Raw genomic sequence first — 72089 nt, 5'->3', positions numbered from 1 at the left:
CACACGATCACACCATCCATATGATTACACCATCCACATGATCACACCATCCACACACCATCTATAGGATCACACTATCCACACGATCACACCATCCATATGATTACACCATCCACATGATCATGCCATCCACATGATCACACCATCCACACACCATCTATAGGATCACACCATCCACATGATCACACCATCCATATGATTACACCATCCACATGATCATGCCATCCACATGATCACACCATCCACACACCATCTATAGGATCACACTATCCACACGATCACTCCATCCATATGATTACACCATCCACATGATCACACCATCCACATGATCACACCATCCACACACCATCTATAGGATCACACTATCCACACGATCACTCCATCCATATGATTACACCATCCACACGATCACACCATCCATATGATTACACCATCCACATGATCACACCATCCACACACCATCTATAGGATCACACTATCCACACGATCACTCCATCCATATGATTACACCATCCACACGATCACTCCATCCATATGATTACACCATCCACACGATCACACCATCCATATGATTACACCATCCACATGATCACACCATCCACACACCATCTATAGGATCACACCATCCACATGATCACTCCATCCATATGTTTACACCATCCACATGATCACACCATCCACACACCATCTATAGGATCACACTATCCACACGATCACTCCATCCATATGATTACACCATCCACACGATCACTCCATCCATATGATTACACCATCCACACGATCACACCATCCATATGATTACACCATCCACATGATCACACCATCCACACACCATCTATAGGATCACACTATCCACACGATCACACCATCCATATGATTACACCATCCACATGATCATGCCATCCACATGATCACACCATCCACACACCATCTATAGGATCACACCATCCACATGATCACACCATCCATATGATTACACCATCCACATGATCATGCCATCCACATGATCACACCATCCACACACCATCTATAGGATCACACTATCCACACGATCACTCCATCCATATGATTACACCATCCACATGATCACACCATCCACACACCATCTATAGGATCACACTATCCACACGATCACTCCATCCATATGATTACACCATCCACACGATCACTCCATCCATATGATTACACCATCCACATGATCACTCCATCCATATGTTTACACCATCCACATGATCACACCATCCACACACCATCTATAGGATCACACTATCCACACGATCACTCCATCCATATGATTACACCATCCACACGATCACTCCATCCATATGATTACACCATCCACACGATCACACCATCCATATGATTACACCATCCACATGATCACACCATCCACACACCATCTATAGGATCACACTATCCACACGATCACACCATCCATATGATTACACCATCCACATGATCACGCCATCCACATGATCACACCATCCACACACCATCCACACAATCATGCCATCCACACAATCATGCCATCCACATAAGTCGTTCTGCTCTTAGTTGCTGTCTTGATTTTCTGCTTAAAACACTGCACTGTCATCTGCTAAATAAAAGAACAATTCCTGCTAAGAGTTGGGTGTCAGCAGTGGAAAGGGTGAAGCAACCAATGTTCATGAACATGGGGATCCAGAGGTAGGGCTGAAGTCCCGGGAATGCAGGTACTTGGTTAAGGTAAGATGAATATGGCCGTGCCTCTGTTTATGTCCATTCCCTCCGTTCCTAATTATGGGAGACTGAATGTGACATGGTCATCAGAAGCCAGAAAAGACCAGGGATGATCCCCAGTTCCCAGTGCTCCAGCCTACACACGCACAGTCTCACCACAGTGCTCATTAGAAAGCATGCTTTGATTTTGGGCCTCTTCTGGGGTCAGTGCTGTGCAGTCTAGCCTTGTCTCCCGGTGCTGTGCTGGCCAGTTAGCAAGGAGCTGCAGCACCCAGTCAGCCATGAGGGAGAGCATATGTAGCTCTCGGACCCTTCGCTGCTCAGCTGCTCAGAATGTGTTTCCTCCTCACGGTCCCACAGTGTTTTCCACTTGCGGTGTGTGAGTAGAGGGACAGGTGAAACTGATGTGGCCCTCAGCCGTGACATCACACCCTAGCTGCAAATGCTCAGTGCCCGTTCGGTGCAGCTCTAAACACTGATGTCTGTCTCTGAAGCTTTGTGAGGAAGGTCTTACTTCTGCAACGTTGCAAACCTGCTCAGGGTCCTGTGGTTAGGACATGACTGGTGTCTGCACTCAGCATCTGTATCCATTAAAGCGTAAACACTGTAGGTTTTAACTATTCACATTCTAAATATTTTGCCTGATGGCATGCACTTTACGATATTTCGATTTATTCACTCTCATTTGATTGTGTGTGTGTGTGTGTGTGTGTGTGTGTGTGTGTGTCCAATACTGAACAGGTATGGTGATTTGAATATGCTTGGCCCAGGGAGTGGCACTATTAGGAGGTATGGCCTTGTTGGAGAAAGTCTGTCTCTGTGGAGATGGGCATGGACACCCCCCTCCTTGCTGCCGGGAAGTCAATTTTCTCCTAGTGGCCTTCAGATCAAGATGCAGAACTCTCAGCTCCTTCTCTAGCACAGTGTCTGCCTGGACACTGCCGTGCTTCCTGCTATGATGACGATAGACTGAACCTGTAAGCCAGCCCCAATTAAATGTTGTCCCTTATAAGAGTTGCCTTGGTCATGGTGTCTTTTCTTGGCAATGGAAACCCTAAGACAGAAGTTAGTACCAGGGACAGTGGTGTTAATGCGATAGCCCTGACAGTGTTTCTGTTTGGAGGAATGTGGATTTGGGGACTTTGGATTTGGAAAGCAGTGGGATGCTTTAAGTGGAGGCCTAATGGGCCATCCTTGTAGGAATATAGGAGACAGTGGTGCTGAGGGTGATTTGAACTGTATCCTGGCTGTAGAGGTTTCAGGGGAGAAGAATTTTAGTATGTGGTAGAGACTATTGTAATATTTTGGTGAAAATGTGGCTGCTTTTTGCCCTTGTCTGAAACTTCAATTAATTGCACTGATAAAGCAAGTCTCAGAAAAGCCCAGCATAGATCTCGTCCTCTGGCTCACTCTCATGATCAAGTGTAGCAAGCTTAAAAAGAAAACGAAAACAAAAACAAAAATGTATGGTGCAAGTAGTAGAAGGAACACAGGAAGGGAAGGAGAGCCTAATCCTGTGTCCAAGGAGAGAAACAAAGGGAGACAAACATAAGGAAATGGTGACTTGGGGACAAGATCCCACCCAGCTAAGCCTAGTGTTATGTGTCCACCATTGAACAAGGACAGTTATATCATGTTAGACATCATTATTACTTGGTTATTGTTTTCACTTGGACTTTTAATCTGGAATGAACTACAATCCAGATATGGAAGATGCTTGCTTTTGATCCAAATCTTGAGGCACAGTGACCATGAAAGGCTTAGGTCCAGGCACGATAGTACAAGCTTTTAATTCCAGAAGACAGAGGCAAGCAGTTCCCTGAGTTCAAGACCACTTGAGTACAGAGCAGGTTCCCACGAGAGAAAAGCCTAGGTCCAGGCCTGGTGATGTGCACCTTTAACCCCAAAGGAAAGCTGCTAACAGGGAGTGGAACCAGTCCAAGAGAAAGAAGTTTGCTGCAGTCCACAAACATGAAAGGAGTTGGAGATCTGAAGACCACTTTTACATCAGACACGGAGATGCAGAGTCTGGAGTTTGCCCAGCTGGTTTTTGGTCTTGCTTTGGTCCGGTGTTCCCCCATTTTGGAATGGTAATGTATATCGTGTGATGTCGGCAGTATTGTGATTTGCCTTTTGATTTTGACTTTATAGGGGATTACGGTTAAGTGACTGGATGAATCTGGGAAAAGACTTTGAACTTTGGAGTTTTAATGCTGTTGAGACTGCTTTAGACTACAGGACGTTTGAAGTTGGACTAAATGTATTTTGCACTGTGCTATGACTAGGTATGGCCCTCATAGACACTTATATTTGAATAAGCTTATGGGGACCAAGGAGTAGAATGTGGCCGTTTGAGCATGCTTGTCCCAGGGAGTAGCATTACTAGAAGGTATGGCCTTCTTGTTGGAGTAGGTGTGGCCTTGTTAGAGGAAGTGTGTCACTGTGGGGGTGAGCTTGGACACCCTCCTCCTAGATGCCTGGAAGTTAGTCTTCTCCTAGTGACCTTCAGATCAAGATGCAGAACTCTCCGCTCCTTCTCCAGCACGGTGTCTGCCTGCCATGTTGTTCATGACTGAACCTCTGAATCTGTAAGCCAGCCTCAATTAAACATTGTCCTTTGTAAGACTTGCTGTGGTCATGGTCTCTTCATAGCAATGGAAACCCTAAGACAATGGGGAGAGTGCTATCCCTCCAAACAGTCTGTCATACAATTTTAGGTTGTGTTCTAACCATGCCTCTTCTCAGGACCCATGGATTGCTCTCTGCCACCACTAAAGGGTGAAATATGGAATTCCGCATAGATGGAGTCACCATGGACATGCTGTTCATGGTCTGGGTCTTTTTTCCCTCATTGCTGTGAAGGTGTGCTTTGCTCCTGTGGACTGCTGTGTAGAATTCTAACCATTGCTACAACTTCCCTGGAAGGTGCATCAACTTCCTGTGAGCTTGTGCATTCTCTCCTGGGGAGAGGTAACCCAGGAAGTAAACGAAAGTCACAAGAACAGGAAAGCTGAATAGAACAGGATTCACCGGCCCCTCCCAAGGTTACAGAAGAGGACTGCTCTAACCCCGTGCAGAGCTCCAGGGGCTCAGCGTCCATGCATCACCCACGATGAACTAGGCTTTTGGAGATCTGCCTTGAGTTTTCCCTGCTTCTGTAAGTAACTCCTGTAGGTGACCCCAATAAGTTCATTGCTTTGATCTGTAGAATGATTGCTTGGTCTGCCTTCGGTTTTCTTTGGGGGGGGGGCGGTGAATAGATGCTTTCTCATGCTTCCCTGGAGAAGTCTCTCGAAGCAACCTGATGTTTGCTCTTGGCTGTGGGTGGTCATTTAGGCTGATTTTAGCTTCTGGCTATTCTGAGGAAAGTTTTAATCAACTCTCTGGACAAGTCTTTGTATAGAAGTGTTTTCATGGTCCTGGAATAAATATTTAGGAGCGAGGTTGCTGGATCACACAGTGAGTGTGTATCGAACACATCATTCTTCCTAAGATTAGCTACGAAGGGTGCTAGTGCCCACTGCAGTGCTGGGGTACTCTGTTTCTCTGCTCTGTGCCAACACACAGGGTCACTCCAGCCAATTCTTGTGACTTGCTTTTCCATTTCTTATAAAAAATATGATCTATGATCTTTTAAAAATAGTCAGGAGGCAGTGTGCAAGAATCAGTTCTCTCTTTCCACCATGCTGGTCCCAGGGGTCAGACTCAGGTCATCACGCTTGGCAGTGGGTGTCTGCTTACTGGTCTACCTTGCTGGTCCAGCATTTCATATTGTTGTTATTTTTAAAACAGTGACCCGTAGAAAGCAGAGGTTTTGAAGATCTTGGTGAAATTTGACTTAGCACATTTATTAACAGGCTCCTGGTCTTCCCGTCCCTCCTGTAAGGTTGCAACGTTACACCCTTGTGTTTACTTCTGGGAACTTCGTGACTTTTGGTTGCATGCTCAGGCATCGGTTCTGAAGTAAATTCTCCAATTTGACAGAAGGTATGCTGGGTGCTCAGTTCCTTCCCATATGGAACGTTCCACTGCCATTCGGCGAAGACAGGAGGTGCATTTCTATACTGAGTGACCTTGGCACCCTTTCATGAGCCTGCCTGTGGGCCCTCTTCCCAGGTCTACCCATTTGTCTGTCTGGATTGCCAGGTGTTATTATCACGAATCAAACGTTCTATTGTTCACAAAAAAAATGCCTTTTTTAGGTAGGGGAAGCAACTCAGCTTTTCAGTTTTTCAAAGCGTAGTCATGTTACGTGTTACAGGCCACACAAACACGTGATGGTGGAGCCCAAAATGGCTGCTGAGGTCTGTTCTGTACCCTCCGCAGACCTTTAGTCTCAGGACCAGAGCCGAAGAATCCCGTAGCAAAACTGCAGGACTCCTGTAAGCTCCTGCAGCCCAAAGCCTGAACTTATGGTTACCGATATCTCTAGAACTCCAGTGAGCACTGCAGTGGAGGTCGGGCAACAATTGGAGTCCATCAATGCGGATGCCGTGGGATAGAGTTGCTGCTGGGAAGCTCCCCAGAGCCCAGGCTCTGCCTCTCCAGTTCAGCACTAGCTGCCCGGTGCAGCCCAGCCAAGGGCAGAAGTGGAAGCTGCCAAACACATTTTGTGCCTACACATGATTCACCATCTCTAAGCTGAGCTTGAACATCCCAGGCCACTGCAGAATGAATCATGAGCAGTCTTAGTTGTCAATAAACCATGACTTCTCTGGACAAGGGGACAGAAGGCACCACCAATCAGTCTCCAGCATGTGCGGGCAGCATTGGTAAGAAAGGATCCTGCCCCTTACTCTGGGCTCAAGAGTTGAATGAAGGCTAACTTGTTTCAATGTTGACACTGCTTAATGAATAATGTGAGCAACTGGGTGGAACCCATGTTTCTTCTGGTGTTTGATATGACGCGTTCCTGAAGTGGTAGAGATAGGCCGACACTGCTCTGGGAAAAATGTCTTCATATCTCAGTTCTGGAGGAGGATTTAATTAGTGCAGCCATTAGCGTCCAGATCTCACTATTAGTCTTCCCTTCAAGTAAGACATCTTTTACCACCCATCGCTGCAAATATATGGGAAGTCGTTCAATCAATGTTTCCCCTCATGTGTGAAATACATGAGCCCACGAGGGACAGTTCTCATTCAATCTACTCATACTCCTCATATCCCAAGGGCTCCTTGGGTCTCAGGGTCCTTTGCCTGTCCTGCCCAGAACAAGAATCACAACCCCCTGGCTCTCAAGGATTCGAGTATAATTCATTTTCTCTATTTTCCAGTCATGTTTGTTTGATTTATATCAAAGGAAGCGAGTTCTAGGAAATCACAGTGAACTGCTTCAGAAAAGGGGTCACCATGACAACGTCCCAGGCTAGTATGCAGCTACCCAGGGGCAGTGCCCAGGCTGGGTCTGGAGAGCAAGAAACGTAGCTGAAGGGTTAGTTCCACCATATGGTGCTACTAAGGGCACAAACCCAACCGGGAGACCTGGCCCCATAGACGGAAGGCCCGGCTGTGGTTTTAGATCAGCATGAAGGGGGTTGTGGAGGCACACTGTCTCCTTCCTCCCTTTTCTCTTCTGGCCCCAAGTGAGCTGTTGCTCTCCACCACACTTACCCCGCTGTGATACACACCACGGCTCAGGCCCAGAAGTAATAGAGTGAACAAACCGTAGACGCAAACCCACCTTGTCTCTGCGCTGCCTGAGCCGGCCAGCATAGCACCGCGTCGCAGAGAGCACCTCTTTGTTTATTGTCTCGGTGTTCAGAGAGGAGACGATGCAGTCAAGGTTTGGGAAGTTCCCACTTAACCATTTCAGGGGTAAAATTGCTCATTTACATGACCTCTCCCAGCCAGGAAGCCACATGCACGACCAGTGCCAAATGAAAGAAGTGTCGTTATTCCATCAGCAAGGGAGGCCCGGCTGTGGGAGCTGTAAGTCACTCCTCGGTTGTCATTCCTTAAGCATGATTGTTTCCATGCGCCTAGGTCAGGGGCTAGCACACTTTTTCTGTACAGAGCAGAAAAGGCTGAGATTTTAGGCTTTACCCGCCATGTAGACTATATACTTCATCTGCCTGACTCCTGGAGCCCATTATAAACAACAGGGCACGGTGGTGTGCCAGGAAACCGGTCCTCACTGGACCAAACGGCAGTCGATGTGGCCATGTCTGCATTTTGTCACCTCCCTGGTGTAGATAATAGACACAAGAGGTCTTTTGTCATGACATTTGGCTCCATTTTAAAGAAAAGGTTTCTTAAGATGTATTCTTGTTTATGTGTTTGTGCATGTGCCTTGTTTGAGTGTGTAACTGTGTGTGCCCACATAGGTCAGGAAAGAGTGTCAGATGCCACGGACCTGGAGTAATGGATATCATCAGTGAGCCATCGACCTTTGATGCTGGGCACCAAACCTGGATCCTTTAGATCTTAAAGTTTAGAAGAATGGGTGCTCTTAACCTCTGAGACATCTCCTCGGCTATTTATTCTTCAAAAAGGTTTTTTTTTTTATTTTGGTTCTTTCATTTTTCAAAGTGCTTAATGTCTTTCTGAACCAGTATTATAAAGACCGCATTTGTGGAACACTTTGGAGTTTAATGTCCTTTATGGCTGGAATGTAAAATGTCCCTCGAAGGCTCATGTGTTGAACACATGTTCCCCCAATTAGTGGTGTTGTTTAGGGCAGGTGTGGGCCTTTGGGGGTAGGCATGTCAGAGTGAGTCACTGGGGCAACCTTTGAGAGTCATAGCACAGCCTACTTCAGCTCCAAGCTCTAAGCTCTGTTCGATGTCTGCTGCCCCAGTGTGACCCAGAGTGTCACAGGGCCTCAGGCAGACATAGCACTGCATGTCTATAATCCTATCACTTCAGAGGCTGAGGTAGGAGGATCTTAAATTCCAGACCAGCCAGGTTATGTAGTGGGATCCTATTTTAACAACCACCGCCGCCACCACCACCACCACCACCACCACCACCACCACCACCACCACCACCACCACCACCACCATAACAACAACAACAACAGACCAACCAAACACCCTGTAGTGTTTGGGAATAGCGGTCTGGATGTAAGTCATTTTGTCTTATGCTTGGCTTGTATAAGTTAACCAGAACGTCTACACCTTGGGTTTCTCAGCTGTAGAATGGGAATATCTACGTCACGACCATGAATTTAATGGATTTTGGATGTGCTTGGGACAGTTCTGAGGGGCGCTGCAGCTGACACCAAGCTCTAGTGTCAATTTCATGCCGTGATATCTCAGAGCTTACCAAACAGCCTCCATTCAACAGAACTAAGGTCGAGACAAAATGTCTCTCTTTTCCCACATTAACCAGACGATGGCATACGACTCTGTGAAGTGACAGTACTGACAACTTGGTTCATTTTGGTGACCATGAAATAGAATGTTGTGATTTTACCTGGCATTCCCCTTACTGAATATCATTTTTAAATTATTGGTTATTTTATTTATTTACATTTGTTCCCCCCCCCTCTTTCCAGGTTCCCCCTCGGCAAACCCCCTATCCCATCCCCCTCCCCCTGCTTCTGTGAGGGTGTTCCTCCACCCACCTACCCACTTCTGCCTCACCTCCCTAGCATTCTCCTATGCCGAGGCATCGAGCCTTCCCAGAACCAAGGGCCTCCCCTCCCATTTATGCCCACTCATGCCAGATAAGGCCATCCTCTGCTACATTTGCAGCTGGAGTCATGGGTCCCTCCATGTGCCCTCGTTGACTTGGACATCTTTTTGTAAAAGATTTATTTATTCACCTGATGCTTTTTTTCCCCAGCCTTGTGCATGTATATACCACATGCATGCAGCACCCATACTCACCAGAAGGGGGAGTGGGATCTCTTAGAACTGGAGTTTCAGATGGGTGTGAACTGCCACACGGGTGCTAGGAATCGAACTAGATCTTCTAGGGGAGCATCTGCGCTCCCAACCTCCAAGCCATCTTCTCTCTGGCCCTCTCACATAGCCAGTTAAACTTGAATTGTCTCTGGAAGCATCCCATCCCCTCCCCACCCCGGCTAGAGACCTTCCTGGAGCTAGTAAATTAAGACTTCTGCTTTTGACGTTTGGGCTGGGAGAAGGCGAAAACCGATCTAATAATAATTAGTTATGGTTTAGCAATGTGAGATTGGAACGGTCTCGTTTTTCACTCTGGAGCCTGGTGAGAAGGAGTGAGGGAGAGAGGGAAGATTGATGGCAAACAGAGACTTTCACTGTTCCCATGCCAAGAGAAGCAAATGATCCTCGGGCGCCTCCTTATATCATGTTAAGAGCCCGTGACAGCTCTGAAAGAAATGGAGAAAACTGGGAAAGGTGGGGGATAAAAGAGTTTCCTTTTATTGTTCTCTGAGGCCAGGCACCTTGGCACATGCATCACTCTGCTTGCTCACTTTGTAAAGACCACAGTTTCCCCCCCCCATCCTCCCATCCCTCCCCCCTCCACCAGCCTACCTCTTCAGGCTCCAAGAAGGAGGGTCTGGGCTCAGATAACCGCCTCTGTTAAAGAACAGCTTGTTTTTGTAACTCCGGTAATACAGTTCCTTTCCACTTAACGAAATGGAGCGATGTCATGGATAAGACACGACCCTACACAAACTCTAAATACTAAGTCCAAACAGTATGGGATCAACCCTTCCCAGAAATGTCCAGTGTTTCTATGTCCGATGCCCAGTGTGAAATCTGCGTCTGTGGGGTTAGCTGCTATGGGAGAATTTCATTAACTTCTCGAAGGGAAAGTACTGGAGGGAAGGGAGTCTGTGTGTGCATGCATGTGTGCGCTTGCCGGATAGCTGTTATATGACACAACATGGGGGGAAATCTGCTCATTTCTTCTTGGTGAGAAGTTTGGAGGGAGAAATCCGAGCTGGTCAAGAAGAGAAGTGTGAAATGATTGAAGAGCATCCCTCTGTTCAGGAAAGTATCAGAGAAGAGCAACAGATGGTGCCTTTCAAAGAATGGTCCCGCAGTTTTAATTTGTGTCCCCAAAGGCCTTATAATCCGGTCGCAGAGATGAGTCTGAGCAGTGATCCAAGAACACACGGAGGGCAGGCCACCGATGACCAGATGATCTGGGCCTCCTCAAGTCCTAGTCTGATGCCCAGTCGTGCCCTGGGGAAGACTCGATAGCTACTGCCCAGCTGGGGGACATGTGACAGGGGCCAGCAGGCACAAGGAGCCAAGTGTCTGCCTCTATTCATCACGGGAGAGATTATGTGAATCCATGGATGAGAAGTTTGGCAGAGTGCTATCTGTAAAGAACAGGGATGTGGTAGCCCAGAGTAAATGTTGCTAGAGTGTCAGATTTAGAAGAGCCAAGGTGTCTTCTAGCAAGTTCCTAGGTGCTAGGGCTGGTCTAGGCTGGACTTTTGATAAAGACATTTGAATGAGACACATTTATTTGTACCCACATCTGAACCTGTGATCTGGCAGGAAACGTAACTAGGTGCTGTAAAGCCAGTGCTCACCGACCAGGCCCTTCTCCAGTTCTCTGCTGGAGGGTCCAGGATGATCCTGGTTGAACAGATGCAGTTGCTATGCTACAGTGAGAATGCAAAGTCTCTGACCCTGGCCTTGCCACTGCTAAAGTGAGCTTGGAATTGTGGGAAATGATTAGAAGAAGCCTGGTGACATCAGTATACAGATGTGGGAGAAGTGAGATTGGAGGGGGAAGAGGAGAAAGGGGGAGTGTCTAAGAGAAGTCAGAAGACTTTGGTATACAAAGGGGAAAGGAGAGGTGAGAGAGGAGAGAGGACAGAGAGAGGAAGAGGGAAAGAGGGAGCAAAAGGATAGGAGAGAAGAGGGGGGAACGAGAGAGGAGAGGAGGGGATGGAAGGTACAGAGAAAGGAGAGACTAGAAAAAGTCTGATGGCTTCGGTATGCAAATGGGGTAGGAGTTGGGGGGAGAGAAGAGAGGAAAGAGAGGACAGAGAGGAAGGAGATAGAGACAGAGAGACAGACAGACAGACAGACAGACACACACACACAGAGAAAGAGAGAGAGAGAGAGAGAGAGAGAGAGAGAGAGAGAGAAAGAGAGAGAGAGAGTTCAATTTCTACTCCAGCTGTGATACTTTGAAAAGTTCACACATTTCTTAACCCCCTTGAACTTCAATTTCCTCCTCTGTGAACCTGAGGCCTGAAGGCCCGTCTTTCTGTCAGCCAAATGAAGTCCATTCAGGCTGGTTTTAGCAGAAGAGAGATTAATGGCCAGGATATTGGGTTCTACTGGGAAAATGAACTGTTTCACCAACAAATCAATGGACGGAGACAAATGAGGAGGTATGAACAGTTGTTGAAGGAAAGAACTGTAAGAGACCTAACGCAAGGGCAGCCAGTGGGAGTCACATGATTTAGGTAGAGGACAATAGAGGTCACAAGCACTGTTGAGTGCTACTCACTGTAGATGAGCAGTGATACTGCTTGGGGTATTTGTCATGGGGGCCATGTCCTTGTAGAGAGTCCCTAATGAATGCTAACATTCTAAGGCATTAATGGGCGAAATAACACAATATTTGTGATTTGTACTGAAAACGAAAAGCTCCAGAGAAAGAAACGAGTGGGAAGGTAGGGGGAACAGGGGGAGCAGAGGACCGTCAAGGGCAGCCTTGGCTGAGTGCCGCCCGTTGGTACACCCTGGTTGAGAAGCCATGGGAATTTATTTTCTATCTGAGCACACGCACATGCTTGCTCATAAGGGTTGGGATTCTTTGTGGCAAAATGTCCCAATGAAACAAAAAGCACCCCTTCTAAGAGCCTGGAGAGAAAGGCTCAGATATCTGTCACAAAGGAGGCCAGACCTGTCATTGCCACCAGGCTACCAAAGGTGGCTGGGGAGGGACTCCACATTTCCAAATTCTAAGGTAGGCTGTGTCTCTGTCTCCCACCAAGTGTCTTCGAGGAGTAGTAGTTTCCCAGGTGAACAGAAAGAGTCACAACCATCCCTAGAGGCCATAGTGATTCCTAACCCATGTGTGCGCCTCCTTTTCTTGTCCTAAGATGAATATACCCCTCATCCCCATCATGTGTTTGATTTTCTTACTCAGTCCTCTTGTGTATCAATAATTTGCACATATCTTATTGGGAACTTTGGGCCAGCCTGTCAGAGCAGACTTTGTGTTTAGAAGGAAAATACACTAGGTAATATTATGTTGTGTCTGTATCCCATCTTTAATTCTATTTCTTCCCCAAGCATACAGTAGCCCCTACCACCAGTACCATTTATTCTATGTAACAGTTGTGTTACGGTTTGCAGAATTCTCGACCCAGGGACTGGCACTATTAGAGGGTGTGGCCCTGTTGGAGTAGGTGTGGTCTTGTTGGAGTGGGTGTGGCACTGTGGGCATGGGCTTTAAGACCCTCATCCTAGCAGTCTAGAAGTCAGTCTTCCACTAGCAGCCTTCAGATGAAGATGTAGAACTCTCAGCTCCTCCTGCACCATGCCTGCCTGGATGCTGCCCTGCTCCTGCCTTGATGATAATGGACTGAACCTCTGAACCTGTAAGCCAGCCCCAATTAAATGTTGTCCTTGTAAGAGTTGCCTTGGTCATGGTGTCTGTTCACAGCAGTCAAACCCTAACCAAGACAGAGTGCCACGGAACACCCAGTGCTGCCTTTCATGGTGTCCCCTCCCTTGGTTCTTTTGCTACCTACTTGTTCTAGACCGACAGTCTTGCAGGCTCCTCATCCACAGCCTGCGCACATGTGCGGTAGTTTATCTGCTTTCACTACTTTGAGTCCTCTCTGAGGCTGCGCTGGAGTGGCATGACACAGAGCTACATGGACCAACATGTATATCATGAGTAGAGGGAGTATATGCTAAAGCCACCATAACATACACAGGGCAGGGACAGTTACTTGTTTTCATCATTTGGGCTCTGGGGCTGTGCTTGATGATAGATCCCGTACTGTTTTTCAATGGCAAGTCACGAAGGGCTTGCTTATGCCTGCGCCACCACGGACCTGTGAGAAAGCATCGTGCTCTAGTCAAATAGGTCAGATGCCACTAGGCAATGAGAACTTTGTCTCATAATATCCCTCATGATGTGGTTGCTGACCAAAAACATCTGGATACACTGCATGACTGCAGCGTCACCAAGTCGTGTCCCTTTAGGATTGTGACAGTTGGGGCTGGAGAGATGGCCTGGTATGGACCACCATGACCTAGATTTTCCCTGTGCATTAGGTAAGCACTCTACAACTGAGCCACATCCTTGCCCCTCAATGTCTTCTTAAGGAAAGGCAGAGCCTAACTAGCATTTTTTTTTTTATGTTGGGTCTTCCCAAAGCAGAAGCTAAAGCAAGGATTCCATGCAGGTGGTTTATTTGGGCAGTGATCCCAGGAAAGGGGTAGGGATGAAGAGGGACGAGAGGAGTCTCCATGAGTTACGTGCTGAGCCTTCTGCTACTGAGGGCAGCTCAGACTCAGTCGTCCTGGTACCTGGCCTAGCCATCTGCTCAGAGTGGCCCATCTGGGTTATTTAAGCCTGTGCCACTGGAGGTTGGTTGCGGTGAGTGCACAATCTCCCAGTCACACGATCAGAGCCTGTCCACGGTCTGTGTAGAGGGTTCTAGAGGGATATGGAAAGAAGCCATTAGGTTAAATTAAAAATGTATCTGATATGGACACTTTAGAAAACAAAGATTCTGGGCAAAATAATGAAACATCCAGAAACATAGTACCAAGAAAAATAATAACGGGTGTTTAGCGTTTCTTATGACAGCAGGCACCCTTTGAACTGTCATACGCCCTTTATTCATCAAAACAAAGTCTCTAGTGTTTAGAAAAGCAAGGTTTTTCTTTAGGCATCACGGTACTAGTGGCTTGTGTATGATGCTGACCAGGGCACCTGACAGAAACAGTTGGAGGAAAGAGGCGTGGTTTTCAAGGGCCAGCTCATGTGAGGAGGCATGGCGGCCAAGCTCCCTTCGCTGCCAAGGAGCTTGTGTGGCTGAGCTCCCTCACAGTCCGAAGGACAAAGCCACCGAGGGAATGGCAGCATGGGGACTGGGCCTTCCAAGGCCAACCCCCTGGTGGCCTACTTCCACCCTGTAAGCCCCACTTCCTGAAGGTTCCACAGCCTCCCACAAGCTCAGCGCCAGGCGAGGGCCAAGCATTCAAAGCATGAGCCTGTGGGGGACATTTCAGATTCAAAACAAGCACTGGCAAAGGGGCAGGCAAGGGCTGCCAGGAAAACCCTGGCACCGGACTTCTCAGCACTCAGAATTGTCTCTCTCTTTCTCTCTCTCTCTCTCTCCCCCCTCTCTCTCTTTCTCTGTACTTAACCAATCAAGCAATCAATCAAGCAATCAATCAAGCAATCTCATTTGAATCTTCCCAGTCCGGTGGGGGTGCTATGAATCAGCACGCATCTACGGAGAGAGAAACATGAGCCGAAAGGAGACAAATTACTCCTCAACTTTTTCAAATTTATATTTTCAATTACTTTTTGACCAAGTCATTAATTAGCATTTCCCCTCAAAACACCAGCTATGCTAACAAGGACACTGGTAATACAGTACTTTCAAGAGACTTTTTTCTTTTTTAAAACAAAGTATTGGGATAGGAATCGAGGCTCGGGTCGGGACAAACCACACCAGGCCAGCAGCGTAGTTTATTGGAATGGCAGAAGCAAGGGGGGTAAGGAGAAGAGAGAGAAAAAAAGAGAGGAAGGGGGCAGAAAATGTCTGCCTTTTATTTGAAATGTGACGTAAACTCTCCCAGGTGAGCGTGGGAGCTGAACCAAAGGTATGCTGGGAATGTATGGTCGTTGCCATGGCAACACGTGCGCAGGTGATGTCCCTGATGGAGGCAAAAGCTGTTTCGGATTCCAGCAAAGAAACTAAACCTCACTGATACTGGGCCTTGAAGCTGACCACATATTGTATAGCGTTCGTTTGTAATGTTAACTGCTATTAGATGCCGTTCGAAGAACCTTAGGAAACCCATTCAGCCCTGCCCCAGTCTCTGTCTCCTCTGCATAAACACCTCTTCTTGGAGTTGAAAGAGAAGCCTGTTATCACCTCCCAGATTTTCTCTCAAGAGCTAAATATTCATCTTCGAGTTATGCCGCTGAAATTTTAGACTTGTTATTTTAGGCCCAGAGCTGCCTTCCCCGAAATGAGATTCCATCTGTTCAGCATCAAGGTGGGTAGATTTGTGCCTCAGAATGGTGTGCCTCGGAGTGGCTGGGTGGAACGTACTACGAGCTCTTGTGTGTTCCTGCCACAGATGGGAAAGCTCCAGCCACCAGATCCTGAAGGCTCTCGGTGGAGTTGTGTGACGCTCACGGGCTGAACCATGTGTCTGTGTGCACACAGATGTCTCTTTACAGCATTCCTGTCAGTTTTCGAGATTATACTCTGAAAAGAGCTGGAATCAGATTAGTACTGAGACTTCAAAGATGTTCTGGAAAAAGCAGGTTTGGGGTTGCAGACGTTATGAATAAACATTAGCAAGCTTTATGTTCGGGATATCAACCGTTACTATGTCTGATGCTAACTTTTGTTTTAATTGCAAATAAAATACCTAAGGGAGAGGTTACTTTTTCTTCCTGAGTGTGTTACTTCATCTGATTTCACACCCAGGGGTGTGGAAGCTGATCCCCCTTTGGGCTATTCTATGTGTTAGAACGGTAAAGCAGAGGATGTGCCAGGTCCGTCAGCAACCTGATGTGTGTGTAGGGTAATGCCTGTGTGGGGTGATGCCTAGAGGGGGATCCTCCTTCTCAAAGGGGAAGGGGAGGGTTGAATGGGGGGATCTGTGTGAGGGGATACTGGAAGGACAGGAAGGGACTGATATTGGGATGTAAAGCGAATAAATAAATTTAATAAAAATTAAAATATTTAAAACGATTTGTACATGTACGATTTTAAAGACATTCAGTGATGCACTCGAATGAGGGCAATATATTCTTTTCATCGTGTTTAATTAAGACAGAGGAAGACAATAGACTGCAGGGAAAAGATACGGTGATACGGTCCATCTTTGCTTTTAAAACTGTGTAGTTCCTTCATAGGTAACTTTCAAAAGCTCGCCGTGCACACTTGTGTGCAAGTCACAGAGCACAGTAGAGATGACTCCGTGTCTCTGCTACCATTCTTAGTGTATTTAAGTTCTCCGAAAGGTACCGGACGCATCTCCGTGATGATTACCACGAGTAACCCGAGCTCGCTGTGGTGCGGACCTATCTCTTTTTCTCCCTCAACTAACCGAAGGGTTGGCCCTTTGCCTTTTCACAAGTGCCATCCATCCCATTGACAGGCGCTGATCAGTACTCCAGGAGTAGCGTCTGTGGAGAGAGCAGACTTCATATTTGTCTCTCACTGGGACTATCCACAGAGACTACAGGAGTGCGATGGGGTTTGAGGAGGATTTACAGGAAGCAGAAGCCTGAGTCTCTGAGGTGACAACATTGAATAAAATACTTTAATAACCACTCAAGAAGGTAAAGCATCACAGCAGAGGACTTCAGAGCAGACTTCTTCAGTGTGTGGTTAGAAAAGACTTCCTACGGGAAGAGCAGGACCCAAGAGAGTAAGGGCTTTTAAAAATGAGGCCACAGTTTAAGAAGATGAGCCGGGATGACTTAACATAGTGGGATACTCTGTTGCAGATGCTGGTCTCATTTCTCTCAAAACAACCGTGGTGAAATGGAGACAAATTTTCTTTCGGATGACTACACTTTGCAAGAGGGGGGGCAAGCGCAATGCATGCTGGGAAGATGAAAAGCCAGTCTTCCAGCCAGGTAGGCATAGCAGTCTGTTCTGCCCCAATGCATGCTGGGATGATGAAAAGCTAGCCTTGCAGCCAGGGTGGCGAGCTGTCTGTTCCGCCCCCTGATGCTCAGGGATACGTGCGTATGTTCTAGCGTCCTCGGGATGACTGAAACTTCAATTAATTACCAAATCCTACAGGTACACATATGTAGGGTAAACTTTGGCCTTTCGTTTACAGGAGGCTACTTACAGCTCTTCTCTTTGGCACAGTCAAATGCCACCATCATCATTCTTGGCTCTGGGGTCATAATTAATTAAAATAGAGTTACTTGATTACTATAGCAGCTGATCCTATAACCGAGATGACTAAGTGATTGGTGGGCAGCATTACACTAAATGAAGCAACGGCTCGCGTCCCAAAGGTCGCGGTTTCATTCCACGATTTAGGACTTACTAATTGTTTATAGGATTCTTCAACTGAATAGTTTCGGCTGTGGTTGCTGGTAACTAAAACAAGGAAAACGAAATTGCAGGTTGAGGGGAATCTACAAGACCGTTTGTAACTACAGCATAACTCAGCCTGTTCCCAACTGGTACGATAAACAGGGACAAGAACGCTTGAGGTTGTATGCTTTGTGTTAAGTGGATAGCAGTTTCCCGGCCCTGACTGACCCATGCTACTCCCACCATCATGGCCTCTAGTCAGGTTCCCTCATCAACCCCGGGGAGACTTCAAATGACCCAGCTTTGTTCCTGAGGGCCTGCTCTGATCATCTGTTCCTCAGAGGGTTTCTTCTTTAGGGGATCCCTAAATCACCCCAAGAGGTCAGAATTCTCGAGGCTGATTCCAAAGCCAACCAAACAAACAAAAAGCCTGGTGTTTTCCTCTACATGATAGCCCTGGAAGCTCTGTCATTGCCAGAGAAAACCGGCAGAGAACCACGCCTATTTGAATGAAGGACAGCTAACATTTGATTAGCATTTCAAAACTGTGTAACACGCCTGATGTAAGAAACTTCTTGTTTTCAATAGTAGTTATGTTAGATGGTTTTCAGTAACTTTAACCATAGCATTTCGACACAGAGATAAAAATATCACACACACACATATACACATACATACGTATACATACACATATATACATACACATACACATATACATATACGTATACATGTGCCAAGTGAGAGCCTGAACAAGACAGAAGACAGACTCAGTTGCAGGCTGGGTTCCACCACTGCAGGTTTCCATAGAGGCTGTCGCCCAGTCTGTGCTCCTAGACATTGTGAGTGAATAAGGATTTCTACATATAGAAAAACCTGTCAAAGCGGACTCATCTTTTTCTCCCCATTTGATCAGTTTATTAAACACGGGTTGTCACTCTCGTTGGGTTTATTGTGCGTGCTTCTGAACCTGATGGGAGCCCATTTCTGTCACCCCATGAGGAAGAATCCACATAAGCTTTGGTCTTTCAAATATTCCACTCCGATGGCTGCATTTATTCTGTGCTTCAGACTGCTGGCTGTTCACCGAGGACCATTTCTGGGAAGTTCCTTGTACAATAAATAAATAACACAATAATAAGTACAACGAACAAACAGAACTAGAATGCACTTCTGTGGATAAATCATACGCGTATAACTTTTATCAAATGAACCTCCCCTTGAAGAAATTCAAGAATGTATTAGGGCTAACATGAACGCAACCCACAATCATGCGGACAGTCGAGAAGCCAGCTGTTTCAGAAACATTTGATTATAAATTCTGTCCAATAGCTAGTCAGGCAAGCAGTCCATTTTGTCCCCCTTTATGCAGTGCACTTTCAAAAACCACATGGCTGTCAGAGTTTTTTTTGTTTTAAATTAGTTATTTTCTGGGCCACCTCTCTGAACACATTACATAAAATCATGTGTCAGAAAATGTGTACCAGGCTGCGGGATCCCATCAGCCCATTCCTGTGTTTTTCTCGAGGATCCTTGACGTTTTCACAAGCCTTTGAGCAGCACTCAAGCGCTGCCCCTGCACCTGCAGCACGCACGGGCCATGTAATGCTTTCGGTAAACGTCCAGATAGCAGCTTAGATGCTGTCTTCTCCAGCTGAGACGGTGGATGTGCCTAAAATCAGCTAGGGGAAGGCTGCAGGGTCTATTCAGGTTTCTCCAGAGCAACCTTACTCCTTTCCTCTGAGTTTTCCCGGCTCTCCTCTCAGGTGTGTTCGTGGAAAGCTGCCCCGAAGTTCTCGGAACTGCTCAGGATTCTTCCCCTGTTCCTCATGGGGCCTCTAATGAAGTCTGAGCTGTAACCTGGGGTTGATGCCAGCCTGGAATGCAGGAGACTGAAAGCTGACACCCGTTCCACCAAGCAAAGGGCCTTGCACTGAGGTTGTCGCCATGACAACCCGGGTAGGCTCCTGGTGACGTATTTACACAACGGGGTTAAAGTTCTTTGAGACCAGCCGCTGCTGTAAAAACAGCATATTAAATATGCTTCGGACTGTAGGCCGTGCATTCTTCTCTCTCCAGAGATGCACGCACACCCTCCCCCGACCGTGTGTGTGTGTGTGTGTGTGTGTGTGTGTGTGTGTGTTTCATTGGGGAAATTTCTGAAAGTGCAAAGTGAATTAACAACAGAATTAGTCAAATGGTGGGCTAGCTCTGCACAAACCTCTTTTCTCCTTCTTCTTCTTCTTCTTCTTCTTCTTCTTCTTCTTCTTCTTCTTCTTCTTCTTCTTCTTCCTCCTCCTCCTCCTCCTCCTCCTCTTCCTCCTCCTCCTCCTCCTCCTCTTCTTCCTCCTCCTCCTCCTCCTCTTCCCCCTCCTCCTCCTCTTCCTCCTCCTCCTCTTCCCCCTCCTCCTCCTCTTCCCCCTCCTCCTCCTCTTCCTCCTCCTCCTCCTCCTCCTCTTCTTCCTCCTCCTCCTCCTCCTCTTCCCCCTCCTCCTCCTCTTCCTCCTCCTCCTCTTCCTCCTCCTCCTCCTCCTCCTCTTCCTCCTCCTCTTCCTCCTCCTCCTCCTCCTCCTCCTCCTCCTCCTCCTCCTCCTCCTCCTCTTCTTCTTCTTCTTCTTCTTCTTCTTCTAATTCTTCTTCGGAAGGGAGAATAATTTGGGTCAGCATCCCCCTCTACAGTATTCCTTTGTTTTGTTATCTTTCCATACCAAAGCATCTCTCACCTTGCCTCCTTGCATAGGAAGCAAGTCTCTTGGCAAATAATTTGGAAAAAAGGGTGACGTCAATGAGCCTACGACAGAAAAGCCTTTGGCGCTTAATTGATTTTAATTGTTTTCTACCCACCTTTTAGTTTTGTGTTAACTTATTATTCAGGCAGATATTTGAGCGGGGGGGGGGGGGGGAATGAAGCAATCCAAGAATATAATGAATGTTTTGCCAGGAGACCTCTTGTTTGCTGACTGTCTGCAGGTTCTACACACCAGATGGGTAGCCACACAGCTTTGCCAAGAGAAGCCTAGCCCAACCCAGCTGTTGTCACTGTGTTTAAAGCAACTGACTATCTCAGTTTGACCTAAGCGTGGGCTTTTCTGAGACTCCAGAGATTTACTACTAAAACTGAGAAATGTCAGGCACCCCAGGACTAGCTGGTCACTGTGTATCCAGCAACCATCACTTGATGTCTGCCAAAATCCCCAGGCTCTCCAGAGGTGTTGACACCAAGTCTGTTTGTTTTTGAGCAGTCCTATCTCCTTTGGTAATTTAAGGGGGATTGGCAGCAGATCAGTTTGTCTGTCTACTCAAGTGTATTCAGGTCTAATAAGAGACCATAGAAGGTATTATGTCCATCCCTGAGATACTATGAGCCCAGGCCTCCCTGTGTAGAACCCTTTTGGCCTCTGGCCTCTTGGTTGGAATGAAGAGCCATCTGTCACCGGCTTCCTGTCTCCTTTGCCTTCACATCAGTAGAATCCAGCACTAACTAAGGAAGCTCGTTCATGTCACTTCCATATTGTGGCACCTGAGGAAGGTGAGGCAGGAGTCTCCCGACTAGTCAGAATGAGATGACCTCATCAAATTAGCCAAGCCTGACTCTCCATCCTGTGGGTGAGCAGAAGGGGCTTCAGAGAGACCTGTGTGCTGATTTTTCTGGCCTCTAGGGATATTTGCCTGAGATTTTTATTTTTTATTTTTTATTTTTTTTTGTAATCAACTGAATCAAGAGGTCTTGGTCACCTACCTAGTCTGTTGCCCAAAGTCATTGCTGGGGCAGTCAAAGGACCAAGACATGCTTCCATTTCTATAAAGAAAGTGCCATAAAAACATTCTAGTTTCACCGTTTAAGTCTAGAAGGGAAGAGACTAACTTCTGGAAACATGACTCAGACATAAAAAGGCACCAAAGAATACACCCTGCAGTAAACCACTATGATTTTTTACCCAGAACCCTCTAGGCTGCCTGAGCAATGCAGCAGTGTTTCACCTGTGAGTCACCTAGTCAATCACACAGTACAGAAATCTCAGACCCATTCATTCATCCATCCATCCATCCATCCATGCATGCATCCACTGGATATTACTGAATGCTTAATACAGCTTAGAATGCTTAATCCTACTCCAGATTCCCAGAGAAAAGAGTGTTAAACAGGAACAAATAAAATAAACTGTCGGAACGAAGGTCTCACTCCTCAGGAAGCTCACAGACCAGGGGAGGAGAACAAACAACATAGTGCACACATTCATAGATACCCTCTTGGAAGTAGGCTCTCCAGGATGGGTTCACTATGGCTGCCTAAGGTCCAAACGCTAGTTCAAACACGTTCCCATGAAATTCCCCCTCCAAGTCTAAATTATGGCATCCAAGACTCTAGCTACATGAGTTTTTGTCTGTTTCTTCTTCCTGGAAAGTCAGAGCATATATAGTGTTTCTAAAATGCTGGCAAGCCGGTAACAGAAAACTCGTTCTTTAAAATGTCTGGATTCAGTTGGTGTGCTTGCAAACGCTACACTGCTTCCTCCGGCAAGAACTCGGGGGAGGCTGAAACTCCTTGGCTGTCTTGGCTACACGAACTCGCATCCATGAGTTGTGTTGCTCAGAGGAAGGGAAGGATTTTGCAGGCAAAAATCCACTCTGGCCTTTCTGACCTGATCGTGAAGGTGGTTGCTATGGATCCTCCTTTTGGAAAACCATTCTTGTCCTCTAGTTCATAGCTGGAGTGGCCATCTATTACCTCAAGTACGATGTGTGTTCCAACATCTGCGACCTCAGTTGTTTGTCTAGACAGCTGTCTATCAGGGAAAAAACTGGAGAGCTTAATCTGTGTCCTTTAGGGAACGTTGGGTTGGGTGTTTAATCCTGTCTTAGATGATAGAAATATGCCTTAGAGAAAACAACCAACCGAGCAAAAACAAACCAGATAACGCTTTCTGGGGACAGGAGAAATGGCTTTAAGCACACTGAGCACCTGATTTCAATTTCCAGCATCCAAATAAAATGCTGAGCCTGGTGGCCTGCTCGTATAATCCCAGCATGGAGAGACGGGGAGGTGGGAGACGAACCCCTGGTATTTGCTCCCTAGACACCCTACCTGAATCAGTGAGTACCAGGTCCCATGCCATCTTGGACTGACAGAGCCGTGTCCTAAAACTACCCTGTCAGATTCTGTCTGGAAACATGCCCATGAAGAACAGTTGTAGCAATGCACACCCTGGGGACTGATTAACAGATCTGTCAGCACCACAGAGTCAAGATGGTGAGGGCCAGAAACAGAAGGAGAGAGTTTCTGGAATGCTTTCCCACTAGCAGGTGGGCCGTGCTTGGGAACCCAGTGTCTTCATTTGGGTTCCATTGCTGTGAAGAGATACCAGGACCAAGGCCACTTTTCTAAAGGAGAACATTTGATTGGGGGCTGGCTTACAATTTGAGAGGTTTGGTCCACTGTCATCATGGCAGGAGGCAAGGCAGCCTGCAGGCAGACATGATGCTGGAGAAGCTGGAAGTTCTACCTCCTGATCCACGGACAGCCAGGAGGGGACTGTCTTCTGAAGGTATCTCTCCTGCACTAGATGGAGCTTGAGCACTAGGACACCTCGAAGACCACCTACACACTGACACACTTCCTCTGCCAAGGCCACATCTATTCAACAAGACCACATCTCCTGATAGTGCCGTTTCCCATGAACCAAGCGTATTCAAACCACCACACCTGGGAAGTCGTTTTGCCTGTTCTGAGCTCTCTCTGTCTCTCTGTGGTGTCTCTGTCTCTCTCCCTCTCTGTCTCTCTATCTGCGTAGGTGTGTGTGTGTGTGTGTGTGTGTGTGTGAGAGAGAGAGAGAGAGAGAGAGAGAGAGAGAGAGAGAGAGAGAGAGAGAGAGAGAGAGATGTGTTTTTATGGTCTATGGAAGCCAGAAGAGGGTTTCATTCCAGATACCCTGGAACTGGAGTTACAGATGGTCGTGAGGTGGCTGACACAGGTTCTAGGGTCCTCAACATGGGTCCTCAGCAAAAGCAGTATACACTCTGAAGAACTGAGCCATCTCTCCTTGGGGGAGGACCTTCTGCTGCAGGGCCTGCAGGCCCCATGGAAAGAACTTCGCCAGAGTATAGCAGACCCACCTCTACTCCAAGTGAGCCTCCTCCACAGATTTTAGAAGAATCCGGGAAAACTCACAAAGAGCCAAGGACATGGAGCCCAAGACCCTACTTCTCCCAAACGTCTGAGCCATCTTCTAAATGGCTTGCCCTTCCCTGGGGAGCAGCTTGTTGCTTTGAAACAACTGGCTCTTTAATATCTAATTTGCTCAAGAATTTTTGGATGTAAGTTCTCCTCCGTTTCCAGAAGGCCGCCTTGTAGTATAGCTTGCTTCCCAGAATCTAAAACAAATTAGATTAAACATGCTCCACACAAAATAAAAGTGCCTTGTGGAGCCTGTCTGGGCAAGCCCTAAAGTCCCTCAGGTTGGCCAAGGAGAGAACCTTGGAGCCCAGTGCTGCTACCCACCCTGTGTGAGAACAGAGACCCGAGTCTGAGTGTTGGGGAATACTGCTGTGTTAGGGCCCAGTCAACTGCCAGAATCCTCCCCAAAATAAGAACAGGCAAGTAACAGTCTTCTTTGGGGTAGCTTTGGAAAAAGTGCGATTCTTTTTCCTTTGCTCCAGCTTAAAACGAGAACATTTTGTTTTCCATTATAATCGTCCACCAAGCTATCTGCGTTCATCTTCTTGATTTGACACCAACTTATCTTCCCCTGCTTGTACTTCTAGAAGCTCCCCCACTTATACAACCACCTCCTGTCTCTGTGTGCCCAGGGTGTTCACACGCTGGGGAACACACCTCACACTGTGGCTTTCTTCCTCAGAGCTCCACGAACCCTTCCTGAATATCAGTGAGCCACAGGGGATTTCAGCCCCTAACCAAGTTGATCACTGGTTCAAGGACAGTATGGGTCACGAATGTGCCACTCGCCTCTTCATCTCCCTAGCTCTCCCTTGTTTACTCTGTGTAGATCAGGGCGGAGGAAGAGGCAGAAGATTCCTTACACAGAGGCGGTGGACGCTGAAGCCAGGACTTTAGAACTAAATAGAAGTATGTCTGGCCACCTAGTTTCGTCAACAAACCCTTTGGGGGTCATATAAGGAAAACCCCTTCTGATCATGCCTCTGTCTCCACTAGAGATTAACCGGCATGCGCGGAAGAGCGATTCGTTTAACCCATCTCACCTAGCTCTCGCCATTTCCTAAGCTTTAGTCTAGGTGCCGAGTGTTGAGGTATTAGAAGAAATAAGCTCTAGAAAATGAACAAACAACTTCAGATAGAGAAAAGGGTAGGAATGAAACCGTCCCCGGGGGCTATGACGGAGGATGAGGGCGGAGGCGTGGAGGCGGCGGATGGACAGTGATGGGAACAGGTGTTTCTCGGGTATTGGTTGTTTTAGCTTCAAATTAGTGCCGCAAAGTAACTGAGACAGATCGCTTGTAAAAGAAAAAGGGTTTATTTGGTTTGCAGTGTTAGATCATACAGCATCAATGCTTAAGCCCTCTGGCTAGGGAGTCATAGGGGGTCCTCGTGCAGAGCACGGCTTCAGGATTGTTCTCCCCCCTGTTTTTCCCGGAAATTGTTGTACGGTCCCTGGAATACAGATTTACAAACAAACATTTACGTTTAATAAGTCACAAATCAAATTCATTTTAAAACAATTATTTGCTGTGCATATAATTTCACCAGTGGTTAAAGGCGGGAACAAATTTGCGTGTTAATTATTTTTACGAAAGGGATTTAATCTCGACTGGCTCACTTAACAGCATGAGCCAAGAGAGAGGTGTGTGTGTGTGTGTGTGTGTGTGTGTGTGTGTGTGAGAGAGAGAGAGAGAGAGAGAGAGAGAGAGAGAGACAGAGAGAGAGACAGAGAGACAGAGAGAGACAGAGAGAGACAGAGACAAAGACATAGAGAGACAGAGACACGCAGAGAGAAAGGAGTCCATACTCCCCATCAGATTACGTCTGGGATCACACTAAAGACTCAGAACTAGTTCCACTACTCCTTCTCACCAGAATCACTTGGAGGGCCAAACTCTAACACTGGGGTCTTTAGGAGATAACTCTTTTCTAAACCATAGTGATTCTTGGGAAATCAGGGGTCGCCCTTTGGGTTCTTAGTCTCATTGGTAAAATAATTTAAGAACAGATGCAAACAGAAGCTCAAGGACACTTTTACTAGAGTTAAACCCTCAGAGAAGCAAGGCTACCCAAAGCACCAGAAAAATCATGCTTAGGATCTGTCAGCGTCAGAAAGAAACAGAAAAAGGAAAGGAAAAGTTATACCTTTTGGGCACATCCAGCTGATCCTCTGTCTGCTGGGCTCGCAGGGACTGTGCTGGGGGCCGGGGTGTTGGGCGCGGCGAGTGTGGTATCTCAGTAAAGGGCTAACCCACCTAGCTCCTAAGCACGGCCCATTAGGAACCCACCTTCCCAGTGTAGTGTCTTATCGAGGCCATTGATGCCACCCAACAGGAGGTTAGGGCTCTATCCAGGGTACAAGTTCTATTCTCTTGACCGGAAGGAACTTTCCTTAATGGTCATTTCCTGCTATTCTCTCAGTAGCATGGATATTTGATTAAAAAACCCAAGGTAAACAGTGTGCTGAAAAGATGATTAGACCAGTGAATATACAGTGCCGTGCGGTGAGGAATGTCACGTGATCACAACATGGAGGACTCGTGAGCGTCGTGGGGTTCAGGAGTATGGAAACAACAGGGCACAGGTTATCTGTCACATTTTGAAAGAACTGTTGCTGCATCTATGAGGAACTCCTGTTACTATTCTGCGTTCTTTGAATCAGAAGTCAGCAGTGATGGCCTGGTGTGAGCAGATGCACTCCGGGAGCCCAGAGGAAGCAGAGTGAGGCGTCATTAGCTTTGGGGAGCATGGTGACCCCAAGCACATGGCCAAAGGGTCACCCCTCTCTGTTCTAAGGAATGCTCCAGGCTGTGGAATTCCAGATTTAGAGTCTGCCATCAGCGATCCACATCTCTCCAAAAGAATTTGTGGCCAGAGTCTGCCATCATGCGAGTTGGCTAGTGTAGAGTTAGAATTCCTAGGCCTGTCTGGGTGTTCTGCTCCTGGCCTTCTCCTGTGTCCTTAGACAAGTGACTTCCTTCTTGTGTCTGGGTCGCCTCACTGTTAGATGGCCATGCTAAGACCACCTTCTAGTTAAGGCTCTATGAGACATCATCTGAAAGAAAAACATATTCTCTCTCTCTCTCTCTCTCTCTCTATATATATATATATATATATATATATATATATATATATATATATATGATATTTTGTAAAAATAAATAACTTTACTCAAGTGGGATATTCATAAGGCATGGCAATATTACAGGGAAACTTATTAACAGTGCTGAATGCTGAGACTATTTCTGGGGGGGGAATAACTGGTCCATTACAAAAGATGTTTTTATGGCAAATTAATGAGGTAAGACTGATTATATATATTTTTATGAATTACTGTGTCACAACTCAAAAAAATTACCCACATGAGTCAACTCATATTGTCTTACAATTAGCAGAAAAAAAATTCACAAATAGTGTGAACTCTTCACTTACAATACAGCAATACAGTCATTGGTAACAGTACTTAGCTACATACAACAGGATACGGCCATTTATGTAGTATTTGAGGACAAGACTATATGTATATGTATAATGTATATGTATACATATAATGTGCATGTGTATGTGTATGAGTATATGTATATGTATGTCTTTTGAGCATCTGCTAAGTGCTCATGGATACCACAGAGACCAGAAGTCACTAGGTCCCTCAGAGCTAGAGTAACAGGATGACAGATGGTTATAAACAAGCTGGTGTGGATGCTGGGGACTGAACTCAGTCCTGTAAGAGAACAGAAAGAGAGATCTCTTAGCTGCTGAGCCACCTTACCAGCCCCTTGTTTGTTTTTTTTAGTAGTTTTTAAATATATATATATAATCTATCTTCACTTATCTGGATAACCAAAGAACTAAACTTTAACAAAAGTGAGCATAGAAAAAACAAAGCCTTAAAAATCAAACAGTTCTGTGCTTTTGTCCTAACAGCTAACTAAACTTTAGACCAAAGGATTTCTATTGTGTGGGCCCAGAGAGCAAACGGCAATCAGCAATCAGAGAAGCTGAAGATGTGGAAACTTCATGGATGCACTGCTAGGAAAGGCAGGGTGCGGCTCCCCTGCAATTTGAGCAGCCGCAAGGGTAAGTTAAGGGACTCATGAGGCCCCAAGTCTGACTAGGACAAGCCAATTTGAGTCCAGGGCAAGAGAAGAATTGGTAAAGCTCCCCACCCTGCAAAACAGCATCCATTTACCTGATTTTATCACTGTGAATTTGCCTGCAGCCTCGTCTGTAGTTGTCAATCTGAAACTGCACGTGCACCATAGCAAAGTTCTTAGAACCTTTGGTGCTGACCCATAATATCAGGTTGGTTTTCAATGCTTTATAGTGCAATAAGTTAACTTGATGATAGAGGCCTTTAAAGAGGGAATAAATAAATCCCTTAAAGAAATACAGGAAATTACAATTGAATGGGTGAAAGGAAATGAATGAAGCTATTCAAGATCTGAAAAGGGAAGCAGAGGCAATAAATAAAACACAATCTGAGGCAACCCTAGTGATGGAAAACCTAGGAAAGAGAACAGGAAATGCAGACACAAGCATCACCAACAGAATACAAGAGATGGAAGAGAAAATCTCAGATGCACAAGATACAATATTGATACATCAGCCAAAGAAAATGCTAAATCTAAACATTTTCTAACACAAAACATCCGGGAAATTTGGGACACTATGAAAAGGCCAAACTTAAGAATAATAGGAATAGAAGAAGAAGATTCCCAGTTCAAAGGGCCAGAAAACATCTTTAACAAAATCATAGAAGAAAATTTCCTAACTTAAAGAAAGAGGTGGCTATAAAAATACAAGAAGCTTAAAGAACACCAAAAAGATTAGACCAGAGAAGAAAGTCCTTAATAGTCAAAACACTAAATGTACAGAACAAAGAAAGAATATTAAAATCTTCGAGGGAAAGAGGCCAAGTAACATATGAAGGCAGACCTATCAGAATTGCACGGAACTTCTCAACAGAGACTCTAAAAGCCAGAAGATTCCAGACAGATGTCCTGCAGACCCTAAAAGATTACAGATGTTAGCCCAGATCATTGTACCCAGCAAAATTTCAATCACCATAGGTGGGGAAACCAAGATATATCATGACAAAATCAAGTTTAAACAATATCTTTGTACTAATACAGCCCTTACAGAGGACACTAGAAGGAAAACTCCAACACAAGGAAGGTAACTAGACCCAAGAAAACAAAAGAAATTAATCATCTCCTAGCAAAACCAAAGGAAGAGAAACATATACACACACCATCACCAACAACAACAACAAAATAAGAGGGACTAAAAACCATTGACCATTAATATCTCTCAACATCAATGAACTAAATTCACCAATAAAAACCCACAGCCTAACAGAATGGATGCATAAACAGCATCCAACATTCTGCTGCATACAAGAAACACACCTCAGCAGCAATGACAGACACTACCTCAGAGTAAAGGGCTGGAGAAAGGTTTTCTAAGCAAATGGACCCAAAAACAATCTGGAGTCGCCATTCTAATATATAATAAAATAGACTTTCAACCAAGAGTAATCAAAAGAGATGGGGAAAGACACTCATCAAAGGAAAAGTCCACCCAGATGAACTCTTAGTTCTGAACATCTATGCCCCAAACGCAAGGGTACCCACATTCGTAAAAATATTACTGAAGTTTAAATCACACATTGAACCCCACACATTCATAGTAGGGAACTTTTAACACTCTACTCTCACCAATGAGCAAACTAAACAGGGAAATAAGGAAACTAATGGATGTTATGAACCAAATGGACCTAAAATATCTACAGAACCTTTCATCCAAATACAAAAGAATATACCTCCTTCGCAGTGCTTCACAGAACTTTCTCCAAGATTGACTCTATAATCTGTCACAAAGCATCTTATCTGATCTCGTGGGTTTAAACTGGATCTCAACAACAGAAACAACCAAAAGCCTACAAAGTCATGGAAACTGTACAGCTCTCTACTCAATGACCCACTGGGTTAAAGAAGAAATAAAGAAATAAAAGACTTTCTAAAATTCAGTGAGAATGAAGGCACAGCACACTCAAATGTATGGGACACAATGAAAGCAGTGCTAAGAGAAAAAATTTACAGCCCTAAATGCCTTCATAAAAAAAAAAATTGGGGGAGATCTCATACTAGCAAATTAGCATCACACCTGAAAGCTCTGGGGCAAAAAGAAGCAAACACACCCAAGAGCAGGAGATAATCAAACTCAAGGCTGAAATCAATCAATTAGAAACAAAGTGAACAATTAAAAAAAAAATCAACAATACCAAGAGGAAACCAACAAGATTGATAAATCCTTAGCCAAAGTAACTAAAAGGCAGAAAGACAGTATCCAAATTACCAAAATCAGAAATGAAAAGGCAGACATAACAACAGAAACTGAGGAAATTAAAAAAAAAACAAAAACAAAAACAAACAAACAAAACTCCTTCAAAAGCTTAGAGATTGGATCTTAACTAATCCTACACCTGACCAAGGGCTAATATTCAAAATATATTTAAAAAAATCAAGAAGCTAGACACCAACAAACCAGATAACCCAATTTTAAACAGCGGGGTACAGAGCTAACCAGAGAATTCTCGAGTGGCTGAGAAGTACTTAAAGGAATGTTCAATGTCCTTAGACATCAGGGAAATCGAAAGATGTCAAAAGCCTGGACTCCCCAAAATTAGACCCTGACCAGCACAAAATCTTTCTGCCAGACTTTGTAGTATAAGGTAAGCTATTCTCTCTTTAAAAGGAACAAATCTTTTAATTTGTTGCAAAAACATCCCAGCAGGTTCTAGAAACACACGTTTCAGTAAACAATGACACTGTTACAGAGACCTTGACTGTTAATTTCCTGTAGATCCCATTCATTTAAAAACGTAAAACAGTTTGATCTTCAATAAGTTTTCAAGCCTGGATATCTAAGAGGAGGAGTGAAGCCCCTGACTTTCTTTATCTGTTACACAGCGTTTAAATCACTACCCTGGACTCAGCTTCATCCCTGGAAGGTGGACAGGACTCAGTAGCTGCCGTATAGATTACTTGTTTGACTGCCATCTTATCAAGTGACACAGCCACACACACAGAGACACAAATACCAAGAAGGGTGTACTCTGCATGTGTAAATATCTATACCTGAGACAAGGCTGTCCAGTAACAAGACAGATTGAATACAGATGGGAGGAGGGAGGAGGAGGGTCCTGACATGGGAAGAATGTCTATACGGAAGAAGCTTAATTATATAGAAATTCCAAGGAAGATAAAAATCATTTAAAAAACAGAAACCCTCAATTTCCCCAGTAAGGACGAAGATTCCTTTACTTTGGGGCGAATTCCAGGTGGTTAGGGGAACAATGTTTTCCCTCTTTTTCCTTTTTCCCTCCTTTTTGTGACACTTTCCTTCTTCTTTTTCTTTTTTCTGATGCTTTTTTTGTTTCTTCTCTTCTGAAGTGTTCTCCGCAGTGGAACTGGATAAGCCCTTTCCCTACTTTGCAATTTAGTTTTCTCCTTGCTCCGGTTCCTCCTCGGTTTCCTCTTCTGCCACGCCACAGCCCTCAACTCCTCACCGCTCAATCCTGCTGCTCACATCCCGCACAATGTCCCTTTGGGTGACTACCAGACTACTCAAAAGTCAAAAGACTACCAACGTTGCTGTGTTTTCTTCAGCCTCCTCCAGGCGTCCTTGTAGCGACCTGGGTCTGCCACGAGGGTGATATACAGGGTTTCCGGAACCCTGGGCTTTATAGGCTGCGAAGACCTCTCGCACCCAGGCCACAGCAACTTCCGCGCGGCAGGAGAAAGCCGATCTTCCTGGCTTGTTTCTAAGCACTGAATGGCAGCTGTTCAGTCTCATTAATAGGTTGTATCAGGTTTTAATCGCATGCAAATGAGGTCTCGAGGTTTAATTACCCAAGTGGTGGCTTTTGATCTAAGCTCTTCTCATTATGTCAATTGATCTTGAAAAGCAGAATGGTATGCGGGAGAGAGGCAAGCCAAATGCTCTGACAGTTCTGGGCTCTCTGAGAGACCCACAGTTAGAAAGGAGGCTGCTGATTCTCAGGGTAAAGCTGGCCAGGGAAGTGGGGGATGTGGTCACCTGGGGCCGGCTCAGCAGTTTTGTTCTCGGGTCCCTGACTCTCCGCCAATTCCTTAGTAGCATGATCTTGCCTCCTGTGATTTCACCAGGAGCACTACCGCGAGGCTCCCTGTGACTGCCTGTGCTGTATGTCCCCCCTGAGAATCTCCTTTTCAAGGGCTCGATAGGTTTCAGCCTACTACGTGAAGGAGTCACTGGTCCCTTCCGCCCACCAGTCACTCCAACTGGCCTGTGTGTCTTCATATAAGGCTCATATCCACAGTTAGACAATATCTCAGAGCAGCCAGCTCTTCAACCTCTTTCTTCACTCAGCCACCAGGAAATGGTACTTCTTTGGACCGGGCCCAGGGGACTGTCTGGTCTTCCAGACTTGAAAACATCATACAAACTCTTGTATGTTAAGTCAATCTAGAATCATCCTGCTGAGGGAGGGAGAGGAGTCTGCAGGCAGCCTGGCCCTTCACCCAGAGAGGAAGGAGGAAGCCAGCAGAAGGGCCATTTGTCTCCGTTATTAGGGAGTAAATCATCCTTTGTTTTGCTGGTTCAACTCAAGGAATGCCATTATTACCAAATAAATTGTGTTGTTACAAATCAATCCAGCCAGCTTTCATTTAAATGCGAATCATGATAATTGCCTGGGCTTCAAACCTGCTTCCACTCAGAGGACACAATGGTTAGGTGTGTTGGTTGGTCCAACCTAACACTTAGCAATACACACACACACACACACACACACACACACACACACACTCACACTCACACTCACACTCACACACACACACAAGTTTTATTTTTGTTATCAATCATTGTATCTTTTTTTTTCTCTTTGAGAAACAAAGTGTTTCTTGTGTGTATAGGACAGCTTGGCAAGATATTACAAACATGCCAACCATCACAAAATGTAGTGCAAATGTCCTCTGTGAGACAGCACACCAGCAGAAAGTGTTTCTTTCCCTCCTGAATATTTTGAAGTCTGCCTTCCAATGAGACAGGGACGCTAATGTCTGGGCTTCCTGTGATACTGTGGGCTTTCCTGAGGACTTGCTGGTGTTTACTTCCTTTGGGTGCTACCGTGAAGGGCTTTATCCTGGCATCTGTCCTTCGCTTTGGGTTTTGATGTTTCCTTCTGGCCTTTCCTTTCCTTTGTGACACAGCTGAAGGCTGGGAATGAACTGTGTTCCTCAGCCCCAGATGCCTTATCGCCCCTCTGGTTTTCGCCTTGCTTTCTCACACTGTCCTTTCTCTGTGGCCTCTCTGCCACCTCTGACCTCCTCCCCAGTTTTTACCCTTCCTTTAACAGTTGATTTACGATAGGCTCACAGAAGGGTCAAGCCCACTTTTATGGTTTGCTTAAAATATTTCTTTTAGAATGAGCATCAGAAGTGGTCTCTTCAGTCCTTGCTAAACGGTTCCACCAAGACCTCAAAAGACCTTTTACTGGCTACCCCTGTGTCTCCGTTTATATCTTTTGTGATTGTAAAGTGTAACGCATTAAATAAGGCGATTTTGAAACTTACTGCTAAAATCAATAACTTATAAAATGTGGGATTTTGCTCCCCCCACCCCCGGGGAGAAGGTCTGTGACCACAGCTGTAATTCGGAGATACAAAGACGTAAGGAAGACAGAAGAAAAAGCTACGAGGAATAATTCTAAGCCTTGGATTATTTCTTTTATGGGATCGTTTTTCTTTGGGCTTGACAGTTTGATCCTGGGACAGAAGCCATGGACCTATTGGTACATTATTCTTACATCCATGCTCTAAACAGACAGTTTTAGCCTTTTGTTTAAATTTGACTTCCTGTTGTTTCCACGTACTAAATAGTTGCCAAATTTAAGGACTTCAAATTTAAAATTTAAAGACTCTAACTAATAAAACTGATGAAATCTGCAGTTTTTTTAACTGCAGTTTGAAGAGCCACCCCACCCCCCAAAAAAAACCAATAAAACAAACAAAAAAATTGCAAAATGGGCTTGCTTGTTTTTAAACAAAAGTGCAACTTAAAAGATCAATTATTGCCTTCTTGCTTAGAATTAGGAGCCCTTATTCCAAAACTCCCTGCCTAAAAGTTAATCCAACCTTCTTGCTCTAATCTGGATCTTCACTCTGGACTCTGGCTTGCTGGGAGATGTCAGTCACCTTCGTGATCTTGTGTTAAATAACACCATACGATTCCTCTATAGATGACTTCTCCAAACTTATTGATCTCCTCCCTCCTAGGCCATTAAAGTTGTGATTTATGACTCTGACATTTTTAATGGGGCAAAGCTCAGAGCTTTATTGCAATGGCTTTTTAGCTTCCATGTTGCCTTCGGCTGCCAAAGCCCAGAGTGGTCAGGATAGCTTTACTGTGGTCTAGTAAGAAGATGGCTTTTTCTTTTCTTTCCCTTTCTTTTCTTTTTCTTTCCTACTTTGTCAAACGACAGCCTCCACATAGTTGAAGTGTTTTACACCTATTACATAGTCATGAATTAATTTTTTCATCACCCCCCCCCGTTTCTTTCATGTAAAGCAAGATTCCTCCCCAACCCCCCCACCCCCATTAAATGCCATCATTTTCTTGGTGTGAGGCTTGGCAGGTCTCCAGCAGCAAGCTAGCCCAAACTGAAGGGTCTGTTGCCAGGAATCTGTGACCTCAGACAAAGACCCACTGCCTTCTTCAGCAATGCAGGGGACCCTGCCTCAAACGAGGAGGTTCTGAAGCATGAAATTGCAAATCCAGCCGTGGCTGTCTCAACCAACTGGTGTTCAAAAATGCCCACGGGAGGAAGCCAGCGCTCCTGATTCTTCTAACTTCTGAACCCACGGACAGGCATCCTTAGGGACCTGGAAAATGCAGACTCACCATCACACCTCCCGAGTCCATACCTCTGAGTTCTGGCTGGAGCCTAGCAGAAATTAAGGAGTCACAGTGTGAGTAGGAAAGTCACAGCAGGGGCTATTCAAATGAAGGAGCTCTGGGGGTCTGCCCTGAATCTGAACCTTCTGCCCTGCTAAAATTATTAGTGTCTTTTCCTCCGGTTTCTTCCAGTAAGGCATGTCTAATTTGCATGCAATTTCAGTAATTGTACCTCAATAAGAGGAGGAGGAGGAGGAACATGGTTTTGAGAGAGAGCACTTGCTCAGGCTTTTCATCCAGCTAACTAGCCACGCCTGAGAAGTCGGGCTCCTTCTCATCACATTTGCATGCACACAGCACACTACTGGGGCAGGAGGGATGCCTGGTCCAGGTTTGTAAATAGAAGCTCTCCTGTGTTGGAGATCCGCTGTGGAACGCGTTCTATTGCTGAACTGTTTTAGCTTTTTAAAAACAAGTGGGACTGCCACGCTCGCTTTCGAAGGGGGTTGAGGCGCCACCCGCTTTTTTACGTCTGCTGGTCCTCTTCACATTTTACTTCACTTCCGCCCTCCACATTCAGTGGACCAGGCGCAGATGGCCATGAAGGAGGTCTCCATCACCGCCACGAGCTGACGGTTGGCTTAGGAAAAGCACTGTGTGCGCATGCCTGGGACACTTCCTCTCTACTGCTGTGCCATCCCCCAGCATGGAGAGCCTCCAGGGTGTAGGTGCCCTTGCTTATAGCAGGTCCCAGTGTCATGGAGGTTAGACCCCCACCCCCCACCCCGCGGACTGGCTTTGGATTCCCAACCGCATCTTCATTTGACCCGTGAACTCCCAGTCAAGGGCACTTCATGAACTTGGAAGAAGGGAGTTCCAACAAGTTGTACCCTCAAGGTAGAAGTATGTGCCACAGGTTTCAGAGGCATGCAAACCTGAGTTTTTCATTTTTCAGCATAGGGATCTGCATGAGTCTCTACCTTTCAGAGCAACTCCGTCTGAAACAGGACACAGGATCACTGTTTATCATGGCGGCCACTAGGTATTGAAGAGTACCTAGGGCTGAAATGCCACGTCAGAAATCAAGGGAACAGTCGACACTTTCCTTTCCCTCACTCCCACTTTCTTTATTCTCCCTCCACTCTCCAACCCCACCATAGTAGACCAGGCTGGCCTCATATTCATGGACCTCCACTAGCCTCTGCCTCCCGACACTCCCGGTTACCAGCTCTGTCGAGCAGTTGAGTCATGTGCGTGGATTGTGTGTTTTGTGTTGCCCAGACGCTGACTGCAAAGGTGTGGTCAGGACTGGGACAGCACGGGCACCACAGAAAGGCTGTTCCCCTCTTCTTTCAGCAGGAGTAATCATCGACAACGTTTATTAAATTCTGTTCTTGTAGCGGAGGACGCTCTGGGTGCTCTCAGCAGGAGTTAAAGGGAGACAGCCGGCCATAGTGAGCACTGCAAACCGGCCTTGCTGGCTGGCGCAGATCTCTTCGCCCAGGCATAACTCTGCTGTAGAGGGCAGCTCTGTGCCCTTCTGTGTGTACGGCCTTAAGATCCCCCTTGAAGCCAATACAAGCTGCATGGCCCAGATGTGAGAGTCCCAGAAACCTTTCCATTCTGGCTGCTTATGACGTTGCTTGGCCTATTACAAAATAAAATGTAGGCTTCCGTTCAAAATCATGGGAAGACACAGAATAGAAATCTCTCTCTCTCTCTCTCTCTCTCTCTCTCTCTCTCTCTCTCTCTCCTCCTTCCTCCCTCTCCCCCTCCCTCCTCTCTTTACCTCCCTCCCTTCCCTCTTTCTCTTTCTCTCTCTCCCCCCCACCCCCAACATCAGTCTAATTACAGGTAAGACATTATTACAGCCTTACTGCTTGCCTCCTAGCTGCACCTGGTACACAGTGCACGGCTCCCCCACAGCTCTCCCCACTCTGGAGACTATGGAGCTATGGCGGTGCCAGGACACCTAAATCCCGCGGGAAGCATGGCCATTCTCGAACACTCTACCTTCAGCTCACTGCTGAGTAAAGAGGGCCAGTGTGGAGAGAGCTATGGTTTGCCCCTTCCCCATTTCCTCCCTGGCAAAATTTTCGGGGGCAAGGGTGGCTGGCTGGGACAGGAAGATTGCTTGTCTAAGGAATGACAGGAAAGGGTTTGTGTCTGCTCACAGTTTTTAGAGCAACATTGTCAGCCTTCTGCGCTCAAAGTTCTGGTTCAGCAGAAAGTGTGGCATCCTGGGGCTCCACGCAGGCCTGCCCCTCAGTTATGTGTGAGCTGTGCTTGGTCACATCTTGCCAAAGTCCAGCTCATTCATGACCACTAGAGTTGCATGGTCACGGGGCATCACGAAGGGGGAAGGAATGGCTGCCCACCTATCAAGCTTCTTCTTTGCTATGTGCACATGGCTAAGTTCAAGTTGGGGGACAACGTATAAAGAGACAGCAGAGCACTAAACCAAGCCCAGGACCGTGTGCCAGGGCGCAGTGACCTGCATTAAGCCAGCCCTGGTTTCCAGACCAAAGGTCCCTTGAGGGACAGAATCACACAGTGGAGAGTCATTCAGGGGCTGCACGTGTAGGCTGTACTTAGTAGCTTGGCGGAACACAAGAGAATCAAAAGAGCTTTGAGATGTGCTGCTCACACTGTGCGGAACCAAGAAGGCTTGACTAGGAGGTTGGACGAGGCACCTCTGGGTGATTGATGAGGCAGCTCTGGATGATTGGATGGGGGTAGTTCTGGGTGATTGGATGGGGGTAGTTCTGGGTGATTGATGAGGGTGGTTCTAGGTTATGGTTCTAGGTTATTGGATGAGAATGGTTCTGGATGATTAGATGAGGCACCTCTGGGTGATTGATGAGGCAGCTCTAGATGGTTGGATGAGGGTAGCTCTGGATGATTGATGAGGGTGTTTCTGGGTGATTGATGAGGGCTTTTCTGGGTGATTGATGAGGGTGGTTCTAGGTTATTGATTGAGAATGGTTCTGGGTGATTGGATGAGGCAACTCTGGGTTATTGAGGAGGGTGGCTCTAGGTTATTGGGTGAGGGTAGTTCTGGATGATTGATGAGGGTGGTTCTAGGTTATTGGATGACAGTGGCACTCTTGCTCTAGAAGGTAAGTCTGGAAATGCCCCAGCATCTCCAAGTCTCCCTTCATTTTTTTCTCTAACATTTTTCTCTCGTGCCAATGATAACGAACACTTTAATTTTTTCCATAATAAGAGAGGTTTTTTGTTCATGCGTATAACACAAGTTGAGAAAGGAACTGTGATGAAACCAGGCTAATATTATTTAAAAGCATGCAGTAATTTTATTTTATCTTTTCAGGGAAAATTCTGAGCAGTTCCATGACTTACCAGGAGATATACTGTATCCTAAGAATCCAAATTTCTATCTATGTGCCTTTCCTATGGGGCAGACATTGCATAAACTCTTTTTTTATGGGAGTCTAACAAAGAAATAATAATTAGCATTAGCCTAAGAATGAAGACTGGTCATGGACACCAAGTAAATATTAAATCAAAGTATAGCTGCAAGAAAGTCATCAGGTAACTGACTCCTCCTTAGCTCCTTGGTGGTATCCCAGCCAAGCACAGACAGAGAGGAGGGCATGCAGTCTAGGTACGGACCACATGCACCTACATTTGTGATTCTGTACCAAGGAGGAGACCCCTGGCAGGTTTTGTTGTGAGCATTCCACAACGGTGCAGCACACGACAAAGCTTCATTTATTGAAAGTGTGTGATTTCTCAGGGATCTATAATTACTAATTCCTTTAGAATATGAGGTGCCTACAAGCATACACAGGTTTTCCCAGACCTCCTCTAAAAAGGAAATGTTCTGTTCACCAAAATGACAAATTGCCTTTGACTCCCCCTGGCTTCATGTGTTCCAAGAGGCTCTTTTTCCATCTGTCCGGGGCTAATGCAGTAAGACTCTCCCCCGAAATGTGACTCGGGGATCCAGGCTCTTCTAACTCTTAGCATGAAAATGGACGTCAGTGATGGTCCTGTCAGGGATTTATGTGGTCCTCTCTGGAGAATGTCTCCGTAATATCTGTTTATACTGCAGGCTCAGAACACAGTCAGATGACTTTCCATTTACGGCCAGAGACCAAAGTGTAGCTCTATGTGTTTGAGCAAGAACAGAGAATCTGGAAATAGTGCATCTAATCTCTCACAATTCAGAAAGAAAATGGCAGTATACTAGAAGCCATCTTCCTTTTACTTCCTCATAAACTGGATCTGGCTGAAGAAAGCCAGTGGAGCCAATGCCCCTTCAAGCAGCACCATAATACCCCTGCACTGAGTCAAGGCTTTCCCCAGTTGGATAATGTCCTGTTTACAGCTGGGCTAGCCTTTAAGGCAAGGCTTATGCTCACAGGATTTCAATGATTGAATTTAGTAGTGTCCGTGATATATATTTAGGAGAATGCTGGGCCCTGTGTTTAGGCCGGGAGAAGAACAGGACTGATGGTGAGAGAGAAGAGAAAAGGGAGAGGGGGCGTGGGGGAAGGGAGAGGGAGGGGAAGAGGGAGAGATGGTGGAAGGGAGAGGAGGGAGAAGGAGAGAGAGGGAGGAGATGGGGAGAGGAAGAGAGGGTAGAAGGGAGGGGAGGGAGAAAGAGGGAAAGAGGAAGGAGAGGAAAGAGAGAGAGGTGGAGGAGGAGAGGGGGGAACAGATAAGGGAGAGAGGGGAGAAAGAGGGAGGGAAGAGGGAGAGGAAAGGGAGAGGGGGAGGGGGAGAGGAAGAGAGACTGGGAGGGAGGGGAGGGAGAAGGAGGGAAAGAGGGAGGAGAGGAAAGGGAGAGAGAGAGGAGGAGGGAGAGGGACAGATAAGGGAGAGAGGGGAGAAAGGGGGAGGAAAGAGGGAGAGGGAGGAGAGGAAAGGGAGAGGGTGAGGGGAGAGAAAGAGAGTCTGGGAGGGAGGGGAGGGAGAATGAAGGAAAGGGAGATAGGGGAGGAAGGAGGGGGAGAGGGAGAGAGGGAGAGAGGCAGAAAAGGGAGAGAGGGAAGTGGGGAGAGGAAAGGGAGGGGAAAGGGAGAGGAGAGATTTGTCAAGTCCTGACCCTTTATCCCAACCTGCAGCTTCAGACACTATAAAAAGTTGGGGAAGTTAATATTGGCCAACAGAAAGTCTTAGGAATTTATTCAAGTGCTGAATTGTGAGGTTTTGACCACAGTACAGAGGGTACAAGACTTCAGTCCATCAGCTGAATTGATCCTATTTTCTTTGGACCACACTGTGGCTTGTTTTAAAAATCTAACCAACATGCAAGATTGCTGAAGAATTCTTTTCTAAGCTTCTTCTGGGCAAATTCTGGCAACAAGACTCCCAGCTCGCTGCCACGGTAGTGACCACGGAATCCAAATGGAGGTTGGCCCCTGGAGCTGGGCATCCCTCTAGGCTGCCACGGACCCCACAGCTGCCCACCGAAGCCCCTGCAGGAAATTTGCTAATGATTTCTAGTTACCAGGCAACTACATCACTATTTTTCTTCTCCAAGTCATGAAATAGTCCCTGTAGTGTTTCTTTACTAAGACTAAGAAATGAAAACTAGAGCTAACAAGTCTCATGCCTAACAAAATATGGGAGGTGGCTGTAACCCTGTAGGGTTGAAGGGTACTCTTAAATATTTACTGGGGTGTAGGGTGCGCAATGTGTGTTTGAATAAAAAAAAAACACATAACTTATGATGGCCTTCTATTATTACCTTGGTCTGGTAGGCATGTTTATAACATTTGGGTAAATTTTATATACAATAACTGTATATAAGTCAAGGATTTTTGTTGTACAGCCATTGTACAGCCATTGTCACAAGTCGGCTTTTATAATATTTCCATCTCTTCAGGAAACTCCCTCACATCCATGTTCTAGTTATCCCTCTTCTCTTGTCCTCAGCCCCCACTATCCACTGGTTCCTGATCCTTTTCTACCCATTGCTCACCAGAGTCTTCCGTGAGAGCCACAAGGTGTTCAGAGAATAACAGCCTAGTGTAGTAGGAGTAGAATGGAAGTCCTTTGGCCGCACGTGGAGACGGAAGCTGACGCAAGCGGCCCCGAAAGGCCGCCCCTGGGACCATGAGAGTGCGAGCCTCCCTCTTCCTCCCGGTGCAATTCCTCTTATTAAGACTGCTGCCCTGCTCCTCGCCCACAGTCCCACTGACTTCTCCTTGTGCTCAACTCTTAGCTTTGATTTTATTAGACTTGACCCGAGCATCTACTCCTTAACTGTCCAAGTCTTAGACTCTAAGAGCCATTAAGGCCAATGGGTAATGGTTAGTGGGTAAAGGTGTTCACCGCTAAGCCAGAGTCCCTCCCAAGAAGTCACATGATGGAAGAAGAGAACGAGCTGCCCTCCGTCCTCCACGTGGGGCCCACATGCATGTAAATCCCTCACCCACATTGAACAAAATTTTTATAATAAATAAGCAAGTAGATAATTTTTTAAATTAAAAAAAAGAGTAGTGATAACATGCATGTTTAATCCCAGCACCTGGAAGGCAGAGGCAGGTGGATTTTGTAAGTTCAAGGCCAGCCTGGTCTACATAGTGAGTTCCAAGCCAGCCAGGGATACATAGAGATACTATCTCCAAGGGGGGGGGATTTAAAAAGCGCTATTAAGTTTACCCCTGGATTCTCTGTTTAAAAAAAAAAAACCTAATTCTCTTTCTTTTCTACAGTATTGGGAGAAACTTGCAGAATTAATGTCACTTGTGAATTGTGTTTTAAGGATTGTAACTTGGTGAGTCCTTAGCTTAATATGCAATACCAATAAAATGGGTTTGGCAGAGTCAGTGTGGAGAGGACTTAGAAGGGATTTTGTTTGTTTGTTTTTATAATCATTGGCGCTAAAGCCACTGAAACAGCTCAACACAAGAGGCTTAGACAGCTCGCTTAGTATTTTAACATTGAATGGGCTCAACTATTTATTACTTAAACAAGGACATTGGGGACAAACTAGGAGCAGAAGTGTTGTTTGCTGTTTTTCTATTACTTTGGGCTTTTGTGTCCCCCACCCCCATCCAGTGGCATTGTGTATTTTATCCATTCTTCCACAGAGTCTCCCCTCCCTCACTCTCTTCCTCCTTGTCTCCCTCTTTCCTTCCCTCCTCCCTTCCTCTTCTCCATTCCTTCCTTCCTCTCCCCCTCCATCCCTCCCTTCATCTTTTCTTTCCCCTTTCTCCCCCTCTCCATCCCCTTCCTCTTCCCCCCCCCTCCATCCCCTTCTTCTTTCCCCCTCATCTCTCCCTCACTCTCCTCCACACATCCCTGTCCAGCTTCTCCACTGTGGTGTGTTTGGTCCTTGGTCTCCAGTTAGCTCTTACAGAACAGCATCTTCAAGACTCAGTCAAATGCTCGCTTCATTGGCTTCCCTCCCAGAGCAGGATCAAGAAAGCGCAGAGGGGTTCACAATGGGCTTCTTGACACATGTGAGCAGCCTCTACCTTCCCAAATAAATACATATGCTAATTTAAAAAGTGCTTTAAGAATATCGTGTTCCCCAAATAGAGACAGGAACATTTTAGAACACACGGGAAAGCCATAACACATAATCTATCTTTTTATCTATCCAAGTGGATATCAGTGCTTATCAGTGGTCACATACCAGGAAAGCATCCCTACATTGTAATGCTCTGTGAATCCAACCAGAGGCTATAATTCAACAATTTCAAACGATTGTGCTTTCCCTACTCCAAATACAATGATAGTAGTACTTTTAAAATGCACAGACTCCTTCTTTGGAGACCCAGTTAGAGAAACCACCATTTTAAAGGGCAGTCTTTTGCTCTTTAAATGTTTTTGCTCAATCTCATCGGGTATTTTTCCATCAAGCCGCTGTGCTTGAGATCTTGAAAAATGTTTTCAAAATACGTAAGCACTCTTCCTGGGGGGGAGAAAGAATTATCTAGCCATTGATTGTGTCCTCACCCCGCAAAGAGGCAGTCCCCCCAACTCCAGGCTTTCTTGCTGCCAGATATTCATTAATTAGTCTGAGGTTTCCTCCGTGTTTCGTTTACAAAGCCACTTAAACCCACGCACCCATTTAACATATTTATGACCCCAGTTTTCTTTCTGTCCTCCGAGACTGTACCGTGATTGTTCTCCAGACCAGGGACTGCAGAGAGCTTCCCTGCTGAAAAGAGCCGACATAAAGAAGGAAGTGAATGTGTGCGGGGTTGAATACCTTCAACAAAACGACTGGGTGCAGTTTGGCCCCTGCACCCCCCCTCCCGGGGTCATGTTAATTGAGTGGAGCCTCAACCTCTATGGAGTGTGTGGGAGACTATTAACTCTTAACAGCGCTCCATCCCGGGGTTATTTATGTATCGCTTAAATGATTAGTTATTGCTACTTGAATTTAATATTCCCCCTGGGGACCAAGATGGCAGCATCAGGTTACAGAAAATCTACACGTTATTTTTAAAACTGTAATTGACGTTTTATGGGAGTCGTAAAATCTTTCTGAACAAATAACTTACCATTAGTCAGAACCTCGAGCAGGAGATCTGTGCAATTAAGGGCACGGCGAAACAGTGATGTCCCCATGTGCGTCCGTTGTCTGCGCATGCTCAGGAGGGGTGGGAAGGAAGCAGAGGCAGCCCCATAGAGGGGTCTCCTGTTCACAAAGGCCCCTATGTAAATCGCATTTGAGTCAGAGGGATTTGAGAGGATGAGGGAGACCTGTATCCATCAGATACATGATTGGCGGCTATCCTCAGTCCCTCATCTGTGGCTTTTTATTCCTCTCTAGTTCTCTGGTGTGTGGAGGTCACACTCGCAAGCCTAGCTGACCCAGCAGAGCACCCACTTCCAATGCTACACCACCTCGGGCTCCTACACCCAGTCACAGGCGCTATGGGCTTGTACCACCAGCAAGTGTAGACCCGTCCACTCCCCCATCCAGCATGGTTTGACGTTCCTGACAGTACGCTACTTTAGCAGCAAACCCCCACGATTCCCAAGCTATGTCTGATGATTTCCTGCTTCCGAAGATGCTGCAGCGGATGTCACCGGAACTCCCGCAGGACGGAGGTACATTTCCGCCCACCACTCTGGGAACCGCTCATCAGCCACAAGTCAAACAAACGTCAGACCTACATCTCTGTCAAGGTCATCCACACTCTCTGCAGAGGCAAAAAAAAAAGTCCTTGACGCTGGACAAGGCTGGGCGGGCTGCTCACCTGCCTCACTGCCTCCTCACCTTACCACGCTGTCCCTTAAAGATACTCTCAGTAAACCTCCCGAGAGCCCAGGGTGTATCTTCAGGGGAATCCAAGCCAAGACAAGTGCTTTCTTTGCCTGAATTGTTCTTGGCCGCACTGACCCCCCAAGACGATCCAAAACACTTGACTTTTGCCAGGTGGATTTGACTTCCCCATCGGGTAGCTGGGAGGTGATTTTTCTTTTTAAAAAATATTATCGATAAGCCATACAGTATATTCTGACCATATATCCCCTCCCCCACCTCTTCCCAGATCTTCTTCAGCTCCCCACTCATCCAACTCAATGCCCACCCCCCAACCCCCGTCTTCAGAAAACAAGCATGTAAAACAACAACAACAATAATAATAATGTTGAAAGGGCGCAAGAAACACATGGACGCACAAAAACAAAACCCATGCAACACAAAGTGGGAAACCACAATATACAAGCAAAAGACCAGCAAGATTAACACAAACAAACAAAGCCCTAACAAAGCAACAAGACAAAGATCTACAAAATACCACTGAGTTCATTATGTGTTGACCTTCTACTACTGGGCATCGTGCCTCCCCTCAAGCATAGTCTACGAAACTCCATTGGAGAAAAATACTCTTTCTTTAGCAGCGGGAGGTAGCTTTTTGGTTAGAGACGGGAGATCATGTCCACCTCTGTCTCTTGACACTGGGACCCCATCTGGCCTGAACCTCTTGCAGGCTCTGTGCATGCTGCCAACAGTCTCTGAGGGTCTTGCTGTGTTCGGAAAACACTCTTTCTTTGGTGTCCTCTGTCCCTGCTGGCTCTTCTTCTCTCCGCCTTCTCTTTAGCAGAGTTCCCTGAACCATGAGGGGGAGAGAATTGATGGGACACCCCATTCAGGACTGAGTGTTCCAGTGTCTGTCTTCCCCTGTCCCCCAGTCCTGGTTCTCCACATTAGTTCCCATCTACTGGAGGAAGAGACTTCTCTGATATTGTCTGAGTGAGACATGGATCTGTGGGTGTCCTTAGGAGTCATTTATGTTCCTTCAGCAGAGCGATAGTATTTGCTCTGCCCCTAGGCACATGGTCTATATGGTCTCAGATTCTTGGCCACTTGAGAAATTTCAGGCATGATTTCCACCTTGCAAAGTGAGCTTTAAATTCAACTAGACAGTGACTGACTACTGCACTTGTGTCACAGCTGCAATAGCACATCCCGAAGGTAGGGCATGGCTGTAGATTGCTGGGTCTGTGGTTAGGTTGGTGCTTACCTTTGTGGGACAGTCACAGCGGCTCCAGGTGAGAAGGGAATGCTAACCATGACCCTGCTACTTTTGGGAATGATTCTGCCACCTCCCGTATGGAGTCCTTTACCCGACTCACCATGGACATTTTTGAGGTGAGCAAGTCACACAAAAGAACAGTCAGGAAAAGTGTACATCAGGAAAAGCCTATGTTGTATGGTTTTCGTTGAAAAGAAAGCATGATAGTTTAGAATGTGTTGGGTCTGACCTTTCCAAAATAGTAACCATTAATAGGACACCACATGGAGTTGAGCACACACACAGAACCAGGGATAGGTGTATTGGTCCAGAAATAGGGAGCACGGTGGGGTCAAACTACACAAACCTGATGTCATGCATATAGGGGAAGCCTAAAGGTCACCTCGGTTGCTGACTTCTTCTTTCCTAGCACACACAACAGATGTCTGCTATTGTCTCCTATAAAAAGAAAAGGGTTATTTTGGTTCACAGTCCCACCATGGCAAGGGTCTATGACAGAGTAAAACTGCTCACCTCGTGGCTGAGAGGCCAAAGGGAAGAAGTGGAGGGAAAGGTTTCAGTTCTGCAGTCTTCTATAAGGGTGTGTCCTAACTCCCTTAACATTTCCCACCTCTTAAAGGTCCTGCCTCCTCCCAATAGAACCACCCTGGGGCTGCGCCTTGAACGCTTGGGTTTTTTTAGGGGACTTCAAGACCCACACTGTAGCTGTATGTCATGAAGAAAGGGTGAGGAGGAGGAGGAGGTAGCAGGACTGTTTCACCTCCATTAAATGTCTTTAGATCTGTGGAGAAGGCCCAATGGATAATGTACAAACACGAGGATTTCCGTTTGAATCACCAGAACCCAAGCAACACTAGAAATTTTAGTGCAAAGTCATCTCCGGGGCTCCTACGTGAGATGGGAGCTTGTCTGAGACTCATCTTTTGGTGCTGTGGTAAAACATTCCAACTGAAGTAAGTTAGGGGAGAAAACATTTATTTTAGCTCATCATTCCAGATTCTAATTCTGGTTCATGGCTTCGGTGGTATAAAGGTGGGAGGAACTTGAAGCAGCGTATCATATCACATCCATACTCAGAAGCAGAAAGAAATGAATTAATATATTCATACTTACAACTCAGTCTACCTTCACTGCTCTTATACAGTCTAGGACCCAAACCTAGGGTAGGTGCCACCCACAATGGGCTGGATCTTCTTCCTGCATCAATTAACATAATCAAGGCAATCCGCTCAGACATGCCCAACCTGACGAAACAAGCCCCCATTGACATTCTCTTCCCAAGTAATCTAGATTGTGTCAAGTTGCCAATTGAAACTAACACAAAGATAGAAACAGAAGAATTTCCAGAAACTCAAGTGCCACCTGGCTTAGTGTATAACAAGAAAAGGGAGAGTCTGTTTCAAACAAAGTAGATAGCAGAGAGAGAGAGAGAGAGAGAGAGAGAGAGAGAGAGAGAGAGAGAGTGAGTTCATACATGCCACAGTACATGTGAGCAGGTCAGAGGGTTTCTGGTCCTGGTCCTGTCAAGTTGTACCAACTTGACATGGGCAAATTTAGTTTTAGTCAGGGTTTCTGATTCTGCAATAAAGCATGATGACCAAAGCAACTTGGGGGAGGAAAGGGTTTATTTGGCCCACACTTCCACATCATTGCCCATCATCAAAGGGAGTCAGGGCAGGAACTCAAATGGGACGGGAACCTGGAGGCAGGAGCTGGTGCAGAGACCATGGAGGAGTGCTGCTTACTGGCTTGTTCCTCACAGCTTGTTTAGCTTGCTTCCTTATGGAACTCAGGACCAATATCCCAGGGATTACTCCACCCACAATGCGTGGGCCCTCCCCTATCAGTCACTAATTAAGAAAATGCCTTACAGGCTTGCCTACAACCTGATATTATGGAGGCATTTTCTTAATTGAGGTTCCCTCCTTTCAGGTGATTCTAGCCCTTGTCAAGTTGGTCTCAAGCTCAGACTCTCGAGATTGCTTACTTACACTGTGGAGACACTCATCTCCAAATGGAGTCTCCTGGTATCCATATGGTTCTGTACTAATGATTTTCTAGGAAGCAAGACCAAAGGTGAAGGTAATGCCGCCTTTACCAAAGCCTGGTAAAGGTGCCAATGGACCACACACAGTAGCTTAATGCCATCTGAAGCAAATGTCCTTTGACAGAACAGCAAGAGGCTGGGAATTTGCAAAGTGGTGGCTGCAAGCCTGGTCCTCCTGCCTCCCTCCGCTTGCTGCCACCCCATGTCCCATGTATCTTCTCGAAAGTCTCTTCTTCAACAGTTAGTCTTCCACGGCCAGTTGTTGAGGATTCTACTAAGCTGACCCCCAAAGATCCCAATTCCTGGTGATTTTTGGAGGCTGGTGAGCAAAGTTCATGATGGTCAATTTTACATAACAAGTCAGCTGTGCCACTGTTCCTAACACAGTGTAGGTACTGCTGAAAAGGTCACTTTAAATTATGATTGATATCATAATCAGTAGACTTTGAGCAAAGAGTACTATCTTCTATGATGTGAGCAGGCTTCATACAACCACTAGAGCATCTTAACAAAATAAAATGAGGTATAGTAGTCTCCATCTATCCTTGAGAGAGACACTCCAAGACCCCAGTGAATGCCCCAAGTCTTGAATCATACCTAGCCCTATATATACTGTTTTCTCCTACCTGTTATGATTTTAATATGTAAATTAGGCATTGTGATTAAATGAATGTCTAATAATAAAATATTGAAATAAAGTTTATGTGGATATGGTCTCTCTCTTTCAAGTGGTCTTCTGCACAGCCCTCACTTGGGCTTCCTGTGATGATGGGAACTGGGCCTGAAGAGTTGGCTTGAGCAGCTGAAACTGTCGATGATAAAAACAAAGCTAAGATGTGTTCTTGTGGATTTTATTTGAAAGACTCTAAAGAAGCCTCTAATCAAAGGAAAGGAAGGCAGACTGAGGCAGGCAAGCATAGGGAAATTTAGCAGCCTGGGACTCCACTTGGTATGGGCTTTGCACACACTCCTAGTCTAATAATGCACTTGGCCATCTGAGACCCTTACCTGCCTGTACTATGCACACAGTCCTCTCTTAACCATAGCATAGCTTTCTCCTTTTCTCAACAACCACAAAATATAGACAGTTTGCATTCATACCTATTCCTAACCAGACCTGGGTTTGGAAGGTGGGGCATCAATATGGCCCAAACTGTTTTTGAGTGCACACGTGATTAGGCAAAGTATGTCTTCAAAGTGAGCTTTTTAGGAAGACTTTCCTATTGATCATCCTATCTTATCCATAAGTGGACCTGCCTATGATTAAAACAGGTGCACCATGGAAAGGAGCATTTGCATTGGACAAAGGTCTACAGAGTCCAAATCTGTGGGTCAAAATTGAGAAACACCCCCAAATTATGACACTAGTAACCAGACCTGAACCTATGAAACCTGAGCCTATGAAAGGAAGCCCCAAACAGTGCTGGAGTTTTAGAGTGGCTGACTCATGTCACTCTGAACAGCTCACTTGATCTGGACCGTTCCAAGAATCAAGAACTCTGGAATCAAGTTCCCTCGCTATTCTGCAATCGGTGCGAGGCACCATTTCATTATTACTTAAGAGCCAAGAGCCTGGAAACACCCAGCCCTGATCCTGGCCCCTGTAACGAGGCCACTTCAGAGAGGGCCCTTCAGTGCCTTGAACTGTGTGTGTGTTGGGGGCCTGTGGAGCAAAGGATGCCGCTTCCCAAATCAGCTCACCATGTTTCTTCTCAGGGTCCTTCCGGGGTTATCACCACAGCCAGGACAGTTCAAAGTCCAGCTGAACAGAGCAGTGGGATACTACACACTCAGAGTTCGTGTTCTACCTGAGATCACGTTCTGGTAGTAATGGGATGAATTGTCGTCTACACCACAGAACTTTTGCTGCAGCAAGGTGTATGGTCAGTCAGCATTGCATTGAGATTGACCTGCAGGTGTGAAAGCTAGAGGGTAAAGTAGAGAAGCTGGCCAGTCAGACTGACGTCTGAGTCTTAACAGCCCCTGGGTTCTTTGACGAAAGAAACCACTTTCGTGGGAAATCTGTTAGAAAAACAATGAAGAATCCACTTGAAATTTGAGGAAGTGGCATAGGCAGTATGTCCCTGCCCTGCAAGTGTGACTTTGATCCTCAGAACACATACTAGAAGAAGGTAGGTGTTGGGGCGGGGGAGGGGAGGAGTTGTGCTTATAATCCTAGCACTGGGAAGACAAAGCAGACATAGTCTTAGGATTCATTGACCTTATTGGGAAGCTCCAGACCTGTGGGAGCCTCAACAAACAAACAGCCTCAACAAACAAACAAACAAACAAACAAACAAACCAACAAACAAACGGCTAGAGGATCCTGGGGCATGGAACCTAAAGTTATCTTCTGGACTCCAAAAGCATGTAAACACACAGGCACACAGGCGAAGATCAGCTCAAAATACGTGGAGAGGAAATCCCCTGAAAATATTTTCTGTGCATTATTGTGTGTAACAACTGTTCTCCCCTGGCAAGCAAAACTAGGACACAGCTGCTACTGCGTTTCAAATGTCAGCTTGCCACAGTTAAGAACCACAGAGCAGGAGCCTCAGTAGAGACACTGTCTTGAACTCCTTAGCTGAAGTGCAAAACTAGGTAACAAAAGAGCAGAGGGTTGTTGGGGGGATAGGGGTGTGCATGACTTGCCTTTCCCTCACCTGGCCTCCTCCTTGCCTGGTGATTTGCCCTGCTGCTGCCTTCACTGAAACTGGAATCTGCATTTCCAGGTTTCCAGCATCGGTGGTGCAAAGGCTTGGTGGCTGAGAGCTCATGTCTTGATCTGAAACTTGGAGGTGAGTTAACTGGGGGTGGCACAAGTCCTTTTAAATCTCAAAGCCTACCCCCCAGTGACAGACCTCCTCAAACAAGGCAGACTCCTAACTCTCCCCAGAGAGCCACCAACTGTGGCCAAGTGTTCAAACACATGAGCCTAGAGAGACCATCCTCATTCTGACCACTGGAGACACTGGAGCAAGGCACATAGTCCATGTGGGTGACTTGGGAGGATCCCTGGCTCCCAGGAGGATCCCAAGCTCACTCTGTTCCTTGAGAACCAAAGCCAGTCTGACTTGACCTACCATCAGGTGGCACTGCCCCACCAATGAGGATGGCTCTGGTGTCCCAGTGACTTCCCTAGTGTCTCCAGCTCTTATAGGTCCTTACACTTCACCACCACCACATTGCTCTCAGAATACTTTACTGTCGTGGTCTAGGAAGGTGTTGCTTGCCGGTGTGGATTTGACTGGAAATTGTCTAACACGAACAGCTCTTGCTCGCTGTACAGAGAGGACTGTAAATGCAGCCATGCTGGTGACCCTCTCCATCAGAGTTCGACCTCAGGATAGTCCTTGGGCCCCCTCGTGGGAATTATGCTATCCAGTGAAGCCCACACCCACAGCATACTGCCCTTCAACTTCAGAACTAAATGTAGCCCTGTAGAGAGTGCAGGGGGACTCCTAACACTAATGCCCAACTCTTGTCTTCATGGCAGACCTCAGGGCATACTGAGTTCTGCAGAAACTCACTGCTACCAGTTCTTCCACAATGAATGTACTCTCTAGACACCAGGACCTAATGTAGCGCACTTCACTGAAGAGGCTGGAGTTTAATTCTTCTTTATTGCTCTGTAGCAGAGTGCCACCAGCACAGTGGTTTATAATGGCCATAATGGATGTTCACGTCGTGTGCCTGAGATTCTCACGGGGGAGGGGAGGGCCTTATGAGTCAGTGTGAGAAACAGGCTACGTTATTTTTTCTAATTGTATGTTGAACATATTCTGCTTTGCCCCATCCCTTTGTCTTCCTTTCCCCTCTGCTTAGTCTCCTACTTGCAAGGCATGAACACATAGGCAATACTATGTTGCTACATAGAATCTAGGAATGGCAAATGAGAGGAAACATGGTATCTGTCTTTCCCAGACTAGCTGACTTCTCTCATTCTGATTATTTCTAGTTACAACTATTTTTTTCTTCAAATGACATAACTTAATTCTTCTTAATGTTTGAAAAACCATGCATCATGAGGGGTGTAGAGATAGCTCAGTAGTTAGGAGCACTGGCTGCTCTTGCAGAGGACCAGGGTTCAGTTCCTAGGACACACATGGTGGCTTACAACTATCCTAAACTCTTGTTCTAGGGGATCTGATGCCTTCTTCTGACTGCCAAGGCATGCTTAATGTTGGCACTGTCAAGATCCTCCTAAGATTTGCCCAATAGTTACCTAGAAACAGCCAGGGAGGCCTGATTTTCTATAAAAGGAACTGTTTGACCTCTCTTTGCTCTCTCTGATCTCTCTCTCTCTCTCTCTCTCTCTCTCTCTCTCTGTCTCTCTCTCTCTTCTCTGTCCCCTCTCTTTCTCTTTCTCTGCCTCTACACCCTTCTCAAGCCCCCTTCCCATGCCCCCTAATAACCTCTATTCTACACTAAACCCTTTGTGTTTAGTATACCTTGTGTTGCTGATACCTTGTGTTGGGGGGAGGGGATGCCTCAGCATGACCGCTGAGGCACCCTCCCCCATGTACCATACTGTGCTCTACAAAGCATATCACTTGTGGCAAACACACAATATATGGAAACAACACACACACACACACACACACACACACACACACACACACACACACTCTAAAATGAAATAAAGCTTTTAGAAATCTATTGTATGTATAAAACACATTTTCTCTATCCATTCTTTTGTGGTGAACATGTAGATTGGTCCCTCAGGCTACACACACCCACACACACATATACACACACACACACACATTTAAAGATATATTTAAATATATATATACATTTAATATATATATATATTTTAAAAGAGTTGTTTATTTTATGAGTACACTGTAGCCAGAAGAGGACATCAGATCCCATTACAGATGGTTGTGAGCCACCATGTGGTTGCTGGGAATTGAACGCAGGACCTCTGGAAGAATAGTCAATGCTCTTAACCACTGAGCCATCTCTCCAGCCCGAGGCTATATGCTTAATAGGCAATGATAACCAGTGCCCCCTTTAAAGGTAATGGCAATCTGTAGGGTGCCTTGGGTTGTGTGCTGTAGTGAGGGAGCTACTCCATTGCAATTTCAGAATCAGGGATAGGGAGTCGTTACCTGAGTCTCCGCTAAGGTTGGTCAACTTACTGGATTAGGTTTACTAAAGATTCTTCCCTTTCTTCTGGCCAGCTTTGCTCTGTGATGGACCTGACACTCGGGAATGACAGTCACAGGTCTCTGCATTGAGGGGGGAGTGTCCCTAAATTCTTATCATCTGAGCTTTTGTCTCTAGTGTGGTGACAGAACCTTGAAGGGGTGGGACCAGATGGGAGGAAATTCAGTCTTCAGGAATGAGATGGGTTCTTGCTAAACCTTCTTAAATAATGAAAGAGCTAATTACTGTAAAAGAGCGAACCTGGTCCCTGAATCCCTTGCTTCCTGGCCTGCCATGTGTGGCCATACCTGAAAAACAAAAATCTACACTTTAAAAAAGTTTCCAGATGTGCTGGGGTGAGGGTGGCATTTCCTGGCCTGCAAAGACCCCACAGATGGTGGGGAGGAGAGGCACAGCAGGGGAAGGGGCAGGGTGGGCTCCTGCTGCTCTCACAGTGGCTACTTCTCTGAGGGCTGGAGATCTGAAACAGATAACCAAGTGGTCTCCACTGATCTCAGAGCGGGTCTAACCTCCAACTCTCCTCCGGGAAATGTGACACCAGAGCTCTGAGGACTGCCTTGGAAGGAAGTCTAGGACGAAAGACAACAAGTGACCCAGGAGTCCTTCCTGGTCAGCTTCTGTTCATTCCCTTGGGCTTGTTTGCTAGCACTTTCAAAACCATGTCCATAATTGTGTGTGCTCTAAGGAAGGCCTTGCTAGGCCGTGAGTGTGTAACTGTGTGCATGATAATGTGCACTCTGGTGTGAGTATTTTTCTCTAAGTTCAGGAATGGTCAGTGTAGTCATAGTATGAGGCTGGTGTCATGAGTGGGAGACAGACTGAGGAAAGGGTCAGGGGACCTTCGCAGAGGGACTCTGCCCTTTGAGCTCCTTCCCCAATATGTGGGCAGGAACAGACTCCATGAAGCTCTAGCACTTTGAACTGGATCGTAGACCTGTCCGTTCCCAACACTGTGGAGAGTCAACTCTGTCCTTTACAAACTGCCCAGTGTATGGTTCCTTGCGACAGCACCACAGACAGATTGCCATAGGCCACTCAAAAGCTTTGTCATTGTTCATCTCTAATAAAACGAGACGAAGATTGTCTGAAGAGTTTTGTTTTGTGTAAGCATACATTATTGGTTATGAAGTTAATTTCTAAGACGAAAATTCAACGTGGATAGTTTATAAAGACGAGTTCTGATTTTTTCCCCCCAAAATCAATATGATTTGTGTGCTTGGGAGATTACAAACTAACTGTGTAAGGAAAAAGCTATTTTTGATGTCTTGTCAGTCAAGACAATACTTTTAACTACTGAGGCTATGAGAGCCGATAGAACCAAGGCTAAGCCATCACCATTATAACCCAGCGCCCTAAACAAGCTGTGGCTCTGAAGGAGAGAAGTCGAGAGCTGGAGGGAGCCATGGCAGAAGGACCAAAGGCTAAAAGGGAGGAGCCCACATGGGAGTCCAGAGCATGAGACTGAGTCAGGGGTCAGTGTCATCTACCTGACCTCTGGATCCACGGAATCTGTGAAACCGAGATCCACATTTCAACATCGGAGTTCTCTGCGATAATTCTAGAAACTCCGGCTGAAGCAGGCAGATAGACTTGACATACTCTGCTTGGCTTTGTCCTCATACCTGATGAGCCGCACGGAGGTACAGTCAGCACCTTGGGAAGCTGAGCACGGCCCAGTCATTGTCACATGTGTCAGAATAAACACTTAAGTTATAAATTCTGTGCAACATCCTACCTCATCTAAATAGTATCCTGACCAAAAATGGAACTGTGGTTCATGGCCCCCACTGATCCCTAAATCAAGCATTGCATGGTGTCAGGAAACCTGGTATAGTCAGTGCATGTAGGTTAAAGGTGGCTTCATGATTTCTTTCATGTAAGGTTGATTTCTTGTGACATTTAGTCTGCTTGTTCAGTGGCACAGGTCCTGGACACCCCTTGACTGGTGACATGATTTCTGACGCTGGTCATTTGTGACCTCACGTCTCCCTGATCCCCTATCATTGAAGTCTCATGTACGACTCTGCTCTCCCAAGCTCTTTGATGGACTTAACAATGTTATAAAATGGCTCCATGTCACCGTGCTAGGGAAGCCTCCATACTGGGCCGGAGGGCTGAAGGTTATGATGTCACTAGAAGGTGGTAGGTGATAGATAAATGGAAATGTGATGAGTCTCCCTTCTGGTCAGTAGGTCCCCCAGGCACAGGTCATCCTACTGAGAACTCTCCCCTCTGCCTTTCCGTTCTGATCCCCAAAGAGGCTGTGGTGAGAACTCGGTAATTTGAGCTCAGGAGAAAGCACATACGACAGGGAACACATCATGAATACAAGAAGTGCTGCACACCCCTCTCGCCCCTTTTGCCCTCCTGCCCCCTCCCCCATCACCACATTCACGACGATGAAACTGCGGCGTCCTGAAGTCTTTATTTGCCCGGACTGTGCTCCTTAAGAGCATGCTTGGAATAAACATTAATTTCATGAATGAGACGCGATGTAGGTTTTGTTTCTCTAAAAATGGTGCCTCTGTCTCAAGAGCACCACCTGGGAACCTATGTTAATGAAAGACCAACAATGAAAAATACCCAAGCAATTTCATGAATGAAAGCGTTCAGAATGGCAAGATCAAGAAATGAGGGACGTAGGAGCATTCTTGGAAGATCACAGTGGATGACTGTGGTAGTAGAAATATTCTGCCTTAGAGCCCAAAAACACAGGAGGACTCTATCTGTGTAAAATAAATAAATAAGTTAATAAACAAACAAACAAACAAACAAAAAGCCAGAGACCAATACCCAGAAGTAAGAGCCAGGTGTTTAGGTCATTCTGACACTACAGTCAAAGGAATCTGTACAGGTCCAGAAACTGAGAGACTGCCAAGGCCTTTAGATTGCTGCTGTCAGACAGACTGTAAGGGGGAAGCGATTATGAGTGTTTTGTAGTTGATGTTGCAATGTGGTAACGATGAAGTTGAGATCTTTTAGGAAGAAACACACACACCTGATCTGTCCTTAGAGCGGCCACAGTTACCTGGATGAAGTGACACTCTTAAAAATGTGCATGCCAGACCTGATACAAAAGGCCACAAGAGCTGACACTGCTTGAGGGCATATCCCTAGTAGGCGGGACCATAGAGTCAGAAAGACCAATAGCTGCCTGCAGTGGAGTTGGAGAACCTGGGCAGGAAGACAGCGCTTACCAAGTTTTATTTTGGAGTGTCACGAAGGCTTTTCATCTAGATGGGTGTCAAGGTTACACAGCATTGTAAAAGCAGTAGACGCTACTGAATCGTCAAGTCCAAAATGTCACGTGAAGTCTATAGCAATAGCTGTTTTATAAAAGTTTTTAAGTGGATTTCTGCTTGGACCCCACCCCAGTATGTTGGAATTTTACTGTGTTCAATCTCTAGGCAAGTACAGTGCTCTGTCAGACAAGTGGGCTGGGGCAGTGCCATGGCCGCCTCCTTTGCTGGGCTGAGAAGGAGGCCACGGAAAAGCAGCATCCTACCAGGACTGCAGCTTGTGTTTGCAGAGTGTCAGTCATTGGCAATGAACTGGTGGGCACCAGGTATGTGCCTGGTGTGACTTCTGAGCCTGCGGCCTTGCTGACAATCCTTAGGGAAAGGCACTGATTTAAATGCACTGTGGACCATGTCCGAATATCTCACAAGGGCAGGTGGGAGGTTGGCCTACAATTTTGATTTCCTTGTAGCATCTGCTTCTGTATGGGAAGCGTGAGTCATGGACTGACGCTGTTATTTTAGGGGAAACTGTCTCAATGTCAGCCCTGAACTGAGATAAGTGACGCCCGTTTTCTGAGTGCCTGGAACAATTTCCCCCATTTTGGAATCTCTGTCTAGACTTTCCCAGCTGGACGTCCTTAATCCAGATATTGCAAATCTGAAATGTCCCAGAATTACAGCTGTCATATTGGATTAGGGATGCTCAACTATGTTTTCTGTCAAAACCACCAAGGACTGGCTGACTTAGTCTGCCTGCTGTCTCTGGATGTTCTTTTGACCCAAGCCCAACTTCTCTCACTTACATTCATTGGTGTTTAGGAGAGGAAGGGGCCTCCAAACACTGAGAGCAGTTCAAAGGTAACTCCATTTAACCAGCTGCTGGTGAGGCCTTGGAAATACAAAAGGCTCCAAAGTGTTAAGGCTCAGGGCCGCAGGGACACAAAATGACACAAAGGACAGCCCCAAAGAGAAGACAGGACAGCCGGGGACTCCTCACCTTGGGCTCATTTATCCTGTGCAGAGGTGAAGTATGCTAGCAAGAAAAATGCTTGCTTTGGCTAAGGGGGTCTTAGAGATAATACGACCCTTTGCCCCATTGGTTGTATCAACTTACAGAGAATTTCTCATCTGAGATTTTTCTTTAGGACACTGTGACTAATAATTTTAGGACCATCAGCTTGTCAGCTCTCGGAAACATCTACTTTTCTTTTCTTTTTCTTTTTTTTTTTTTTTTGTGGGAATTTGTCCTTGCCAGAATTGGAAAGGGAAGTGTCTGCACTTTAAGGCGAGGTTCTCACCTTTTGTTCTCAGAAATATGGAAAATGAGAACGGATCAAAAGGCCCGGTAATACCCACTTCTCCTTTCAAAGCGTCACTCACTCACTCACTCGGGAGGTCTCCCATTTCCTCCGGGTGTAAAATGCCTTATATTTCCCCTGCTTTCTTTCTTTTTCTTTTTCTTTTTCTTTTTCCACAATGACTGCAAGTGCAGGACCGTGAATAAAGTCCTTCCCCACCACACATAGGCCATCTCCCACCCCTGCCAGCTCTCCTGGCTCTGACCTCCCTGGTGGCCCTAAGGACTTGGTGCCTGTCTAGTCTGGCCCTGCAGTTCGCCCGCCCCACTGGGGTGCTGGGGAAGGAAGAGAAATGCCTAAAGTCCAGAGTCTCCCCTCAGCAGCCTTCCTCCACCACCATTGTCCCGCTCCACTATCCTCTCCAGTCCTCCTTCGGCGGGGTCCCACGGCTCAGCCGCACCAGGGCCTTCCCAGCTCGCAGCCCTGAGACCCCCATTTCTATGCACCCTGGAAAGGGTGATTAATTTAAAGTGAGTGGAGTCTGTTTCTTTAAGACAAGCTCATAAATCGTGAAAGATCGCCACTTCTTTTCAAAAGCCTCTCCGCGGTCTGAGTCTCCCTTCTGGGTCACTAAAGTCATTGAAGCTTTAACGGCGTGCCATGGCAGATTACACGATACAGCCGTCCCAGCACCGTGAAAATTAAGTTATGCCCCGTGTCAGCAAGGGGCTTTGCCCCTTTCTTTTCCCTCCCCTCCCCCACCAGGCTCCTTTCTGCCGCGTTCCTTCCCACCCCGCGCGCTCTCCCTCCACAGGCCAGCTCTCTCTCCCTCTCCCTCCTTCTCTTCTTTCTCTCTCCCTCCTTCTCTCTCCCTCTCTTTCCTTCCTGAGCTGTCTCCTCCAAGGACAGCCCCTTCTGCCCTTTCACAGTCCCGCTGGGAAGTGCACATCCCAGAAGAGGCAGAAGTTGGCCCACAGGCGGCTGTGCTTTGAGCTTCAGCTATTGAGACCTAGTAAATGGAGCTGATGGGCTTGGCTTTCAGAGCAGGGCCAGCAAAATGGTGCCTTTTGTTCTCACCCCCCCCACACACACACACATGCACACATCCACACATCCCAGCTTCCTTCTCTCCCTCTTCTACCTCCTCCTCTCCTCCCTCCCTATCAGATCTGACCTGAACCCTCCAAATCAACTCATTGGCCCAGAACCAGGCAGCATCCTCCTGAGCTTGCAAAAGACCGCCACTCCCCCAGCTTCCCCTGTGTTGTATGTAAAGCCCGGTGTGCTTGGTGGAGACCCCTTCACCCCTGCCCCAGGTGAGGAGCAGTGGACAAGGCAGAATACCCTTCACAAAAAGTACCTGTGCCTCTGGAAGGGAGGGCTTGTGGGAAGAGGCGGCCCCCAACAAACCACATCATGTCACCAATACCCCATCGCTGAGTTTCCCAGCATGCATAACAGGTAGCTGCACATACATGGTCTCTTAGTAACTCCGATGGTCCCTTAGCACAGAGCAAACTATCAGAGAGAGAGAGAGAAAAATTAACCCTTAAACACGACTTAAATAGGCCTCTCTGCTTCTTTTATGATTTACTTTTCTGCTATTTTAAATTATGTGTGTGTGTTTGCGTGTGTACGTGGGAGTGGATATGTACACATGTGTGGGTGCGCACATGTCAGTGTGCGTGCCCACAGAGGCCAGAGGCCATCACATTTCCCTGGAGGTGGGGTTCTGTGTGGTTGTGAGTCACCTGATGTGGACGCTGGGAACTGCGCTCTGTATTCTGGAGACATTGTGAGCTCTTGTGCTGAGCCACACCTCCAGCCCTCCAGATGTTCTAAGAGCCCTACGAGTCTGTCTATTCTACATGGACTCCTCAACTCTTCTCACCTCCTGCCAATCACATCCCCCAGCCGGTTTTTCCTGTAAAGTTAGGTCTGTGAGTAAAATGTAATCACTACGCAGAGTAGAAGCAACTCGCTGATGTGATGTAATAATCAGAGCGCAGCAAACAGAGAGGCTTTGCAGAACCTCCCTTAACCAGAATGGGAGAGTGGGTGAGGGGAGGAGTCTTACCCACTAAAGCAGTGAAGTCTTCGCCCACAGTTCTCCATCACTTGTTGTCCCATGTAGCTCTTCTGAGCTGTGCATGCACCACATGTGATTGCCACAGAAAAGCCCAGCCCAGAGAGTGAACACCAGCAGCAGGGGGTTGAGAGGAGGATCCTCCACTCAGAATTTCTCTTCACACCAAGTTGCTCGACCTACACCTAACTCCAGATTGTGACTTGTGACTCTGTGTCTATTTCTACCCATTTCTAGTTATCACCCCAGGACTAGGGAAGCCACATATAGCTGTCTTTTGACATCCACAGTGGATTGTTTCTGTGATTTCCTGTAGAAGTGCCAGTGTTTTATATAAAGGAACAGAATGTGGGCATACAATCTTCTTGTATCCTTCAGCCTGCACGTTACCTGTCTAATGTAATCCAATCATGTACTATTTACATCGATTAGGGGAGGAGAAGGAGGAGGAGGAGGAGGAGGAGGAGGAGGAGGAGGAGGAGGAGGAGGAGGAGGAGGAGGAGGAAATGGGGGAGGAGGAGGAAATGGGGGAGGAGGAGAAAGAAGAGCAGGAAGAAGGGGAGAAAGGAGTAGGAGGAGGAAGGGGAGGAGGAGGAGGAGAGGAGGAGAAGAAGAAGGTTTATACATGTTTAGTCAGCTTTTAAAGTATCTTTTCTGTTTTTTGGTTGCTTGAACCCTCAATGTTGAATCTGGAGATACGAAAGATGAATTTCTTTGTGATGATCCAAGTATCCCCTGGATTATAAACACAGCATGGAATGGTATTTAAGGGTAGGTAGTACTTTTATTGTGGGAGGCACATCCCGGGGAGTTAATAGTAACACAGAGAAGGGGCAGGGCCTGAGAGGATAACATTATTTAGTCAGTTACTACAGAGAGCAGCGGATTCACAACCCAACTGGGTGGTATAGGCCCCCTGGAAACATCCTCGACGGCCTATGGAGGCAGGACTCTGGTACTTGAGCCCATGATCTTGGTTGTTAGCTGATGTGGACAGGAAGCTATGGGAATGTTGATTCTAACACTGCCCAACAGGGAGCCCCAAGTCATCACTGATGCCTGAATGGACACTTCCACAGTAAAGGGGTGGGAGAGAGGCAGGGGAGGTTTGACAGAGGCAGCTGAGAGCCCTGGGAACCTCGGTTTGCTAATGACGTTAGAGGCCTGTGGTTCATCTGATGGGATTACCCATGGCTCTCCTCAGGATGGCAGAGCTAGAGGACAACACACTATCTGTGGATGCCACCATGTGCATTTGCTTGGTTTTTCTCCTCTCCCGTGGGGTCACCCTTAGTTAGCTAATAGCTAATAGCTTCTACAGGAAATCACGGAAACAACCCATTGTGGATGTCAAAAGACAGCTATATGTGGTTTCCCCAGTCCTGGGTTGATAACTAGAAATGGGTAGAAATAGTCATAAGGTACCTCATTCCTGAAGCAGCAGATAGTTTTCTTATATTACATGGTATATGCAAACTGCAGGTACCTACCTGCCAGGTCCAACACATGCACACACACACATGCACACACATATACACACACATGCACACACAGGCACATACATACATGTACACACACGTGCACATGCTCACACATGCACACACAGGCACACACACATGCGCACGCAGGCACGCACACACATGCACACATTCACACATATGTACACACATGACAGACATGCACACAATGCACACACATATACACACATGACACACATGCACACACAGGCACATGCATACATGTACTCACACATGCACATGCACATGCTCACACATGCACACACACGACACACATGCACACAATGCACACACATATACACACACATACACACACATGACACACATGCACACACAGGCACATACATACATGTACACACACACACACATACACACACACACACACATTGAGCTTGAGATAATGTTGAAGACTATCGGGCTATAAATGGCACAAATGGTCATTGGCTCTTTCTGACACTTGTGAGACTCTCTGGGGCACCTTCATTGCATCTGAATGCAGGCTCTGTAGAAGCAGAAATGCTTGAGGAGCCCAGTGCCATCTGCCCTCTCCTCTGTCCAGATTCTTCCTGCTCATGGGTTTGGTTTTGTGGTAGATAATCCAGCTTTTTGAGTAACACGTAGCTCGACGAATTACCCTGTCTTGTTGTGTGAACTGAGAACACAGTACACACAGTGTTTTCCTCTACAAACTCTAAAAGAAAGGGGAAACCCAGTTTTTCAGAGCAAGTGACAGCTGTGAGAGATTGGTAATCCTTGAAGGCACAGTAAAATTTGAGGCAGAATTATGACAATAAATTTAGAGCATGATCATTTTAACTCTACTGTTCCTATCCGTTTGTCTCCCACAGAAATCCCAAGCCTATTCCTCTGCGTTACTTTGATGGCATTTACTTTTGATACTCCGGATGGGAAGTTGGCTTCAAGTTTCTTTTCAGCAAATCTTGTTTCTGTCCAGAGAGCGAGAGAGTTCTGTCAGTCACTAACCTACAGTGACAGTCACAGCAAGGCTGACATAGAAAGAGCATCCTTCTCCCTGCCTTGTTCCAAGGCAAGTGCTGATAAAGGGGCAGAGAGATGTGCTGGGCATGTGGTGGGGTAGAGCGGCTGAGAGGCTTTGAAAGGTCCCAACCTGGTAGCTCCCAGGTGGCAAGACTTGGGCCCCTCTGGTGTAAATGGATTAAAATATCTTTTCTCCTTTCAAGGATTTGATCCCAACAAAGTCCTGATGTGATGGTCCCAGAGTGGCAGCCCGCTAGAACGTGGAAGTGAGGTAGGGTAGAAGCTCCTCAAGTGTGCGTGTCTGCAGAGAGCTGCCAGAGGCTGGGCCTAAGTAAGTGGACTGACCATGTATTTATGTGTGTGCTTTACTGGAGGGCTGCCCACAAAGAGATGAAAGATGGGGAGTGGGGGGGGGGTTGAGAGAATGGGATTCAACTGAATCGTGCAGCAGAACGGACTCTTGTAACTTCTGGCTTGGGCAGGGGGCGGGGGAAGAGAGAGCAGACATTCCTATAAAGAATAGTAACTTCTGCAAAAGCCATCTTCCAAGTTACTTTCCCTTCTTTCTTCATACTCCCCCCCAAAAAAACCCCACTCCAGATGTGTCCTGTACAGGCCTCTTAGATCAAGTGTAACTAAGTTTTTTCAAATGCCTGATTTTAACGATGGTTCTTAAACACTTTAACCTCCCTTGTAGCCCACCACCTACCAGAGGACTGGTTTAGAAAGGTTCTTTGGAGCAACTCCCATCTGTGTTGTCTGGAAATTGGCAGTTCAGTTCACAGGACAGCAGTGGCAGCTCGATCCACTCCCAAACACTTCACAAATACACACCAGCAGTCCAGTTCAGTAGAGTCAGGATAGCAAACGATAGTCAGCAGTGGTGGCACTACCTAGCAGAGAGAGCCAGGCCTCAGCTTCCGCATGGGTTGGCAGGAAGGACCAGGAGGAATGCCAGGAGAAGTTCTGGAATGTGCCTCTCTCAGCAAAGGGAAGATCAATGAAGAGGTGAGACCCACAAGCTTGCCCAGCTAGCTCTATAAGCAAGTCTAGCCCAGCGTCCATCACTGTCTGTCGAGTTCTTTTATACCATCTCCAGATATCACGTGTCCTCTACAGGTCTTGCCTCACCACGTGTGTCTGTCTCAGATGACATCATTCTGCCAATCAACCCGAGTCTGCAGAAGCGGCAAGAAACTGCAGCACAACACCAGAGCTTTTTTGATGTGTTTCTCTCTACGGAGTCCTGACAAATGCAACTCAACTATGCAATGCAAGGCGGACCAATACATGTGTGTTATTAGCAAAGAATCCTTCATCACGTGTCCTTTCATTTGCTTGCTTTAGCAGAACATCCTCTCCCCTGTGTCTGCATCAGCTAAACGTTCCTTCATGAGTCTGCCTTAGTTATTCACCTGTGTCCACTTGAGGAAAACGTCCCTTCACGTGTGTGCTCCAGCAAAATACCAAACTGACTTTTCACTTAAGTTTACACTTTAATCAAGGCTTATTTTTGTTTTGTATATATGAACATTTTCTTGTATGTATGCATGTGCACTGCATATGTCAGTGTTTATAGAGGCAAGGAGAGGGCACGGGATTCCCCTGGACCCAGAGTTACAGGTGGGTGGATGCTGTGACTACCACTGCACGTCCTTCAGGATTCCTTCCAGAGGGTGATTACATGACTCTGTTACAGTAATGAAGAGGGAAACAAACTGAACCCTGGGGTTGGAGAAATCTGGGGAGAGGGAACCTCAGTTGAGAACAATCCAGACATTGGGCTGTAGGCAAGCCTATGGGCATCTCCTTGATTAGTGATTGAGTTGGAGGGCCCAGCCCAGTGTGTGTGCTCCTGGGTGATACAGGAAAGTGGGCTGAGCAAGTGATCGGGAGCAAGCCAGTGAGCAGCATTCTTCACTGTTTCTGTTCCAGGTTCCTGCTTTGGGTTCCTCCCTGACTTCCCTTAGTGGTGAACTAACTGTAGGAAATAAACTCTTTCCTCCCCTATTTGCTTTTGGTCATGGTCTTTAACACAGTGGTAGAAATTAAACTAAGATGAAAAACATGCCAAAAAAGCAAAATCCAAACAAACCCAACACACGCACACACACACACACACACACATACATGTAAACACACACACACAAACACATACACATACACACACAAACACAAACATACACACATACAAACACATACAAACACAAACATACACAAATACACATACACACAAACACACATACATATACATACATGTAGACACACACATACATACACAAATACGTACAAACACACATACACAAATACATATACACACAAACACATACACAAACACAAACATACACACATACATATAAACAAACATATACACACAAACACACATATATACACACATGTAAACACACACACACAAACATGCATACATATACACACATGTAAACACACACACACACACATACACACACACACACAGAACCACAAGAAAATAGCATCTCTGCTCCCTCCAGCTTTCATATAACCCAGCCATAGCACATCTAGGCAGATCCCAAAGGACTTTAAGTCCTATCACTTGTACATCCACGCTCCTTGATGCTCAACTGTCAGTAACTAGGACATAGGCAACACATGTCTATGACCGGATAACAAAAATATGGTGTATATATACACACAGTGGGGTTTTATTCAAAAATAAGTAAATAAATTCTGAAGATAAATTGACGAAACTGGAAAAAACACATTCAGCAAGATAGCCAAGTCCCAGAAAGAAAAATGCTACAGAGTCTCTTTCCTTCCTGGATTCTAGTTTTGACTCTTAGGGTTTTTATGTTTAACTTGGAGTTGTCCCCAACCCAGGGGAACTAGAAAGCAGACAGTGTGAGTAGTTTGTCTTAGGGGAAAGAGGACAAGAGTATTAAGGTAAAATGAGAGTGGACAGGGGTGGGTGGATTTTTGGGACACAGAGGTTCAAACGGGGAGAAAGTGAAAAAGGAGCCGACAGGGTGACAAGACTTAATTAAAATGAAGGGACTAAGAAAAAGACATATGGAAGCTTAGCATCTTGTTGTCCAAATAAATAATATTTTTAAAAAGCTTGAAACCAGATACCCGGAAAGGCTAGATGATCCTTAAAAGGCTGTATCTTAGAAGTAATGTATCGCTAGACAAGACCCCCCAGGGATCCCACAATGGTACAGGCTCTGGCAGTTCCTCTTGCTTGCTTGCTAGAGGCATTTGTAAGACCCAATTGCTGAAGGCACCGTGCACATCTTGGGAGCAAGATACCAGAGAAAGGAAGCTGAAAGTGACCTCTAAGCCCCCTTCCTGCTGACTAACTTCCACAGTGCTGAGTGGTGCTCTGAAGCATGCTGGGGCAGTGAAGCCATCGATAGTCTTACTCGGATATGAACTCTGTGAACGGTAACACCAACGTGTCAGGCAAAAAATGTCTGATCTGGGCAATAATGGTAGAACTGTTATAGGACTAACCAACTGCTCCCTCGTCAGATTTGAGGCACCCTCCATAAGACGGAGTCAATGCATGGTCCTGTAAATTGGTCAAATATTCATGACTAAGGTCGTCTTAAGCCACAGTGGATCCTGCTACTGCTGCACACCCAGGTTGACATAGCATCCACTGGCCTTTTAAGTAGCTACATTTTTATCCGCCACTCTCATCCTTCCTCAGAGAAGCCTCTTTTTACCTGTGAGTGGAGGTGTACACAGAGACCTTTGGCTATTCAAGAGCCTAAGAATAAAGATAACCAAAGGCTAAGCCACGAGACTTGAAGGAGTACATTGCAGTAGAGCGGGTGGGATGATGTAAGGGAAGAGCAAATGGGGAGAAGGGCGGTGAAGTGCCACACGTAAAGCATGACTCAGCCATGGCAACCAAGAGCTCACACCAGCTGTGCTCAGTGGCCCTGAACCTACAGAAGCTCAATGAGCTATGCGTAGGAAGTCACGGAATCTTACTATTTACTACTGAATTATTGGCTACTAACAGATGTGGCAGGCACATAACATTCAGTCATATACCCACTGGTGAACAGCAAGATGGCTCCGTGGGTAAGGCTGTTGCTATGAATGCCTAATGATCTAAACTCAACCCTCCAAATCTATGTAAAAATAGGGGGTGAAAGAACTGGCCCACAAAGTTGTCCTCTGGCCTCCATATATGTGCTGGGGCACACATACTTGCCCCCATATTTAAGAGATTAAAAATAATATAATTTATGAAATATATAAAAATAATCTCCAATGACAAAGAGGCTACTGTGGGCATGATGTTACTGCGCACCATGTAAAGATTGTCCTCCTATTATTCAAATATTGGTCTCTGTGCCCTCACATCTGGTTGCAATCCTTATTCTGAGAATCTCCTATCTCAATGCTGCGTAAACATTGTTTCACCATTATTCCATGATTAGTAAATAAAAAGCTGATGAGCCAATGACTAAGCAGGGGAGAGACTAGGGATGCACTTGCTCCCAGTCAATGACTGAGCAGGGGAAAGAATAGGTCTGGACTTCCTCCCAGCCAATCACTGAGCACAGGAGAGACTAGGAATTCACTTCCTCCCAGCCAATGACTGAGCACGGGAGAGACTAGGGATGCACTTGCTCCCAGTCAAGGGAGAGGAGAGAAAGAGGAAATGAGGATGCAGTTGTGAGAAGTCCATGCGATATCATAAGAAAGGAGCTGGAGTAGAGGAAGGCATAAAATGCAAATATCTCACGGATTTTGGCCAAGAGGTAGTCAGATAATGTTAGAGGACTAAAATAGATCAGTACTGCTCAGTTGTTGTGCCTTGAAGCTGTTAAGTGGGTAGAATAGTCCTGCTTCAATTATTTGGGAGCTAGCTGCAACATTTATAAAGTTGCCACTGATAGTTGGTGCCCAACATTGGGCTCAAAACCCATGACTCTGGGATCGAGAGTCCCATGCTCTACTGACTGAACAAGCTGGGTTAAGAGAAAATGGCAACATTTATAAATTTGTACTAAAATCCTGCTACAAAAGATACATATTATTTAAAACCTTAAAAATCTACCGTGTGTGTGTGTGTGTGTGTGTGTGTGTGTGTGTGTGTGTGTGTGTGTGTGTGTGTGTTTTCACCAAGTGCATGAAGTGCATGAAGAGGCCAGAAGAGGGCAGCAGATCCCGAGACTGGACACACAGGTGGTTATGAGCCTCCATGTAGGTGCTGGGAACGGAGCCCAGCGTGCTCCAAAAAAGCAACTGGTACTCTTAAGTACTCAGCCATCTCTCCAGCCCTAAAAAGCTTAGTTTTTGAGAAGCTTATATGACCAAATAAAGTTCATCTGAGAAATGGGAAGGCAATGCTTGTTCAGCAACATCCGACAATGGATTGTACAAAGAAGAAAACTCAATTTGAATTGACTCAGAGAAAGTAACTCAGGGCGGCCATCTTTCATAACAGAAACATGAGACCACTTGAAATAGAAGCAGCATCCTCAGTTTGAGATGTCTGTGATGACCGAGTTAGCAGTCACCATTCAACTTAAATCTACCTGGATGTGTTTCCCTGAGGGCATGTGTGTGCCTGCTGGTTCAATTCAGCATTGCTTTTGGGTGTCTAACCAGGGTTCTAAACACTGTCTCCTGAGGGGCTGAAGGGCAGGGGAGTGGAGGGGAGCACAGGGAAGGGAAGGGCAGGGCAAAAGAAAAGAGAAAGGAAAGATGATCTTTGCAGCTAGAATATCCTGCCCTCCTGAGCACGTAGATTCCAGGCAACTTTGCCACCATGCCCAGCTCTGGGGTTTGGCTCTTTAAGGTATCAGAAGATGCTGTGACAAGCCATACATCCTGCACATCTCATACTGAACACCCTGACAGCATCCCCTGTACTTTTTGACCCTACGGCACCCCTATTGTTCCCATTTCCCAGGTAGGGAAACTGAGACTTGAGTTCCAGTGACAGATTTGACAACAGAAACAGATGTCAAGTTGGAGGAGGAGGATGACAGGACTGTGTATTTTAAAACCTGGTAAATCTCAGCATTTGTGACCTGACCCTTCCTCAGGATCTCCATCTACCTCCACTGCAGGCCAGCCAGGCTAGGGTTTCATGTGTATTTGTGAAGTGAACTTGCACCTTGGAAAGTCTGTGCTGATCCCGTGCCTTACAAGCTGCTTCTCCCCTCCCTAGTGGCTCACTGAAAACGAGTTCCAACAGTCCCTTCAGAGAGCTGGGAAAGCAGTGTGGGTGTCAGTCTCATCTCAGGGAGGAGTCCACAGATCACAGCTGTCCACTGGGCAGCAGGGTCTCTCCCCAATTCAGCGCTTTTTCACATCCCGCAGTCACACCGAAGTCAAATGTCTAACCATTTCTTCGTCAGAGAGCAGATAATTCAAAAGCCAGGGCCACAGCAACCACTCTGAAAGGATCTAATGAAATCATTTCTGTTTGCAAATCCCCTCTGGAGAGAACGCCTTATCATAGGGAGGCTTAAGGGAGAGCAGAAGTCGCTAGACTAAGATGCTCGGGCCTTAATGAAATGCCTCTCCCGCTGAGACGTTCCTTCCCTGCAGACTTTTTCTTTTTCATATTTCAGCCTGGGAAAGGTTTGATGCTGTTCTGTCCTGCTGGTGCCAAGAGTTAATAGAAAACATCTCAGCGCAAATTCAGTTCAGGGGCCAACCATCCAGGTCATCACTGCTCCTTGCAATAATAGAGCAGTAATACCATTTTATTAATAGGCATGGTGTGTCCTCTTAAACTGCCCATGGGTTTAGGGACCGTGTCCCTGTCAGTCCTTCCACCATGCCCCACTAAAACTTGAAATATGAGACTTGGAAATTAGAGGAAAAACAAGCTTCTGCCACTAAATTATACACTGTGTCTCTTCCTGTTTGCAGCCATGTGGAGCTGGGTGTCTGCTGCTGCTCTCCCCCCCTCGAGTTCTGCTTCCAAATCTAGCTTTGGGTTCTGAGAAACACAGCCTATGGGTAGTAAAAGAAAATGCACATAAACATCGGATGGGGCGGGCGGGCGGGGGGTGGGGGGATCACACAGTTTTAATAGTGTGGCTTTTAACATAGCGCTCCCTGGAATGAGTATTAAGGCCTCAACTGCCAAAATTAAATTAACCTTAAACTTGAAAATACAGCTCGCTCTGCATCTGCCTTCTCTTGAACTCCTTGGCTATTTAATAACGGTTAGGAACAAGAACCCGGATTCTTATTTTCTTTGCTTTTGTTGAAGGGTTTGGAATGTGAATTTTCGTTGTTGTTGTTAGCACTTTCCCATTCTGCTCGGAAGCCTGTGATCAAATCTGTCACTGAAACTTAATCTCCCTGAAGTCCTCACAGAGAATACAGGATCACATCCCTGCCCTGGGTGTTACTGACTAAAAGAGAGCCAATTAACACCAGCGGGCTTTGGCACCTTCCCTCTTCCATGAAGGGGCTCATGCAGATACGGAAGTCACTTGGAACTGTGATGTTACATTTCCAGGGCGACGGTATGGCTTTGAATCTCTGAAACGTATATAATTTTATATAATCTCTGAAACCTGTATAATTTGTCCCCCAAAATACTTTAGTGAATTATGCAAACATAGACTTTAGATCCTTTTATTAAAAAAATCATCATATCAATTTTCTATGTAGGGCAAACTGAGGCACATTCTGTAAGGCAGTGAGTGACACAGCGGGGAGCTCTGCTGTCTGCCCTTGGCCTCCCCCCAGAATGTCAGCCTGCTGAGGTTGGGGGCCCCTCCGAGCACCCTTCTTTCTCCTCTGCCTCGAAGACTGCTAAGTATACTAGAATTTTCTAGCCCTTCTTGTCTCTTTCTGTTACTTGGGGATAGAACCTCAATTTGAAGTGATTTTCTCCTTCATTAAACTATAATGGTGTGGTTTGTGGAGTTCCCTAATAAGATCATTTTGACTTAAGATCCATAATGAATACTTGGGGTTATTTCCTCAGATGTTAGCTGGGAAGGTTGCTATTCTGCGGTGGGATTTCAGAACTGTGTGTGAGGTTGTGCTACTATGTCGCCCAGTGCCCCTGTTGGAAAGTCAATCGCCACGGTGACAGTCCTGAATCCTGAGGGACATTCAGGAGGTCGTTAGGTCAGTCTAAGGATGTGGCTCACTTGGTAGACTGCCTGTCCAGCATGCACAAAACCTCTGGGTTTCATCCCCAGCACTGCACAAACCAAGCGTGGCCCTCAGAGCATGCAGGAGGTGGAGACAGCAGAATGAGTTCAACGTCATCCTCCGCTACTTAGCAAGTTCAAGCCCAACCTGGTGTACAGACAAGAAGCCCTGTCATTAAAAAGACAAGGTAATTAGATCAAGAGGACTTAGCCCTCACGAACAAATCAATGCTGTCTTCTGATGTTGGCACGAAACACAGCTCTCAACTCAAAGGAGATAATATATTCTTAAGCCCGATTGGAAGCCCACATGTTACTAGTATACACTAAGATATTTTAGGAGCAACGAGCTCTCCAAAGTGTAGACTAATAGCATTGCCAGAGTTTTCAACAACAACAACAAAAAAAAAAATTTAAGAATAGCCCTGTTACTTTCCTTGAGTCAGTTTCTTTTCTGGGCTCCTTCATTTGTTTCCTGGGCCTCTGTGGCGAAGGACTCGTCCATCAGAACAGTCCCAGTACCAGAAGCTAGCTCCTCCTGAGGGTCCACACCGCATGAGAGGGTGGCTGCTCGTCTTGGGTGTTCCTCAGCTGGTGGGAACATCACCTCAACCTCCTCTCCTTCTTCCCACTTTCTTCCTGGGCACAGGAGTCCATACACACTTCTCATGTTTTAAAGAATGGACACCGGTCACTCTTTTGCACTTCTGGTTCTTTTTTTCTTTTCCTGCTTTGTACTTGGGGCTGAGAATTTAAGCTCCCAGCCTCCTGTACCCACCCCCATGCCTGCTTCTTGATGCTCTTCTGGCCCTCTGGAATGACAACCCAACATAAGATAACTTCATCTTCTACAGGTTGATTTTGGTCATGGTCACAGCAATACAAAAAGTAATGTCCTTAACTCTGGGTCAATAAAGTCTTGAGGAGACTGAGGTGAGGTCTCACTTAAAACCAAATAAACATCTTTGGAGAAGCCCTACCCACCCCTTACAATTTTTATAATGTTATAATTATTTAAAAGCAGTTTTAAATTTAAATATATTTTGATCATATTCCTCCCCTTTCCCAATCCCTCCTCCCTCCAGATCCAATCCCCCGTCACCCACCCGAATTTAAGTTTTTTTCTCAGAAAACAAATGAAAACCCAGTACAATAACAAACCCTCCAAAACCAAGAGAAAAAAGCAAATCCACACCCCTAAAACAACAAATAAGGGGTTGGGGATTTAGCTCAGTGGTAGAGCACTTGCTTAGCAAGCGCAAGGCCCTGGGTTCGGTCCCCAGCTCCAAAAAAAAGAAAAAAAGAAAAAAAACAACAAATTAAAAAACCCCATCAACCTGCATCCAAGTAAAAGCACAGTAAGACCTGTAGAGTCCATTATATGTTGCTTAACTACTCCTGAACATGAGACCTATCCCAGACTAGTTGATATACCTGGTGTCACTCTGTGAGTGAAAACTGGCTAGCTATCTCCCAGTAGGTGCAAGTAACAGTTCAGTTGTTAACCTTTACCCTAGTGCCTATGTTTTGATCCATTCATCCACACACACACCCATCCATCTATCCATCTGTCCATCCATCCACCTACTCATCCATCTATCCATCCACCCACCCACCTATCCATCCACCCACTCAACCATCCATCCATCCATCCATCCATCCATCCATCCATCCATCCATCCATCATCCATCATCCATCCATCCATCCATCCATCCATCCATCATCCATCCATCCATCCATCCATCATCCATCCATCATCCATCCATCCATCCATCCATCATCCATCCATCCATCCATCATCCATCCATCCATCCATCCATCCATCCATCCATCATCCATCATCCATCCATCATCCATCCATCCATCCATCCATCATCCATCCATCATCCATCCATCCATCCATCATCCATCCATCCATCCATCCATCCATCATCCATCCATCCATCATCCATCCATCATCCATCCATCCATCATCCATCATCCATCCATCCATCCATCATCCATCCATCATCCATCCATCCATCCATCCATCATCCATCCATCCATCCATCCATCATCCATCCATCATCCATCCATCATCCATCCATCCATCCATCATCCATCCATCCATCCATCCATCATCCATCCATCCATCATCCATC

The 72089-nt window shown here is 46.2% G+C and overlaps 4 long non-coding RNA genes across 5 annotated transcripts; 3 read left to right on the top strand and 1 right to left on the bottom strand.

The window, feature by feature from the left end:
- The first annotated feature begins 15502 nt into the window (after positions 1-15502).
- LOC134482800 (uncharacterized) lies at positions 15503-19936 on the top strand. The gene is made up of 3 exons (XR_015641021.1): positions 15503-15869; positions 17338-17469; positions 19648-19936. It is a non-coding gene; the product is annotated as an uncharacterized LOC134482800 (long non-coding RNA).
- On the bottom strand, positions 17129-43961 carry LOC134482801 (uncharacterized). Its single transcript, XR_015641023.1, has 2 exons — positions 43481-43961; positions 17129-18991 (listed from the first exon to the last, which is right to left on the bottom strand). It is a non-coding gene; the product is annotated as an uncharacterized LOC134482801 (long non-coding RNA).
- Positions 36645-44716, top strand: LOC102553145 (uncharacterized). Its single transcript, XR_015641020.1, has 3 exons — positions 36645-36848; positions 41681-41742; positions 43753-44716. It is a non-coding gene; the product is annotated as an uncharacterized LOC102553145 (long non-coding RNA).
- Positions 44717-50029: 5313 nt separating this feature from the next.
- Positions 50030-63831, top strand: LOC147999946 (uncharacterized). Of its 2 annotated transcripts, XR_015641992.1 has the most exons (6): positions 50040-50111; positions 50243-50308; positions 60001-60076; positions 61671-61870; positions 62025-62152; positions 62941-63830. It is a non-coding gene; the product is annotated as an uncharacterized LOC147999946 (long non-coding RNA). The 2 variants fall into 2 exon arrangements; XR_015641991.1 differs by lacking the exon at positions 60001-60076 and having other exon boundaries at positions 50030-50111; positions 62941-63831.
- Positions 63832-72089: the final 8258 nt, after the last annotated feature.

The sequence above is a fragment of the Rattus norvegicus genome, chromosome 17 (assembly GCF_021556685.1).
Source record: "Rattus norvegicus strain SHRSP/BbbUtx chromosome 17, alternate assembly SHRSP_T2T, whole genome shotgun sequence".
NCBI classification, from domain to species: domain Eukaryota; kingdom Metazoa; phylum Chordata; class Mammalia; order Rodentia; family Muridae; genus Rattus; species Rattus norvegicus.
Note: the sequence above shows the minus strand (reverse complement) of the source record. Positions and strands in the feature narration are given on the sequence as shown.